At 40.7% G+C, this 72089-nt stretch overlaps 1 protein-coding gene across 6 annotated transcripts; it reads right to left on the bottom strand.

Moving 5' to 3' along the window:
- Positions 1-26500: 26500 nt before the first annotated feature.
- Positions 26501-53757, bottom strand: cdc42 (cell division cycle 42). 6 transcript variants are annotated; one of them, XM_069919128.1, is made up of 8 exons: positions 53651-53701; positions 50532-50710; positions 46877-46985; positions 34742-34902; positions 33416-33488; positions 32364-32473; positions 31346-31543; positions 26501-27446 (listed from the first exon to the last, which is right to left on the bottom strand). In XM_069919128.1, exons 4-8 carry the CDS (start codon positions 34844-34846, stop codon positions 27354-27356), a joined length of 579 nt encoding a protein of 192 aa, XP_069775229.1. In that variant the 5' UTR covers positions 34847-34902; positions 46877-46985; positions 50532-50710; positions 53651-53701; the 3' UTR covers positions 26501-27353. The 6 variants fall into 6 exon arrangements, with proteins under 6 accessions (XP_069775229.1, XP_069775226.1, XP_069775228.1 ...); XM_069919125.1 differs by lacking the exon at positions 46877-46985; XM_069919127.1 differs by lacking the exon at positions 46877-46985 and having other exon boundaries at positions 50532-50661; positions 53651-53670.
- Positions 53758-72089: the final 18332 nt, after the last annotated feature.

Genomic DNA, 72089 nt, shown 5'->3' with positions numbered 1-72089 from the left:
TTACAAAGGAGGACGGGGGGAATAACAATTTTTTAAGAGGGGGTGAATGTGGTGATATGTAATTACACCATTGGGTCACTAAGAGGTCTTGTCTCTCTGCAAGATGAACCTGGAAGGCTAGACTGTAGCTCTGGACTGTTTTATAGACAAGGTCACTGGGATGCCCCCTGGTGACCTGGTGGTGGAATTACACCTCACCACAAACCGTGCGTGATTCATCTCCCAATCTCAGTCTTATTTACGATTTAATCAACTTGATTAACTGATCAGGTTGTGTCAGATGAATTTTGTTGATTTAACCTTCCAAGTTGATTCTCAAAGAAAATGCTAAATATCAGGAATTTCTGTGGTGAGGAAATGGAAAGGAGGCAAAAAAAAATTCAGAAAATAATTATTAGGACCATGGTGAAAAATGGAAAGGCATGATTTGTTTTCCAGGAACAAGTAACTGTATTGACTTGTTGATCTGACATGCATTACAATTTTATAATTTTACTTTCAAAGGAGAAGCAATTGAAGGGCACCAAATCAATCTGTTTGATATGGGCAAAGTCACTGAAATTCAAGCAAGGGCTCCACCAGACCCATGAAGACAGAGCATCATGAGAACTGCAGCCAAACAAGCATCATTGTGGGGAAAGGTTCAAACAACAGGGGGGCACAAAAATGAGGAGATTGGTTGGGGATTCAGAGCAACAATTCACCGAAGAGGCAACAGATTTTTTTAAAATACAGAGCCGGAGTTATACGAGTTCAAGAGGCCATTGGAAACTACAATCACCGAGCCCAAGTTCTCTGTTGGAGGTGCGAATTAAGGCTGCACTGGGTCAGAATTCCAGATAGGTGTGTACAGGCTGATTCACCAACCGTGCTGTAGGTTCGATAGGTAGCAAATCCACAGCAAGTTCCATATCATCTCACTGTTAACAAAAATACTTTGATATTACAACTGTAATTCTCTGACAGATAAATGGAACACAAGGTCCTGCTCATGCTTAATGTGAAAGGAACAGATAATCCGTCTCAATGGTCTTGAATGAGAGATGTGTGTTGGCTAGACATTCTATTTTTCCAAGAAAAAAATGCCAGGGAAATATTATTAGATTTAGAAATAGGCTGGATCTAGGCCAAACCAGATTCAGATTACAGATTTATTGTCAGAGTACATACATGACATCACATACAACCCTGAGATTTCTGTGGGCAGGGAAAAATTACCACTTATTGGTAATGCTAAAAAACTACTCCAGCTACATATGTAAACAAATTAAAGAAATGTAAACAAATTGTGCAACACAAAGAAAAAAAATAAAGTGCACAAGTCAGAGTCCTTAAATGAGTCCCTGGTGGGTTTGTCGTTGAGGAGTCTGATGGTGGAGGAGTAGCAGCTGTTCCTGAACCTGGTGGTGTGAGTCTACACCTCTTTCCTGATGGCAGCAGTGAGAATAGAACGGGTGTGCTGGGTGGGTGTGGGTCTTTGATGTTTGCCGCTGCTCTCCGAAGGCAGCGTTGCCTGTAGACGTTCTCGATGGTGGGGAGGGTTTGGCCTGTAATATCTTGGGCTATATCTACTATCTCAGGGGTATTAGTGTTGCCATACCGGACAGTAGGTTCAGCCAGTCAGCACACTTTCCACCACACATCTGCAGAAACTTACCAGGGTTTCCAAATACATACTGAACCTCCACAAACTCCAGAGGAAGTAGAGATGCTGGCGTGCTTTCTTCACGATGACATCAGTGCTTCGATCCAAGACATCAAATCTATTCATAATTTTAATATCTTACATGGCACTTTTTCCAAAGATCAGGAAGGTCTCCAGGTAGTATTTCCAACTCTAAGAATATGTTTGGTTTTTGGCAATTAATATTATTTGACCAAAGCACAGGGTGCCAAGTTAGTATTCCACACTCAGTAACAGACAGCCTGAATACTCATCGATCTCCACAACACTTGCAACTATTTCTCAGTCTATTGAGGTGAAGACTTTACCATTGCCTGATACCTCATCCTCAGCTGCATAATGAACATTCCCGGTTCGCCGATGTTCCATGGGAAGAACTACAGATGCTAGAACCCCAAAATAAAACCAGAAGACGTCGGGGACATTCAGAAGTGCAGACAGCATCTGTGCAGAGAGAAAGGAACATTGTTTCATACTTCATCAAAACTGGAAGTGAGAACATTTTTTCAATCCCGTACTCATTTAGAAAGTGGAACATTCAGAGCTGGTCTATCTGGGAGGAATGCAAATGGATACAGATGAATGGCAGCAGTTGAAAGAGAAAAGAGCACACTGGATCGGTGAGGTGCTGAGCTCAGTAGTTACTGGAACGATTATCAGGGACAAGTCTAACACTTGTAGTATGGCCCTAGGGCTAAGACGGGAAGATATAGTGATTGGGGATTCAATAGTTAGCCAAATAGATAGGAGGGTCTGTGGACAAGATCGAGATGTTGCCTGCCGGGTGCCAGGGACATCTTCGATCAAGTCAACAATATTCTCAAGTGGGAGGGAGAGCGGCTAGTTGTCGTGGTCCACATTGGTACCATTGGCAGAGATAGGAGTAGGAATGAGGACCTGAAGAGGGAATATAGGGAGTTAGGAAAGAGGCTAAGAAGCAGGACCTTAAGAGAGGTAATCTCGGGATTGCTGCCTGAGCCAAGTGCCAGTGAGGGCAAGAATGGGAATTTGTGGCAGATGACGAGTTGGTGCAGGGGGCAACAGTTCACATTTGTGGATCATTGGGATTTCTTTTGGGGAAGCTATGAACTGTACAAAAAGGGCAGGGTGCTCCTGAATTGGAGAGGGACCAAAATCCTGGTGGGCAGGGTTGCTGGAACTGTTGAGGAGAATTTAAATTAGTTGGGGGGGGGGGGAGAACCACAATGTGTGTAGAGAATAGGGCAGGAGGTGGAAAGGGCGATGCAGTGTGTTGTGGGCTTGTGAGGAAGGACAAGCATAAATAGTCAGTTGGAGGGTTTGAAATGGGTTTATTTCAATGCAAGGAGTAGAAGGAATAAAGATGAACTTGGAATATGGATCAGCTTGTGGAGTCACAATGCTGTGGCCATTACAAAGATATGGCTGACACAAGGACAGGATTGGTTGATGCAGGGTTTAAATGTTTTAAAAGGAATCAGATTTGGGGTAAAAGACAAGGGGGATTCTGGGAGTAGCATTACTGATCAGGGATAGTAAAATCACGGCTGTAGAAAGGGAGGATGCTGAAGAGGGAGAGTCTTTTGAGACGGTGTGGGTGGAAATCAGAAATAGGAAAGGGCTATCACTATGTTAGGAGTGGTCTATAGTCCTCCAATTAGCCCTTGAGACATTGAAGAGCAGATTTTGGAAGGGTGCAGAAATAACAGGATTGGGAGTCTTCAACTTCCTAAATATTGACTGGCCCTCCTCACTACAAGAGGGCTATATGGGGCAAAATTTGTCAGGTGTATCCTAGAAGGATTGCTGACACAGTATGTGGAGAGAAGAGGACATACTGGATCTAGTACAGGATAATGAACCTGGTCAGGTGGTAGACCTTGGTGTGGGAGCATTTCGGTGACAGTGACAACAGCTAGGGACTAGGATAAAAGCAGAGAAAATGGTAAAGTGTTTAATTGGGGATGGGCTAATTTCAATGGGATGAGGCAGAAACTAGGGAGAATAAATTGGGAACAGGTGGTCTCAGGAGAAATCATAGAAGTGATGTGGAGGGACCCCCTTGCATGGGGTTCTGGTAAGATTTGTCCCACTGAGACATTGAAAAGATGGTAAGTAAAGGGAACTGTGGTTGACAAAACAGGTGAGCAAGAAGGAAGCATACATTAGATTGAGGAAGGAAAAATCAGGAAGGGTTCATGAGAATTATATGGCAGCCAGGAGGAAACTTAAGGACAGGAGAGCTGGAAGGGGGCATGAGAAGGCCTTGGCAAGTTGGATTAAGGAAAACCCTAAGGCAAATATCCCTTGGTGATCTGGGAACCCTGGTTTTCGAAGGACACTGGTGATCTGGTTAAGAAGGAGATGTAGAGCAGGTTTAGGCAACAAGGAGCTTATGAGGTACTTGAAGAATACAGAAAATGCAAAATACTCAAGAAGGAAATCAGGAAGGCAAAAAGAAGACATGAGGTTGCTCTGGCAGATAATGTGAAGGTAAATCTGAAGGGTATGTTAAGAGTAAAAGGATAGTAAGGGACAAATTTAGTCCCCTAGAGGATGAGTGGTCAACTATGTGTGGAGCCTCACGTAATGGGGGAGATCTTCCACGAAGTTTTTGTGCATCTGTATTTACTCAGGAAACTGTCATAATGCTTACGGGAGGGAGGGAAATAAACAGAAGATTCATGGAATAGATGTTGATTAAGGAGGAGGAGGTGCTGCTGCCTTACAGTGAATAAAGGGAGATAAATCAACCAGGCCGGATATGATATTCCCTCGGACCTTGAGGTGGCTAGCTCATGTTGTCACATTGTTTGAAAAAGGCTCCAAAAATAAATCAAATATTACAGGCCAGTGAGTCTGATGTCAGTAGTAGGTAAATTATTGGAAGGAGTTCTGAGAGACAGGATATATAGGTACTTGGACAGGCAGAGGCTGATTAAGGCCAATCAGTATGGCTTTGTGCCTGGTAGGTCGTGATTAACAAATCTTTTAAAGTTTTTCCAAGGAGGTTACTAAGAAGGTAGATGAAGGAAAGGCTGTGGATGTTGACTACATGGACTTCAGTAAAGTCTTTGACAAGGTCCCACGTGGAAGGTTAGTTCAGCAGGTTATTAGTTCATTCTAGGTATCCATGGAGAGGTTTTAAACTAGATTTGAAATTGGCTGTGTGGGAGAAAACAAAGTGGTAGTGGATGGTGCCTTCTCAGACTGGAGGCCTGTGACTAGTGGTGTGACAAGTCCATTGTTGTATATATCAATGATCTGGATGATAATGTGGTGAATTGGACCAGCAAGTTTGCTGATGTCACAAAGATAGGAGGCGTTGAGGACAGTGAGGAAGATTTTCAAAGCTTGCAGCGGGATCTGGACCAACTTGGAGAATGGGCCAAAAAATGACAGATAGAATTTAATGCAGACAAGTGTGAGGTGATGCATTTTGGAAGGGCAAACCAAGGTAGGTAATATACAGTAAATGGTAGGGCTGAGGAGTGCAGATAAACAAAGGGATTTGGGAATACAGATACATTGCTCCCTGAAGGTGGTGTCATAGGTAGACAGGGTTATAAAGAAAGCTTTTGGCATCTTAACCTTTATATAAAAAAGTACTGAGTATAGGAGTTGGGATGTATGTTGAAGTTGTTTAAGACATTGGTGAGGCCAAATTTGGAGTATTGTGTGCTGTTCTGGTCGCCCAGCTACAGGAAGGATATCAATAAGATTAAACGAGTGCAGAGAAGATTTACTAGGATGTTGCCGGGTTTTCAGGAATTGAGTTACAGGGAAAGATTAAACAGATTAGGACTTTATTCCTTGGAGTGCAGAAGAATGAAGGGACATATGATCGAAGTTTACAAGATTAAGAGAGGTATAGATAGAGTGGATTTTTCCACTTAGAATGGGGGAGATAAATGCGAGAGTTCGTAGTTTTAAGCTGAAAGGGGAAAAGTTTAGGGGGAAGTTCTTCACTCAGAGTGGTGGGAGCGTTCACCATCTGATGTGGTGAATGTGGACCCAGAGGTTTGGAGGGTTATAGAATGAGAGCAGGTGAATGGGACTAGTAGAATAATGGTCAGCACAGACTATAAGGATTGAATGGCCTGTTTTCTGTGCTGTAGCATTCTATAGTTCATTCTGTGCTTATGTGAAGGACAGAAGAATGATGAGAGTGAAGGTAGGGCTGCTTAAAGGATAAAGGAGCCAACATGTGCTTAGAGGCAGAGGAGGTTGGGGACATCCAAATTAAAATTTTGCTTCAGGATTCACCAAAGAACCTTGATCAAGGTGATGGCTGGGCCATGTTAAGATTAAGAAAGAGGAAATGCTGGATCTTCTTAAAAAAAATTTTGGATTGATAAGTCCCTGGTAGCAGGTGAGATATACTATGGGAAGGGAGGTCGCTGGGGGTTTGGTGACTGATGATCTTTACATCCTCCTTGGACAAGCCACAGGAGAGGTGCCAGAGGACTGGGTTTTTGTTTAAAAAAAGGTCATTGGAAAAATCAGGAGATTATGTCGATCAAGTAAAAAGGTCTGTAGACACCACAGTTGAAGTAAAAAACACAATGCTGGAGAAACTCAGCAGGTCAGTATACTTTATGTAGCAAAGAGAAAAACACATAACCAATGTTTCGGGCTTCAACCCTTCATCAAGGCATTACATCAGTGGTGGGCAAACTGCTGGAGAGGATTCTTTTTTTAAAAAAATATTTATTTTTCACACCATAAACCACATTAGCCATGATACATACTTTTTCCTTTTCAAATATATACAGTGCCATTTCCCCACCCCCTCCCTCCTCCCATCCCACCCTCCCTACCTCCCCCCCACCCCCCGTCCATTTAAAGTACAAAATCTAGGATACATTAAACCAGTCAAACAATGTTGTCATTCAATAAAAATAAACAAGAAATTCCACTGAGTCAATTCTTTTCATTTCCTTCTCCTTTCGTTAATTTAGGTAGTGAATGTCCCCGGTAGTTTTTCTCTATTATGTTTCAGGTAAGGCTCCCATATTTGTTCAAATATTTCAGTATTATTTCTTAAACTATATGTTATTTTTTCTAATGGAATACATTTATTCATTTCTATATACCATTGTTGTATTTTCAAATTATCTTCCAATTTCCAGGTTGACATAATACATTTTTTTGCTACGGCTAGAGCTATCTTAACAAATCTTTTTTGTGCACCATCCAAATCAATTCCAAATTCTTTGTTTTTTATGTTACTTAGGAGGAAGATCTCTGGATTCTTTGGTATATTGTTTTCTGTAATTTTATTTAATATTTATTTAGATCTTCCCAAAATTTTTCTACTTTCTCACATGTCCAGATTGCATGAATTGTTGTTCCCATTTCTTTTTTACATCGAAAACATCTATCAGATACTGTTGGGTCCCATTTATTTAACTTTTGAGGTGTAATGTATAGCCTGTGTATCCAGTTATATTGTATCATACGTAACCTCGTATTTATTGTATTTCTCATTGTTCCAGAACATAACTTCTCCCATGTTTCCTTTTTTTATCTTTATATTTAAATCTTGTTCCCATTTTTGTTTAGTTTTACCATTTGTTTCCTCATTCTCCTTTTCCTGGAGTTTAATATACATATTTGTTATAAATCTTTTGATTATCATTGTATCTGTAATCACATATTCAAAGTTACTTCCCTCTGGTAACCTCAGACTGCTTCCTAATTTGTCCTTCAAGTAGGATCTCAATTGGTAATATGCCAGCACTGTATCTTGAGTTATATTGTATTTATCTTTCATTTGTTCAAAGGATAATAATCTATTTCCTGAAAAACAATTTTCTATTCTTTTGATCCCTTTTTTCTCCCATTCTCTAAAGGAAAGGTTATCTATTGTAAAAGGGAGTAACTTATTTTGCGTCAATATTAGTTTTGGTAATTGATAAGTTGTTTTATTCCTTTCTACATGAATCTTTTTCCAAATATTGAGTAGATGATGTAATACTGGAGAACTTTATGTTGTACCAATTTTTCATCCCATTTATATAATATGTGTTCAGGTATCTTTTCCCCTATTTTATCTAATTCTAATCTAGTCCAATCTGGCTTTTCCCTTGTTTGATAAAAATCTGATAGGTATCTTAATTGTGCAGCTCTATAATAATTTTTAAAGTTTGGCAGTTGTAAGCCTCCTTGTTTATACCATTCTGTTAATTTATCTAGTGCTATCCTCGGTTTCCCCCTTTCCATAAAAATTTCCTTATTATTTTCTTTAACTCCTTGAAGAATTTCTCTGTCAAGTATATTGGCAATGCCTGAAATAGGTATAATATCCTTGGGAAAATGTTCATTTTAATACAGTTTATCCTTCCTATTAGTGTTAATGGTAAATCTTTCCAATGCTCTAAATCGTCCTGTAATTTTTTCATTAGTGGATAATAATTGAGTTTATATAGTTGGCCGAGATTTTTATTTATTTGTATACCTAGGTATCTTATTGCTTGCATTTGCCATCTGAATGGTGATTCCTTCTTAAATTTTGAGAAATCCGCATTATTCATTGGTATTGCTTCACTTTTTTTTACGTTAATCTTGTAACCCGACACTTCTCCATATTCCTTCAATTTCTTATATAATTCTTTTATTGATAGTTCTGGTTCTGTTAAGTATACTATAACATCATCCGCAAATAAACTGATTTTATATTCCTTGTCTTTTATTTTTATCCCTTTTACATTATTTTCTGTTCTTATCAATTCTGCTAGTGGTTCTATAGCTAACGCGAACAATAAGGGTGATAGTGGGCATCCCTGCCGTGTTGACATGCTTAAGTTAAATTGCTTTGATATATATCCATTTACTGTCACTTTCGCCAATGGCCCCTTATATAATGCTTTAATCCAATTAATATACTTCTCTAGTAAACTGAATTTTTGCAATACTTTGAATAAATAATTCCATTCGACTCTGTCAAAGGCCTTCTCTGCGTCTAAAGCAACTGCTACTGTTGGCAGTTTACCCCCTTCTACTGCATGAATTAAGTTAATAAATTTACAAATATTGTCTGTTGTCCGTCTTTTTTTAATAAATCCAGTTTGGTCTAGATTTACCATTTTCGGTACATATTCTGCTAATATGCTTGCTAATAGTTTAGCTATTATCTTATAATCTGTGTTAAGTAATGATATTGGTCTATATGACGCTGGTGCAAGTGGATCTTTCCCTTGCTTTAGTATTACTGTAATTATTGCTGTTTTACATGAATCTGATAAGCTTTGTGTTTTATCAATCTGGTTGATTACTTCCAGGAAGGGAGGAATTAATAAATCTTTAAATGTTTTATAGAATTCTATTGGGAATCCATCCTCTCCTGGTGTTTTATTATTTGGTAATTTTTTTTATTATCTCTTGTATTTCTACTATTTCAAATGGTTCTGTTAATTTATTTTGTTCCTCTATTTGTAATTTTGGTAGTTCAATTTTAGTTAAAAATTCATCTATTTTCCCTTCTTTCCCTTTGTTTTCAGTTTGGTATAATTGTTCATAGAATTCTCTAAAGTTTTCCTTGATCTCCTTTGGATTATATGTGATTTGTTTGTCTTTTTTCCTTGATGCCAATACCATTTTCTTAGCTTGTTCTGTCTTAAGCTGCCATGCTAGAATTTTGTGCGTTTTTTTTCCCCTAGTTCATAATATTTCTGTTTTGTCTTCATTATATTCTTCTCCACCTTATATGTTTGTAGTGTTTCATATTTTATTTTTTTATCTGCCAATTCTCTTCTTTTAGTTGTATCTTCCTTCATTGCTAATTCTTTTTCTATATTTACTATTTCCCTTTCCAACTGCTCTGTTCCCTGATTATAGTCCTTCTTCATCTTGGTTACATAACTTATTATTTGCCCTCTAATGAACGCTTTCATTGCATCCCATAGTATAAACTTATCTTTCACTGATTCCGTATTTATTTCAAAATACATTTTAATTAGTCTTTCAATGAATTCTCTAAAATCCTGCCTTTTGAGTAGCATGGAGTTTAATCTCCATCTATACATTCTTGGAGGGATGTCCTCTAACTTTATTGTCAATATTAAGGGTGAATAGTCCGATAATATTCTAGCTTTATATTCTGTTTTTCTTACTCTATCTTGCATACGAGCTGATAACAAAAATAGGTCTATTCTTGAGTATGTTTTATGTCTAGCCAAGTAATATGAATATTCCTTTTCATTTGGGTGTTGTTTCCTCCATATATCCAAAAGTTGCATTTCTTCCATCGATTTAATTATAAATTTGGTTACTTTGTTCTTTGTTAATTTTTTTCCCCAGTTTTGTCCATATTTGAATCCAAATTCAGGATGAAATCCCTTCCTATTAATATGTTCCCTTGCGTATCTGCTATCTTCAAAAAAATATCTTGCATAAACTTTTGATCTTCTTCGTTAGGTGAATATACATTGAGTAGATTCCAAAACTCCGAATATATCTGACATTTTATCATTACATATCTCCCTGCTGGAGCTATTATTTCCTCTTCTATTTTAATTGGCACATTTTTACTAATTAATATAGCTACTCCTCTTGCTTTTGAATTATACGACGCTGCTGTTACGTGTCCTACCCAATCTCTCTTTAATTTCTTGTGCTCCAATTCAGTTAAATGTGATTCTTGCACAAGTGCTATATCAATATTTTCTTTTTTCAGTAAATTTAGCAGTTTCTTCCTTTTAATTTGGTTATGTATTCCGTTAATATTTAAAGTCATATAGATCAGCGTAGCCATTTTATACTTTGTTTATCTTCCCTTTCCGTTTCTACATCATCACCTACATTCTTATCCATTTCTGCTTTCTTGTTTTGAACACTTTATAAGACAACATTTCTAAAACATCAAACATTTTCCTTATTCTCCTATTTAAAACTTCTTTAACCCAATTCTCCCCTCCCCCTCCTGAGTTGCTGTTTATCCCTTGTCGGGCAACCACATCTCCCCTCTCCATTTGGATTTGCGAATTCACTCGCAAACTTCAGCTGATTTTGCAGTGACCGTAACTCCTCCCCACCCAGCCCCCCCAGAAAAGATTTCAATTTTCATATGTAACAAAGGTCACTCTTAAAATTCCCTCCTTATTCCCTCTATTCCATTTCCCTCCCTTATTAATTCTTGTCTATACTCTATATATTTTCCTCTAAATACAGATACATTCATGGACATTGGCGACTTCAGGGGTTTCTACGAGGCTCTAAAGGCTGTGTACGGCCCCTCACCCCAAGTCCAAAGCCCGCTGCGCAGCTCAGACGGCAAAGTCCTCCTCAGCGACAAGATCTCCATCCTCAACCGATGGTCAGAACACTTCCAATCTCTTTTCAGTACCAACCGCTCAGTCCAAGATTCCGCCCTGCTCCAGCTCCCTCAACAGCCCCTAAGGCTAGAGCTGGATGAGGTTCCCACCCTGGATGAGACATATAAGGCAATCGAACAACTGAAAAGTGGCAAAGCAGCAGGTATGGATGGAATCCCCCCAGAAGTCTGGAAGGCTGGCGGCAAAACTCTGCATGCCAAACTGCATGAGTTTTTCAAGCTTTGTTGGGACCAAGGTAAACTGCCTCAGGATCTTCGTGATGCCACCATCATCACCCTGTACAAAAACAAAGGCGAGAAATCAGACTGCTCAAACTACAGGGGAATCACGTTGCTCTCCATTGCAGGCAAAATCTTCGCTAGGATTCTACTAAATAGAATAATACCTAGTGTCGCTGAGAATATTCTCCCAGAATCACAGTGCGGCTTTCGCGCAAACAGAGGAACCACTGACATGGTCTTTGCCCTCAGACAGCTCCAAGAAAAGTGCAGAGAACAAAACAAAGGACTCTACATCACCTTTGTTGACCTCACCAAAGCCTTCGACACCGTGAGCAGGAAAGGGCTTTGGCAAACACTAGAGCGCATCGGATGTCCCCCAAAGTTCCTCAACATGATTATCCAACTGCACGAAAACCAACAAGGTCGGGTCAGATACAGCAATGAGCTCTCTGAACCCTTCTCCATTAACAATGGCGTGAAGCAAGGCTGTGTTCTCGCACCAACCCTCTTTTCAATCTTCTTCAGCATGATGCTGAACCAAGCCATGAAAGACCCCAACAATGAAGACGCTGTTTACATCCGGTACCGCACTATATATATACACACATATACCCCTTTACACACATACATATAGATCGTGGTCATTTTTACTCTTATTACATGTCTTCATCTCTCTGCTTGTTTTGTAGTTGTTCTGCAAATTTCCTTGCTTCCTCTGGATCTGAGAATAGTCTGTTTTGTTGCCCTGGAATAACTACTTTAAGTACCGCTGGGTACCTTAACATAAACTTGTATCCTTTTTTCCATAAGATCGTTTTCGCTGTATTGAACTCCTTCCTCTTCTTCAGGAGTTCAAAACTTATGTCTGGATAGAAAAAAAATTTTTGACCTTTATATTCCAGTGGCTTTTTGTCCTATCTTACTTTCTTCATTGCTTTCTCCAATATATTTTCTCTTGTATATCTTAAGAATTTTACTAAAATGGATCTTGGTTTTTGCTGCGGTTGTGGTTTCGGGGCTAAAGTTCTATGTGCCCTCTCTATTTCCATTTCTTCCTGTAATTCTGGTCTTCCCAGGACCGTGGGGATCCAATCTTTTATAAATTCTCTCATATTCTTGCCTTCTTCATCTTCCTTAAGGCCCACTATCTTTATATTATTTCTTCTATTATAGTTTTCTATTATATCTATCTTCTGAGCTAACAGCTCCTGTGTCTCTAACTTTTTTATTAGATTCTTCTAATTTCTCTTTTAAGTCTTCTACTTCCATATCTACAATTGTTTCTCGTTTTTCCATATTTTCCACTCTTTTTCCTAACTCTGATATGGCCATTTCCATTTTATTCATTCTTTCTTCTGCATTCTTAATTCTTTTTATCTCATTAAATTCTTGTAATTGCCATTCTTTCACTGATTCCATATATTCTTTAAAAAGATACATCCATTGTCTTGCCTTTCTCTTCTTCTTCCACTTCTTTCTGTTCTTCTTCTTCTTCTTCCTCTGGATTGACCATCTGTTGTTTCCTTGTTTTCTTTTTACCCTCTTCTTTCTTGTTGTCGTTATTGTCTGTGTTCTGCACCTGCTGCTGTGCTGCAGGTGTCTCTCTCAGCTGTGGAGATCGACTCCGCAGCTGTTCCCCCCTCATGTCAGTGTTTTTTTTTTCATGCGCGGTTGCGCACTTTTACTCGGCTTGCGAGCCATTTTTGTTGTCCCGAGCCCGGGACTTCCACTGACCTGCGGGAGCGGGCTTCTCTCTCCACGGCGGGCCTCTTCGTACAGGTAAGGCCTTCACCTTCTTCTTCCGACGTCTTTCCTTCTTCTTTTCTTCCCGTTGTTTTTGGTTTTTCTTTCTTCGCTGCCATTTTATTCACACTTTTACTTTCACTTTGTTTTGGTTTTTAAGTTTGTGCCTTTGCTTTTTCTCTATCTTCTTTTTAACTTTTCTGGAGAGGGCTGGAGTTCCCCAACCGGCCACTACTCCATCACGTGACTCCCCCGGAGAGGATTCTTAAGGATCCTCATGAGGCCAAATTTTTTGAGGAAATAACAAAAGCAATTGATGAATTTAGGGCAGTAGATGGATTTTAGTAAGGCATTTGACAATGGTCCCAATGGGAGACTCGTTCACGAAGTCATAAGGCATGGGATCCATGGAACCTCGGCTGTGTTGATACAGAATTGGCTTGCCTGCAAAAAACGGAGTTGTAGCGGACTGAAAATATTCTGCCTGGAGTTCCGCAGGGATCTGTCCTTGGTCCCCTGCTCTCTGTGATTTTTAAAAATGACCTGGGTGAAGGAGGAGCATTGGTCAGTAAGTTTGCTGATTTTTAAAAACATTTTGGTCATACAGCACTGTAACTGGCCATTTCAGCCCTATGAGTACACCCCATTAACCTACACCCTTTGAAGGGCGGGAGGAAACCAGAGCCCCTGGAAAAAACTAACGCACTCATGGGGAAAATGTACAAACATACAGACAGCACGGGATTTGAACGCCAGTCCCGTCCCAATCGCTGGGTGTTGCGCTAACCGCTACGCCAACTGTGGAGAAGTTGTAGTGTTGAAGACTGTCATACAGTAGACCGGTGTATAAGTGCATTACCCATTACAGCACATTGGCCTTCTGGATGCAAAGGAAGTATGGACTAAAATTCTGGCTCTATTTCCTCATAACAGTGAGCTGAGCCAACTACTTTCCTGCACTCTAAGTCCATACATAACATTATAAATCCCCACGCGTGATCAACTTCTTACAACCTGCTGGACAGTGTGTCTTTACCACAGACACAGCAGGGTGTTGGCAGTGAAAGATCCCATGTGAGAGAAGGGGAAGAAAGTTAGATCTGAACACAGCAAATTAAACACATGGGCAATGAAAGCTTTGAATGCCTCGGATGTTTAAAAGAAAAATTGAAAACAGCACGGTTGGCATCGAGGTTAGTGCAACGCTGTTACAGCACCATTAATCAGGATTGGGGTTCGATCCCATGTTCTTCCCGTGTCTGAGAGTTTCCTCCAGGTACTCTGGTTTCCTCCTCTTGTTCAAGGAATACTGGTGGTTGTAGGTTAATTGTGTGTAATTATACAGCACGAGCTCATAGGCCTGTTACTGGGCTGTGTGTCTAAATTAAAATATTGAGGAAAGTTAAACTAAATGCAAAAGAAATGCATGTTACCCAATTCTCCACTCCCTACTGAAGACTCTTCCTCCTTCCTTAAGCCTACCTTGTCTTGGACCCCTCGTCCTCGCCCCTGCCACCTCTGGATCTTTACATTTCCAACTGCTGCCGAGACATCAATCATCTCAACTCCCCTAACATTATGATCTCACCCCCTCCACTGCACCAATTCTTGCCTCAATAAAATGCAAATTCAAACAAATAAATGGTGGCGCAGTGGTGGCTGGTCTGGTGCACTCTACCTCACCAAAGTCAGACAGCTCTCAGACACCTCCTTTTTAACCCTTGTGCAGGGCCCCTCCAAAAAAATATCAAGCCACTGTCTCACCGTTATGTGCATACCTAGTGGAGTGGTGAGCCCAGACTAGAAGTGCCAAATGGCCTGTTTCCTGTGCTGTAGTATTCTATGGTTCTATATCTGACCTCCTCACATCCGGTAAAATTATTTAAAAAATTTAGGCATACAGGCCCTTCCAGCCCACAAACCTGTGCCACCCAAATATCCCAATTAACTTACAACCCCTATACATTTAAGGCTGGGTGGAAAACAGAGCAGCTAGAGGAAACCCACACACAGGAAAACAAACTCCTTACAGACAGCGCTAGATTCAAAGCTGGAGTAATAGCGTTGCACTAACTTCTGCGCTAATTGTGCTGCCCAATGGCTTCCAACCCGTTTCCTAACCCCCCCCCCACTGCATGGTTCTGCCTCCCACCCAAGATCCACACACCCAGTGGTCCTCCAACCCAACTCCTGTCTTTTTGCTGAACTTCTCCATTCAGATGACCAGAGATGCAGTTCCTGCAGGTCCATCATTCCCAAATGGGATAGTATTATGCACGTTGCTGGTCACATCACACTTTAAATTATGCAGTACTCTTGGTGAATGGTGTCAAATTCTTTGAGTGATACACGTGGGTGCAAGATGAGATCTTTGAACTCTGCCAGTAAAAGTCTGAAGTTCCAGCAGGATGAAGAAGCCCCAGTGCACTAGTCACTAATAAGTCATCTGAAGCAGCCACCCCAAGGATTTCCTTCTACTCCTGTCTGCAGTGGCTGGTGAGACTCATGTGTAAACCAGGAGATTCCAGAAGGGGTTGTTTACAAGGTGATACACTCCTTTTAACCATTTATCTAGAGCCTCTCCCTGATCTTGATGCATGGACCCTAGATTCTTAACACAGTAAAATCCCTGGTATCTGGTGCCTAAGGGTATCAGTGGATTTGCTGGCTGCTGTAGATTGTGTGGCACGGAGGGTCAAACAAGGGGGCACCAATTTTAAACTTGTATTTTTTTTACCTATTTGGTTTTTTTTGCCAGTGGCTTGAATTCCAGTAAACAGGAAGTTGGCTGTATCACCCTAAACAGTCCACCTCCACCATCAACAGTCATGCTCTAGAGGTTCCAAGGTGCCGTTGGAGATGTAGCCTTTCACCACCACCCCGAGGACTTGAATACATCCTTGTGCGGGGTGGGGGGGGGGGGCGTGTGGCAAGATGGCGTAGATGGAAGATGTGCAGTTCAACCTTTCCCCAGTTAGACTTATAAATGCCCGATTTAAAAACCTGTAAAGATTGTTAAAAATAGGCTTTACAGACTTTGGAATAATGGAGGATTGCAATGGCTACAAATGTGAAGAAATCAAAGACTCAGTTACAAAAGAAATACCTTATAGAAGTGTTGAAGAATTGAGGCCTACCTACCAAGTTGAAGACACGGAATCATCATCTGGAGTTCCCAAGCCTCAAAGGACCCCTGCTCGGCTGAGTATTACGCTGGTGCCGGTTCTGTGACGAGCTCGGCTGGCCCTGATTTGCACCCCGATGAGCCTGGGCACGTGGGCGGATCGGCCGAGCAAGGACAGACTCGCGAGCCCGCAGTCGTGCCTGGTGGTGGTCTAGGGGAATGCAGTGTAGCATCGGAAGACGCAACTGCGTGGTCAGTGATTCTTCCAGGCATGCGCGGTGCGTCGCGAGTCCGAGAACTATTAGAAAAGGTGTGGGCTGTGGGGGAGCCTGAAAGATGGGGGGCTGACGAGATCAGCACGCTGTCAACGGGTATCCAGACCCGCAGCCGCACAGGAAGAGGAACCACTGTATCAGAAGAGGAAGAAAGTACAGCATTACTGGAATCAACACAGGTAGAATATATGGGGACTGGGACCAGAGAAGGTAGGCCTCAAGGGGAAGTGATGGAACCTGGACTGGATTCTGTGTTTACAATATTGGAAGGGATTGCTCATCAAATGGAAAACATGTCAATGCAAATGTCTACACAGATAAATCAAGGGTTTAAGGAAGTGAAAACTAAAATGAATAATATGTGTGAAGAGATGAAGAAAGATATGACTGTAGTTAAAAGTGATGTTAGTAGATGTATAAAATCAGTGGATAGTGTACAGGATAATTTTTAAAAATTGAAGAAGCTGTTTTTGAATGCAAGAATCAAGTGGATCGTAATAGAGAAAAAATGGAAGATTCTTTTGTGAATTGGGGGATTCTGAAGAAGGATTTACTGAAGATTGATTCATTAGAGAATCAAGGTCGAAGAAATAATGTAAAAATTGTAGGTCTTCCAGAAGATATGGAAGGTTCCGATCCAGTAAAGCTTTTTAAGAAATGGATTCCTGAGGTACTGGGCAATGAATTTTTTCCGGATGGTCTGGAGCTAGACCGGGCACATAGAGCGTTGAGGAAAAAACTGTTTCCAAGTCAACCACCATGAACAGTTTTCATTCATTGTTTGAAATATCAGGATAGAGAAATGATACTAGAGTTGTGGTGCAGAAGGCACGGCAAAATCAAACTCCAATGATGGTTCAAAATAACTTTTTTTTTATGTTGAACTGAGTCAAGAAGTTATTAGAAGGCACTGAGAATTTAATTCTGCTTAAGAAGTGTTGCGGCGAATGGGTTATAAATTGCCTTTCATTACCTGGCTGTATTGAAAGTTTTTTGTGGGAATTTTCAATCTCAATTTTTTGAAAATGACCATGATGCATTAATTTTTGCTAATTCGTTGCCAGATCTGCGAGGAAGTGGACAGTGTGTCATGTGTCATTGTTACCATGTTGGCCATGACAGGTCTGCGAAGAGCAGTGAGTAGACGTGCTTCATCACAGAGATCATTGGTCTCTGCCCATCTGAATGGCATTCCTATGGTACCTCAAATTCTTCTCTTGAAGTTCCATTAGTTTAAAAGGCAAGCAGAACAGCAATTGGTAGAAGCCTGTGCTTATGGATAGGGTGGCAGCAGAGAGATGGAGCTATGGCCCAAGCAGCTTCAGTGAGTAGAACCGGAGGACGTGATATAGGTAGGGTCGGAAAGATCTATTCATATTAATCCAGAGTGGAAGCTAGGACAGTGGGAGGCTCCAAGTGAAGGATGTGGGAGCTGGGTGAATGCCAGATCATTCGGACGCAGAGGACACGATGGGAACTACAAGGAGAGATGCACATCTAATGAGCGAGGTAACTGTTAGGAGAGGGAAGGGGAATAAGCGGTCAAAACAGACACCCTGCAGCCACCCCCCCCCCCCCCCCCCCCAGCCACACAGGAAAATTGCTGCTGGGAGTGGTGGGGGGGGGGGGGGTTGCAGTCTGCAGCAAATTTGCACAAAACTCACTGGGAGAAAAGACGATAATACCATGCAGCATTTCATCAATGGTCCAGAACAATCCTTAGACCACAAGATGTAATGAAAAGGGGCTAATCAGCAATCTTGTGGTACGAGGCCCTTTGGATAGGAGCGATCACAATATGATCGAATTGTCACTCGACATGGAGAGTGAAGAAATTAAAAACGATACCAAGGTCCTGAATTTAAATAAAGGGAATTATGATGGTATGAGACGGGAGTTGAGTAAGATTGATTGGGTGATGTTTATGGGGGGGTTGACGGTGGATAGACAACAGAAAGCATTCAAAGATCTCATGGAAGAATTGCAGAAATCGTTTATACCAGTTTGGCATAAAAATAAATCAAAAAAGGTGATTCAACCGTGGATAAAAAGGGAAATTAGAGACACATTAGGTTCAAAGAGAGAGCATATCAATTGGCCAAAAAAAGTACCAAATCTGAAGACTGGGAACAGTTCAAAATGCAGCAAAGGAGGACAAAGGGATTAATCAAGAGGGCAAAAATAAATTACGAAAGTAAGCTTGCGGCAAATATAAAAACCAACTGCAAAAGCTTTTATAGATATGTCAAGAGGAAAAGATTGGTGAAATCCAGAGTAGGTCCCTTGCAGACAGAATCAGGGGAATATATAATGGGGAATAAGGAAATGGCAGACCAATTAAATTCTTACTTTAGTTCTGTTTTTACAAGAGAGGATACAAATAACCTCCCAAGGATGTTGGGAAACATGGAGATTAATGCAAGGGAGGAACTGAAAGAAATCAGTATCTCTAAGGACATGGTCTTATGGAAATTGAAGGCCGATAAATCCCAGGGGCCTAATAATCTACATCCTAGGGTACTTAAAGAAGTGGACATTCAGATAGCAGATGCTTTAAGAATCATTTTCCAGAACTCAACAGACTCAGGATCAGTACCCATGGATTGGAGGGTAGCTAATGTTACCCCACTATTTAAAAAGAGGGGGGGGGGTTAGAGAAAAAGCGGGGAATTATAGGCCTGTGAGCCTTACATCAGTAGTAGGCAAAATGATGGAATCCATTATTAAGGATGTAATAGCGGAGCATATGACTAGCAGAGAAGGGATCGGACAGAGTCAACATGGATTTACAAAAGGTAAATCATGCTTGACAAATCTATTGGAATTCTTTGAGATGGTGACAGGTAAAATAGATGGGGGAAGAGCCAGTGGATTTGGATTTCTAAAAGGCCTTCAATAAGGTCCCACATAAACGACTAGCATGCAAAATCAAGGCTCATGGGATTGGGGGCAAGATATTGTGGATTGAGAACTGGTTGGCAGATAGAAGACTGAGAGTTGGGATAAACGACTCATTTTCTGAGTGGCAGGCGGTGACCAGTGGGGTGCCACACGGATCTGCACTGGGACCCCAGCTGTTCACAATTTACATTAATGATCTAGATGAGGGGATTGGATCCAATATCTCCAAATTTGCAGACGACACTAAGCTAGGAGGGGCTGTGTGCACTGAAGAGGGGGTCAGGAAGCTCCAGTGTGATTTGGATAAATTGGGGGACTGGGCAGATACATGGCAAATCCACTACAATGTGGATAAATGTGAGGTTATCCACTTTGGTAATACAAACCAGAGGGCAGATTACTATTTGAATGGCAATAGATTGGGAGATGGGGAAGTGCAGAGAGACCTAGGGGTTCTTGTGCACCAGTCACTGAAGGAGAGCATGCAGGTACAGAGGCGGTTAAAAAGGCAAATGGTATGTTGGCCTTCATATCAAGAGGGTTTGAATATAGGAATAAGGATACCTTACTGCAGCTGTACAGAGCCTTGGTGAGACACCTGGAGTATTGTGTGCAGTTTTGGTCGCCTTATCTGAGGATGTTCTTGCAATGGAGTGCAAAGGCGATTCACCAGGCTGATACCTGGAATGGCAGGAGTAACTTATGAGGAAAGATTGCGCAATTTGGGATTGTACTCGCTGGAGTTTAGAAGATTGAGAGGGGATCTCATGGAGACCTATAAAATTCTGGCAGGACTGGACAGAATGGATGCAGAAGGGATGTTTCCAATGGTGGGGGAGTCCAGAACCCGGGGCCATGGTTCGAGGATAATAGACAAACCATTTAGAACCAAGATGAGGAGGAATTTCTTTACCCAGTGGGTGGTGAATCTGTGGAATTCATTGCCACAGAGAGCAGTAAAGCAGGTTCATTGAATATATTTAAGAGGAAATTAGATCTATTTCTTCAGTATAACGGAATTAGGGGATACGGAGAGAAGGCGGGGACGGGGTACTGAACTTTAAGATCAGCTATGATCTCATTGAATGGCGGAGCAGGCTCGAAGGCTGAATGACCTACTCCTGCTCCTATCTTCTATGTTTCTATGTAACACTGGCATCTACCAGACAATGTGGGGGGCAAAAAAATCCCCAGCTATCTACACACAAACAGGGCAAATCTAATTAACATTATATTCAATAGAGAGGAGTCATCAGTGATTTGAAGTGGTCCTTAATAGTAACACTAACCAGCATTGTTAGTGCAAAGCTGTTACAGGTGCTGTCTGTAAGTTTATGTTCTCTCTGTCTGCAGTTTCCTCCCATTGTTCAAAACTTGCTTGCTTGGGGTGTAGGTTAATAGGGTGATTGGGCGGCATGGGCTCGTGGGCCAAAAGGGTCTGTTATGAATGTCTTTTTTTAAAATACCACATCTAGTTTTGGTATTTTTATTCCACAATCTTATTGTCAACTCTAGGAACTTCAGAAACAACCAGGAAGACAGTACACCACTACCTCTACTTTTCAAAAGATTTGACAATTCTCAGGTTGCTGAGTACCCAAGATTTTTTTTTCTCTCTCTCCTGTCGCCTCTCCCCCCCCCCCCCCCCCCAACAGCCTACAATCTTTTGTATGTTCATGAATGGGGTAGTATGGGGAGGGTCAATTGTTTTTAGAAATCATTTTACCCACTAGTTTCTCAGTGACTGTCAGCAATATTCAGTGAAATTCTTACTGTCTGGTTTCACTACATCTCCACAGAACCTTTCTCTGCCCATGCGGTTGATTTGCTTGAATACATTTTCAAAAGTACGAGGCCAAGCAAGTTGAAACAAGATTTAGAGATCATGCATAAAGATTAAACCCTTGGATTTCTTCAGAACCCTTCTACATCATTAAGAGAAGGCCAATTCTCCAACAGACGATTTCTGAAACATCACAGAAATTAGAAAAGGGTCTTCATACATCAAACAAGTGAATTGATTGCTAAAAGTGGAAATGCTCTTTAAATCACTGGGTCACTTGTTTTGCCTTCAGTGTCATTAATATGGTAAGACCCATTATCTGGAATTCATGCAACTGGCATAAAAAAGTGAAATAAATAATATTGTAAATGTTCTGTTACATAAACGTCTGGTGAAGATGGGAGCCAATATTCAGCCAGCGGACGACCTTGGTCAGCCTTTCGTCGTAGCTGCTGTTTGAATAAAGTGGCGTTGTGAAAAGCTTGTTGATGCCACTCACTGCTGGGGGGCATGATTCTCTTAAGGTGCATCCTTATCCCTGCTTCCGATGAGTATTTATTAGTATATTATAAATGCTTTATCTGTAAATTTGGGGAGAGGGGGTTAATTATGTTTGCACAGTATAGCAGTTAGCACAATGCTGTTACAGCACCATCAAATTTAAATTTTATAAGTTATGGGAATTGCCTGATCAAAGTGAACTTTACATAACTAAAGACTAGAATTTCTTTTTCAAATTGCTCTACAGTTTGCACTATTTTGTCTTTTAGACCATTTTTTCCTTAATGCAGTGTATTAGTTAAGCATTGTAAGAGTGAGTCTCGAGCAACCAGAAAACTCGCTCATCTGGCATCTACCAAACCCTGTAGGTGCTAGATACCAGGACTTTTACAGTTCATGTTGTCATGAACTTAAATGCCAAAGAAACTATTCAGGCAATTAGTGTTTAGAAGAATTGATGAGATACCAAGGGACATGAAAAAACAATTCATTACAATCCAAGAAATTCTCTTTACAATTAAGAGAAATCCATTCTGCAAGAGAACACTCATCTCATGGCTTATGCCAGACTCTGAAATGGGAACTTCCTGATGGAAAAGACACTGTTTGACAGAATATTAAGGTACTGTTTGACAGAATATTAAGGTACTAAGGGACTGACTATTCAACATAAATGAGGACATCGTTGCCTGTGAAACTGACGGTGCCAACTTCAAATGGTTTGGATGAAACAGAAAGTTCATCACACATCTGAAAAAAGTTATTGCTTCAGGCTTCACTGTTCATTACATCATTTGCAGCGTGCACTTAGTGGTTAAATAAATAGGAGGATGTTTAAATACTTCCCTTTCGATTGTAATGGACTAAATGACAAAATTGCATCCCCTTTGTCTATTCTGACAGCTTGTGTGAAGAAATTTTCCAAACACTGTAGCTACATACCGTGGTGAGGTGGTTGTCCAATGGAAAGGTCTTTGACGCTTTTGTCCTATTCTAGGGCACTTGCTTCCTTTCTTTTTCCATAAGAAGCATGGATTAAAAACTCATTGATGCAGAGGTGGACATATTTTTATCTTTGAACAAGACCTTGCAGGGTTTTGCACAATAACCTCAGCGATAGTAAGGAAGCCACTATTTCTTTCTTTAAATCCTCAGTCTTTTGGGTGCAATATTATCGTTGAGATTTTGAACAGTTTCCAAACCTGAACATGAACACTGAGGCACTGACAAACAGTGACATTATCGTGTGCGTGAAACGCCCAAAGCAAATGCACACAGATGTGCGGGAAAGATCGTGACCTGTTAAATCTCAATATCCTGTGATAGATGTTAGATCAATTTGAGGAAGAACCCACTGATGGGGACACAGAAATTCAAGAGTTTGGTTGATCTTCAGTGATACAACTGCATGCTGTGACTTTGTTCAATTTATAATATTTTTGGGTTAAGAGTGACTAATTTCCAAAACTGAAAAAAGGCCAATATTTTTCAAGGCATTTCCCTCAAAGTACTTAGTTGAATGTGGATTCAGCCAGGTAGTTTCCTTGAGAAAATCTTTGAACAGACTATCACAAGAGGTGAACTTCAACTTGCACAGGAACATCAAGTTCAAGGATCTTCACTAAAATTTTCGTAAGAACTAGAACATTTTTAAAAAAAGTTGTTTTCCAATCCAAGTTTATGCTCAAGGTTCCTTAATGAAAATTCACTGTGTACAATCTTTAACTTTTTTTTGTAATTTATTATTTTTCCTATGTGGCTGGAATTACAAGCCATGGTTATTACACTCAGATTAAAAGCCTCAGTTTCATGTTTTTTTACGAAGTTGGTTCAAGAGGAAATGCGGGAGAAACCAACTAAACTTGGCCACAGGAAAGGGGGCCATAGCCAAAAAAAGGTCAAGAATGGCTGATCTAGATCATGCACAAGAATAAAACTTCCCAGTTCTGGAGTTGCTCACAATTTTGGCCAAAATAGTACCAGTCCCAGGACCATTATTTTTAAGATTTGTGGTTCAAGGTGGACTTGCAAGTAACACAGTGTTGAGCTTATTTGAACGGAGAGAGCAACATTCACAGGTTGGGCCAAATAAAATTATGCCACAATTCAACAGAAAATAAGATTCCTTGTATACTTTAAAAATGTCTACAGTACCTTCAAGTTTTATATTCCAAATATGGTCTATGAAGCCAAATTATTTTTGCACCAAAGCTACCTTCTCCCCTCCTCCTTCCCCACACCATTCAACATGGAAACAAGTTCCAAATTCTCAAACTGTGATTGGCAAGTTACTGACATATTCTTGGATGGACAAGGGCTGATTTGGTATCGTCAGCCTAGTTTTGTAGCTGGGAGGGTCATGTCACAAGGAGGCACAGTTGGTGTAGCAGTTAGCACGGTGTCAGAGATCGGGATCAGGGTTCGAATTCAGCACTGTAAGGAGTTTGTACTTTCTCCCCATGTCTGCTTGGGTTTCCCAAGGGGCTCCAGTTTCCTCTCACCATTCAAAACTGTACCAGGGTGTAGCTTAATTGGAGGTAGACTCATCGGCTGAAATGGCCTGTTACTCACCCATGTCTAAATTTTGAAGCCATGACCAAGTTTAATGAGGGCAGAGCTGTAGGCATTGGATTTCAGCAAGGTATTCAATAAGGTTCTCATAGTTGGCTGCTCTCAATTGCAAGGGACCCAAGGTGAGACAGCAGCATTGATAGAAAATCGGCTTCACGATAGAAAGCAAACAGTTATAGGTGGTCATTTGTCGGACTGGAGGCACGCAACTAGTGGTATGCCAGAGCTTTGTGCTGGACCCATTTCTGCTCGTCATCTATATCAATGATTTAGATGAAAATGTACAACGCATGATTAGCAAGTTAGCAAATAACACTAGTCTCCAGTATTATGGAGAAGACAGTTTCCAAAGATTGCAGCAAGATCTTGACCAGTTCACCAGTGGGATTGATAATGGAACTTAATAGAGAAGTGTGAGATACTGCATTTTTGGAAGTCTAACACGAGTTGCCCCTATACAGGAATCTGGGAAGTGTTGTAGAGCAGAGGGATCAAGGAGTACAGGTACACAATATCCTGAGAGTGGAGTCACAAGTAGATAGTGTGGTCAAAAAGGCCTCTGGCAAATTGGCCTTCAGAGTATGGTGCACAGAAGTTGGGAGGTCACATTGCAGCTATTGTTGAGGACCCATTTGGAGTATTATGTTCCGTTTTGATCACTGTATTACAAGATTGTTGGAGTGGATGCATAGAAGATTTACGAGGAAGTTGCTCAGAGTTCAGGAGACATTTGGACAGGCGAGGGATTTATTCCTTGTAGTGGAGGAAGATGGGTGGTGATCTCAGAGGTGTACAAAATCATGTACAGATTGAGTGAACAGTCTTTTACCCAGAGTAAAGGGTTGGGGGGTGGGGGGGGGAAAGGAGATTCAGAAGCCAGAGAACACCAGGTGTAAGGTAAGGGAGATTCATCAAGAACCTGAGGGGTGACATTTTATTACAGTAGGATGTGGATGTTTTGAATGGGCTGCTGGACAAGGTGGTTGAGCCAGGTACTATTGCAATGTTTAAAACAGATACATGGGTTGGGTGGAATGTGTTTAACAGGACATTGGCCAAACTCAGATAGTTGGGACATTTTGGCAAGCATGGACAAGTTGGGCCAAAGGGCCTCTCTTCCTACTACAACTATGATTATGGTTTTGAAGTGTCTTTAACAGCACTGAATCTTCAAAGATCATACTATAAATCAAGTTGCCCATGTACATGGTCAAATGCAAAAATTGAAGGCAATATCCTCCCTGAGCCTAACGATTACCCAAAATCCCAAATAGTGGATACAAAATATCAAAAACATTAAGAAATGAAGACAGGAGAAAATTAAAATGTACCATTTTAATGCCGAGTAGGAAAATACATGCTACATTTTAAGACTAGAATTACTATGCTTCAAGACAATTTTGAAGATACCTTAAAGCTTGAACCTCAAACTACTTAACTGGAGCTATACAAGTTCCACAAAATGTCGGGTTAGGCCTGAGTAAAATATTGTATTATTCAATATTTTGCAATGTTGTAAGTGTAGCAGATTCAGAGGACATATTCTGTGGCCCTGACAAGTGCTGCAGTCAATGTTCCAAGTATGCAAGCACAAAAACCACAGTGGAATTCCAATACAAATGAATGTACCACAATCTATCCTTTCTAGCAAGGATAGATGCAATGTCAGGATTTTGTTAACAAAATCGACATGGGACAAAACTGGAGCCCATCTCCCATGTTTAAAGACAGTTGCCACTTGCACCTGATTGCTTATTAGCACAATATTGCATGGAATCAGAGTTTAAAAATTACAAGGCAACATGGAAATGTTAAAGGCCTTTTCAATGTTCCATATTCAATTTGCTGCAACCTTATGGTTTGTTGCCCATTATCCACAAGGTTCCACACTTGGATTAAAGGAGTCCCAAGTTGCCATTCTAAATGCAGCTTTATCCCCTCCATGGTAATCCATTCTTGAAATACAAATTACTTTGCATGATTGCTACAATGGAAATGTCCAAATTTCCTAAATAAACAGCTCCTCATTTTCTAAAAGTAACATTATTTGTGTGCAAACGTGACTTGTGTGGATCTTACCAAGTGGTCTAATGGGGTAGTTATCGATTAGATTTGCATAATGCTTCACCGGGTCACTTTCTGTCACTAATCAAAGCATTGAGTTGTGATCTACCCAGGTCAAACTGAATCAACAAAATTTAGACAATTTCACCTTCAGATTCAAGGATTGGCTCAATTAAGATAGTTTCCTTAATTTGTCTTGGAATTTTAAGACATTAACCAAGAATGTTTGCTTTTTAGAATCTATAACAAATCTGACATATTGGTCTTAGGGAAGAGGAAGGAACAAAACTGGTAATCAATCTCAATACATCAATAAGGATAAGGCCATTAACAAAGTTTAATATTTTGAAAAAAGCATATACAAAGAACTCAACATGAAATAAGATCATTTTAAACCAAAGTTACAAGGATAATGGAACACTTCAAAATGGAAATCAAAAAATTTGGTCAAATCTTAACACTGAACTCTACAAGATATCCTTTTGTATTCCCACAGGAATCTAGTCTGCACGTGTACATCAGTCCCAAGCACAACAATCCATCACCAGCATCTCAACAGTTCATTCATTGATCAGATTGCAGGTCAACGCTCGGCTTGGGCCAAAACCATTTTGGTGCCATCACTGCAACCCATCCTTGAACTTAATGGCATAATTTTGGCCTTCCAAATTTGGATTAATAGAAACAAAAACTCATATTGCATGTAACAATCCAGTCAGAATTTAGCCAAAAATTAAAACTCCCCATTAATGTACACCAAGGTGCAAGGGACTCAGTTGCAACTGCGAATCTTTTCGCCTTGTGACATCAGACTAATGTAGCTTGGTGACACAATGTGGAACAGTGATGCTCGGTTGCTGGATGTAGCATTTAGGAGTGTGGCAATCTTAAAAAAAGCCATTCGTTCATTAAACAGAAGCAATACTGTGCAAGTTTCATGCCTGTGACAAGGAATTTTATAAACAGCAGATTAAAACCTAGTTGTGGACAAGTATCCAGTGGAAAATAATTGAACAGAAAATTCATTATGTCTACTTAAATGTTACATTAGAAGGGGACAAATTTTACCATTGGCTATTCTATTCCTCCCATCAGCGCCCTCGTGGTTGTGTGCAGGACGATTTAATTTTTTTTTTAAACAATGCTTCAATAGGTCAGCCTGCAGACACTGCTCATAACAGTGAACAAGGACGCCTTTTCTTCTTAGGTTCTGGTGGCTCCAGGGCTGCCAATATTGCTTCGTCAAATACATTCTTTAGTCCTTTCTGAAAAGTGGGAGAGAAAGGTGGGGTCTCATGGTTACAGATTCAAAAGAAAAAACACAAAGAACCAAACAAACAGCTGGGTAACTCTTGCTGACAAATAGGAGGATGCACAGTTTAAACAATGGGTGAGATTTGTTAGTAAGTTATACCATCTCTAAAGGACTTTTTCCCCTCCTAGGACTCCACCATGTGCAATCAAAAGGCAGATTAGACTGAAGAAAACACTCCTTCTCTCTTCTAATAGCATAGTATTTCTGATAAGAGCCATTTCAGTCCCAAAGTACCAATGAAAGCTCATCCACAATAGATAAATAATAAAGTCCTGAAAGTTTACAGGTTCACTTTTGGCAAGAAGCTGAGCCAGGAGGGTCTTTGCCATCACTTAAATAGTTCATTAACTTCTCAGAGCAACACTAGAATTAACTAGACATGCATTTCCCTTGCACACATCAAATAGCAATACAATTTTAAAACCTGCATTTGGGACATTGGCCCTCTAACATGCTGATATTTACTATACACTACTCTACAAAAACTTACTGCACAATACAACGACCACGAACACCCTTGGTCCCAGCCAAAAAAGGATCTATAGCTAAACTGCCTTGCATCAAATTAAAACTGCTTTCATGAATATAGATTTAAAAACTGATAATGCCAAAGTGGTTCAGATTCTTGATAATATCGAGAACATACAATATTAATAACTTTGATAAGTAGATATGAAGCACCTGACATTTAAGACAATTCCATTTATTCAGCAACTAAATGGAACTCTTTAACCCCAATTTAGTTGCAGCTCAGTTTTTACTATTTAAGCACTGCAGTCCCTGTTGCAAATAGTACCCAAGGTCTCCAGTTACTTTGCTACTTACATCAATGCTAAGGATTTTACTTGATTGAAGTTCAATCAACATTTTGCAATTAATTACAGACATTATGCAAAACAAAAATTGAAGGTACGTGGAGGGAAGCCATCCAATATAAAGGGGAAAAGTTACTGGTGGGTAGAGTTCTACATCTATTACTAGGGTACTGAAGACCCAAAGATTTGATGTTACATCTCTGGCACAGAAGTCACAGTAGAGGCAGGGGCAATACTGCAATGTTACCATTCAGTTGAATTAAATTTAGCCAATGACCAACAATTACACAGACAGTGCCCCTTTGTTATTTTGCCACACTTGCAAAGGATAAAGCAAGAAAGACATGGACCCATCCATTCACACATCTCTCCATTATGTGAACCAGAACACATCAAATCAATTTTATTTCAACCAAATCAACACCTATGAGAAGGTGCAACTGTACAATACCTAGATGCACATCACAATTACAGGAGTAGAAACTTTGGAAAGGTCCAAAATGGCATCCAGCAACTTTTACATATCCATATGGAGATAAGAAAACAATTTAAAAGGATTCATTTAAACAGCATCTCTATTGGACTGGATACAGAAAAACAGGGACACTTAAAATATACAGCATTTCCGCTTCCTTTGAGTTTCCGGTGGCTCGAGAGCAGCTAGGATAGCCTCATCAAAAACATTCTTCAGACCTCTCTACGAGACAAGGTGTGGGGAGGAAAGAGAAGGGTGGGAGTGGAAAAACAGCACGAAGTTAGAGGAGAGATTTGGGTTAGAAAGACAGTTTTAACAACATCCATTTAAGATGAGATTAAATTATCCAACATGCACAACAAAACAGTTCAGGACCAATGCATCTGGGTGGGGGACACACCTGCTTAAAATCCTCAAAAACAATTACCCACATGGACACCAACATCAAAATGTTAGTTTAAATATTGAAAAGCAGGCAAATAATCTGAAAACTGTCACACCTATTTGCATTAACACACCAAATTCAAGAGGATCTGGGTTATTTTGAAAGGAGAGGATTGGGGAAAAAATGGATTTTAGAAGGTTTTTTTTAAATTTATTGACAAGGACTTTAAATGCATCATCTGGAAGTGCAGGAAGTTTCCATCTTCTGTCTGATTGTTACCATGTTTGACCAGTTACTCAAATGGCAAAAGCTGATAATGAGGGCAAACAACTGAATATTATATTTGAATTGTTTCTTAGATTATGATGTGGGGATGCCATTTCAAAAAAAAAAAAACAGTCTAGTTGCTGAAAGTTAGGACCTGCTTTCTTTTTCGTTGGGAAATGTTCAACTATGGCAAAGTTTTTTTCTGTGGTTTTAAAATTTAGCTTTGCTAATCTAGCCAATATATAATAAAACTCAGCAGCACAAGGAAAACAACTTCTCCATTGCCATCAGATTCCAGATTGATCAATGAACCAAAGACACTGGTTTACTTTGATTTTTTTTCGTGCAATTTTTATTTATTGTTGTAAGATGGTTTATACAAATGTTTGCATCATGAGGTTGCTGCAGAACAATGAATTTCGTGACTTGGTCATTACAAATTCTGAACAAGATTTCAATCATGGGGTTCTGCAGACTGCAACTTTTCTTTCAAATTATTTCTTCTAAAAGGTATATCAAAATTCACTAAAACTAAATAATTTGTTACTGTCAAGGAATGAAACTTGCTAACTAGCTTAAGTTCTCTTTCAGAAAAGAACAATGCTTTTTACATAAAGCACAAACACAAATTGGGTCCAGATTCTCTCACTAGAATAGAGAAAGAGAGAAGGGGAAGTCAAGGAAACAGTGGAAATGAGTGCCACGGTAACACTTGCCAACAAACATTAGACAAAATTCCTGGGGTTAAACCCTAAATGCTACATTGGGTCACTCATGTGGGACAGTCAAACTTGTCAGAGCAGAAGTTGATATAGTATACACATCTGTAAGATAAAGCAACACCCAGATCATTAGTAACAGGTATCAAGGACAAAAATTCTGCGTCAACCCCACACACTCCAAAGTAGAGCTTTAGTGTTAGTAAAAGTGGGGGATAGAAACAGAACCAGCAAAATGAACATTTTAATCTATTGAATTTCAAACTGTCATTTGTCAGCAAGAAACATCAAGCTTTCTTTGCTCATCATCCCATACAAGTGGTGTAAAGGACACAAGTGAATGAACTTTCATTTCCTCCGCCACCAAACAGTCAGGCCAATGTTAACAACTCATTATTGCTTATAAAAACATGGAAAACAGAGCATCCAAATACATCAGGTAGAGTGGAATTATTCAAGGATAAGAAAGAATACATTGGATCCAAAACAAAGCCCTCGTCTGAACCTCAGTGGGAGAGATGTAGCAAGGGGAAAAAAATAGACTGCCCCCTACTCCAATCAACAAACAAGTTTTGCATTCATTAAGATTAGTTATTCTGGGACAAAAACATGGAGAATTCAAACTGCTACTCTGGCCAAAGCGTCAAGGCATTTCACTGAAGCTCACGTCAGGTGGCTTATTTTGGACACATCGCAATATTTTAGGCAACATCTGCCGTGGAATTGTTCAAACTTCGTTCCAAGAAAAAAAAATTTTAGATCACTGTGCAATGACTAGAAGGTCAAACCCACATGGCCTGTTCCTGAGGGAATTCTCAGCTTTAATGATCTTTAACAATGGTCGTGCAAAAGACAAGTCATTCAAGGAGAGAAAAAAAATGGCAGAATTGCACAAAGCAGTTATTTCATTAGCCATGCTAGTGTAGTAAAGCAAGGGTGGCTGCTAATCCCTCCGGAAAATTGGACATTTGTGCTTGATAGCAAAGGATTCAAAATTTAAAAAATAGCAATACTTTACACTTTAGCTTTTATCTAAAGTAATGCATACATTGGGTATCAAGCTTTGAAATACATGCAATAAGGTTGTCTTATAAGGTTGCCGGCAGTTTACTTGAACATAACCATGCATCTTTGGAAAGATATTTTGAACAATTAAGCACCAATAGAAGGATAATATGGAAAACGTACTTGTGTCAGGGCAGAACACTCCACGTATTTGACAGCTTTCAGGTCCTTGGCCAGTTTTTCAGCATTATCCAGGATAATGGGCTTCTGTTTGTTCTTTGCAAGTTTCTCAATGGTTGAAGAGTCATCCCTTAGATCGATTTGAGTCCCAACCAGCAGGAACGGAGTCTTTGGACAATGATGAGTGATCTCAGGCACCCACTGTATTGAGAATCAGGAAAAATCATTTCTTATTTTCAACTTGCTTCAGAAGAGACACTCATTAATGGAGTTTAATTTGATAAAATTTTTCATAATAGTTTAGTTAGTCTACAGGACCATGGAATTATCCAACACTTATGAAAAATAAACCTTTCTATATTGGAGATCCTCATTCCAAACCACACTACCCCACCCCCACACCCCCCATGTTTGGCAAGGCCAGTCAATTCTAAATACAAAACGCAAAGGCATTAGGTATCATGTGTGTCCAGAGTCCTGTGGCTGCAAGAGTAGTAATTCTATTTCAAAGGTTAATGTGCCATAGTTCGAATTCAACTGGTCCCAGTGGCACACAACATCAGTTTACACTGTTCTGGAGCTTTGAACTCGACTAAAATCTGGGGCACTCTGGACTTCAACTTCAGTACTTTGAATTCATTTTTAAATACAAGAATACAATATTAGTAATAGATTCTAAAAGGACTCGCTTTTGCCCATCAGAGCAAGTCTGTCAATCTTGCCCTGTATTGCGACGCCAGTGAACTGGTAAAACACCAACACAAAGTTGCTATAGAAAACTGCAACACTTAGAGTCTACACATTTATCTCTGTACATTTTTCTGTACATCACATTGCCACAAGTCTCTCCCTGAAAGTAGGAGTAGAAAATCATTGCCAAAAAAAATGAAGCAGTTGTCTTACTATTATCACATCGAATTTAAAAATTAAAGAGCAGCAAGGCACATCTACTGAAAGCAATGGAATAAATTTTGGAATATCTGGTTTTAGTGAGCAACTATTAACACTGAAGGATACAAACCTTTTCTTTGACATTTTCAAATGATGATGGTGACACCACAGAAAAGCACACAAGAAAAACATCAGTCTGTGGATAACTCAGTGGTCGTAATCGATCATAATCTTCTTGACCTGGAGACAAATTAAATTCCAAGACAAAATTGTCAAATGCTAAAATAAACCAATGCAAAACCCAATGATTGGGCAATCAGTAAATTGTTCACCCTTCCACCATCTGGTCGGAGGTACTGCAGCACTAGGGCCCACATGTCCAGGTTGGGCAACAGTTTTTCCCCCTAGGCTGTCAGACTCCTGAATTCCCCGAACCTATGCACATAGCATACCTTGGTACCAGGGACTCGTATGCATACATCTTAATATTGCAATTAACTTCTACTTTAACTTTGATGTAAACATGCTGTGGACCCGGAGAAACGCTATCTCATCTTTGACATACGATCATGGTATGAACGATAAGTAAAGGTGACGACTTCAAAATCTGATCAATACCGTCTAATGGCTCGCTCAACAAAAATGAAGACATTCTAGAATTGAGAGTCAGCTCTGGTATGAAGATTAGTGAATGTTGTAAATGCTAAAATCAGTTGGCCCTTATCAAATTTGGGGCTTGCTGTATAATCAGTGGATATTTTAACACAAGTTCCTTTCTTTACAAGCATTGCTGGTGTTTTAATAACTTTTTAAGCAACAGTACAGAAAATTAGTATCTGTCATTCACTTTAAACACTTTAAACATGTCAACCGTCTCCTTAAAAAGGCTTTATGAATAATAGCGCATTTATATCTGCTTCATTTAGAACATTCCTTACAAGGTTTAAGAATATAGGTTCGAACACAAATACAATATCAAGATTTCCAGCTCTTGTACACATCACTTAAAATGCAACTCAACCCATACATGCTGGTGATATTTTTAAGTGCCAAATATAAATGATTTCCAACTCAATTCTTATGCACACAACTTTCCACTCATGATATCAATGCAATCATGAAACACTGATTAAAGCAACTTTGGCCCAATTCCTAAATGAAACCAGAGGAAACCCAACGTACCTGCAGTGTCAAACAGTCCTAAGGTATATGGTTCCCCTCCAATCATAACTGTCACAGCATAGTTATCAAATACCTGCAAAACAATTTAGAGGATAAATTACCTGCATTTCAACTCTTCCACAAGTGGACAAAGCCAGGGAGGGAAGCAACCTCTCCCAATATGGCCAATTTGACTTGACTCTACTTTCAAAAGCACTGTTCCACAGTTGTAATGAGCTCATATGCAAATACAAAACATAAAGCAAATAGCAGAGTTCTTCAAACATTTTGTGCCAAAACTTCTGCTCGTATATTTGCATACGAGAATGGGTCATTAAGTCACCTATTCAATTAATCAGGTAACCAATCACAACCACAAGCCAAAGAGGACTCAGCTGAGAGTGAAAGACTCTTATTGTTCAATAGAATTAGCAGGGAGAGTCCAGCTATTCAAATACCCCTCAGGTACATACTCTGACAATTCTTAAAGATAGACAAACATTAATTCCAACTTCACGACCAGTTTTAATAATTCCACAAATCAAACTTTTTATGGGGGTGTTTAAAATGTCGTTTCTCCTGTTAAAGAGCACAAAGGACCATTCACGTTAACCTGGTTTACAGTTCATTTATGTCTTCATTTTACTAAGTCACCCAAATAAGCAGATTTAATAGGACTTAAATGTTAGAAAAGTAATTATTTGATCAGGACATTGAATCTAACTAATTGCCTTTAGCTACGAAGAATGTCTCTTCCCAATAACTGGGAGTAAAGTTATGCTTTCCGATCCAAAAATCAAATTTTCTGAGACAAATTATGCTGCAGACTTCTGAATACTGCAGTGAACTTGGGAGCAACAATGGGCTTGAACTATCCAATAAAGGTAGGGAATTATACAACTGCTCTATTATACATAATTTAATCAATAGGTCTACTCCAATGGCAAAACTTGCTCCATTATACAATTCATGTTTTTATATTCAATAAAGTTTCATCCTTTAATAAACCAATAGGCCATTGTCTGAAAATACTAACATGATTTGATATGTACCAATGTACTATTTCGTACTTTATCAAGAAAAACCATTTTATACACCTTACCAAAAATATCCAAAACATTTTCAAGTCATCACGTGTGTTTGTATTCATATTGTAATGAGAAATACTCGTCTCAGCAGTTAGAACACAACATTCAGAAATGCCTCTCAAAAGCAGACAACTTTCTCTCAAGATTTTACAATTCCTGGCCGAGCACATCACAAACGGCCAAAAAGGACAAGTATGACATGGGAGATTTTAATCAAATTACACATCTGCCATATTTACTTTTTAATGATCATACTTACCGTGGGAACATACTCTGATGGAAATTTGTTTGTTGTATAGGATATTAAGAGACAAGTTTTACCGACAGCACCATCACCAACTACAACACATTTAATAGTCTGCATAGTTGTAGGTTGCCTTCAGGTCTCCACCTTTACTGTATGGAATCCTACTGCCGTATCTGTGTGTGTGTGTGTGGGGGGGGAAAGGAGAAGAGGAAAATATTAAAACAGGAAGAATGCCAGCTTGGTACATGTCATTACTAACCCATCTGCTTTCCAAAACAAGTTTCTAATCAAACAGCATCTCTGAAAAGATGACATTATTTGAATCAAACACTTGAAATAGTTCAGAGCCATCTAACCCTTCAAACCTGCTTTACACCTTTCATTCCCTGTCATTTCCACCATCAGCCCTGCATTCCAAATAACCTGCATTTTGAATGACCACAAGAACCATCTCTAAAGCTTTCTGGGGAAGGAAATGAAAGATTCCCCACCCTCTGAAGAAATTCCTTTTCATAGTTTCAGAATTAAAGGTCAAGAACTTTGCCTCTTCAGCCAACAGAAATGGCCTCTGCAGTTATCATGTGAAGCTCCCTCTCCCCCCAATATTCACCTCATTATCTACATGCAAAACAATAGTCTGTATTGGGTCTAGGAAACCTCGCTGCACTCCTTAATGGCAAGGACATTAAAAGGCAAGAGACCAAAACTGTACATTGTACCAAGGCCTGATAGTATTTTGGCCCTGTACTCAAATCCTCCGGAAAAGACCATCAACATTTGACTGTAATCAAATGTTTGCTGTGCAAACAGCGTCCTTTTAGTGACTTCTGAACAAGAATATTTTGGCATTTTTGAACAGCAATGTCATGCGATTTCTTATCATTTACCAAACAATTTTTTTCTGCACAAATTGGATAACTTCATTTCACCTTGCAGATAGGTAATAGGAGAGTTCATTCCTCATTAAGAATTAGAGGATAAATGCACTAATCTGTCTCATTCAGGTGGAATTCCTTCTACTTTAATACAATCTCCAATGGCAATTATGCCTTTGGAATTTCCAAGTCAGGGACCTCCACATATGGAAAGTGCAGATTTCAACTAGAAAATATTGTACTGTGGCGGTACACATCCTCGTGGCAAAGCGCGCACCTCGGGTGAGCGTGGTGACATCACCGCCCTTAAAGAGAAGCGCGAAGTTTGAATAAAACATTTGAAACCCCCCCCCCAACATGGTCGTAGTGAGTTTCAATCTGTGTAGCAGCTGCAACAGTACCGTCTGCTAACTGACATTTTCAACTTCCAAGAGCAAAAACAATTTAATTACATTTCCACATTGTGGATTCTCCCCAAAGGCAAGGACAAGTTTCATTTAGAGTTTTTACAAAAGAGTGAGGATTTTTTTTTAAATTAAGTATTTGAGTTTAAAGACATAGCACATTAACAGGCCCTTCCGGACATGAACTCATGCCTCTCAATTACACCTAATTGACCTACAACCTCCCTACTTTTTGAAGGGCAGAAGGAAACCAGAGCACCAGGAGGAAACCCACAGACAAGGAGAATGTACAAACTTCTTACAGATTGCAAGCACCATCATGTCCAACATCTCCAACTTCAGGCAAGGAAGAACAAAGTCAAATATTAGCCATTTAGAAAGTACACTAGCATATGGAAATGATCACAAGACAAAGCCTCTTGTGCTACAATTGGCTGAAAGCATCACACCAAAAAAGTTTTTAATCTTCACATTGTGCGAGATCAATATCCTGTGCAGAAAAAGTTATGACCATCACTTCTTTTTCATTATTTTTATAGGTTTCACCAAGTAAATGTTAGATAGGTACATGAAGTATTAACAAATCACACATAATAAAAATGGTGTTAAGACCTATGTAACTGAAAAGAAAAAACCTAAAACACTATACTAATTGTCAACCCCCTCCCATCAGAGGCTACTGGCTAAACATAATAAAAAGGGAAAATAATCAAGGAGGTCAAAAAAAATTCAAGTAAAGGAACCTTACAAATTTTGAAATTAAAAGAACCCCATAAGGAAGCAAAATTAAGATTCATTTTAGTTGTGGAACATTAATTTTTTTTCTGAAGTCAGACATGCCATCATATCAGACAACCATGAGCAAAAGGGAGGTGAGGGCAACTACATGGGATTGTGAAGCAGTCAGGGGCAGACCTGATAGCCCACTGATTCCAAAAAAAAGCAAGAAAAGGATTGAGCCAAGGTACAAAACAGTGCTTTTCAAAAATTGGAAAGACATGAACAGAATGTATGATAGAGTGTGCCTTCTTCAGTTATATATTTAATCACATTTAGAAGAAAGATTAGACTAGATTTTACCTAAATGGACTTAAATTGTAATAATGTCTGGCACAAACAGGATGAATGCCCTTGCTTCAGAATAGAATTCCATGTAGTTTCAGAAATTAACTGTTGAAAATTTTGTTCTTTTTAAATTCTGTCCCTCGGTCTTAAAAGTAAATAATGAAAAAAGTGTTCAGGTATTATAAATTTGGTGGATCAATGTTCAAAAGCAAGATTTTGTCAATAAAAAAGATTGGATACCCAAATTTGACCAATATTTTGAACTGGAGGTAATACGAAGGAATCACCTAAAATAGAACTAATAAAAATTTATGGTACTCAAAATGTTTCCTGAATTGAAATCAAATCCTTTGAATGTATTATTCTTTAGATGCTGAAAAAGCTTTTGATAGAGTAGAATGGGAACACTTTAGTGTGTTACAGAAATTTAAGCTTGGTCCCAAATTTATCACCGACAGCTTCAATTTTTACTAACTCAATTAAATCTAAACCTTTTCGGTTGTATCACAGAACCAGACAGGATTTCCCTTTAAGCCAATTACTATTTAATTTGCCTTTAGAACCACCTAAAGTGGCCTTTTGGCAATCAGCTGATATCTCAGGAATCCCTAGGGCTGGAACTATCCATAAGGTTGTCTCTTTATGCAGACCATCTTTTGCTGAATTTAATCGAATCCTGTCTGATCGATTCCATCTATTTTATCAATTCAGTCAATTTTCTGGTTATAAATTAAATTTGCAGAAAAGTGAAATACTAGTTTTGAACTCTTCCTGCTCTTTATATTCCACTATTCCTTTTAAAATAGTTAAAAACCAATTTAACTATATAGGTATTACCATTACTACAAAATTCAATAATTTGTTTCAAGAAAACTCAATAAATTATGTCAAGTTTTTAAACACCCTTTTCAAGGACATTAGTTGGACACATCAATATTATCAAGATAAATATCCTACCTAAATTTTTTTTAAATATTTAAATCCTTTTTAAATTCAATGGACACTCTTATATGGAAAAATAAGCGCCCCCCCTCCCATCTTAAAAAAAGTTTCTTCAAAATATTAAAAAAGGAGGCTTGGCATTACTCAACTATAGGTTTTATGAATGGGCAGCCAATATTAGATTTTGTTTGGATTCATCATCAGGAATATCTCGGTGGTTTAAGATGGATTAATTTACAAATTAAATCTACTAAAACATATTCTCTTCTTTCGATGCTTGGAGTACCTTTACTTTTTTGGCTTCCAAATTAACTGATAATTTTGTTGTCAAACATACAATGAGAATTTGGTTTCAATTCAGGAATAACCATTACTTCTAAATCATGGAAATTGGCCATTTTTCAGAATCAAAGTCCAGAACTCACTAGCAGTGAACTCACTAGGCATCTCATTTGCAAGTCAAAAGTTGTCCCTGTCCAGAGGGGAAAAACAATTTTGTACAAAGCCAAGCTAATGTAGTTTCAAAGGATGTCAATTTGTGTTGGTTGACAAAAACCAATGGCTACTGGAAATAACAAATAGCTGGATTTCTCCAAAATTACTGGGATAAAACAAGAAGTTTGTCCTGTACACAAGATACAACTCAAAAAGCTAAAAATACTTGCTAGACAGCATCTATGGATCAGAACCTTAAATTCACCCTCACCAGAATTTGCCCACACCCTCTATCCCCTAAGGATTTAAAGACTCCAGAGGATGCTGAGCCCATCCCAAAGTGGGTTTTTCCTAGTACCCTGCAATTGAAAGCCATCTTGAAAGCTGTTTATATTCCCTCAGCAAAGCTTCCTGTTAGATTCCCACATGAACCAGGACAATTGGTTAATTCTTCCCCAATTGAATGTTCCTCCTCTCCAGACTTTAAGAGAGCGAATCAGCAGGTCAAGCAGCATTCATGGGTGATAACAGACAGTCAAGTTTGTCCACATCCAGGATTTTCAGCCTGAAACATTGCCTGTCCCTTCAGCATTTTAAGATGTTCTGGTTTTGCAACATCTGCAGTATGTCACAAGGCAGGCAATAGCACTTGAGAGCAGAGCTATGAGAACAAGATCTTTAACCCAACACCTGCCCCAGACATTCTCCCTATTCAAAAGATACTAGGGGCATAGGTCAATTGGGTGGCACAGACTCCTGGGTCAAAAGGGCCTGTTACTGTGTTGTATGTCAAATGAATGCAAGCTTGTATGAAGACTGCCTTTGCCCTCAACCACAGGCTGCAAAAAAGTTGACTTCTCCAATCCTACTTAGTGGTTCCCCAGACTGCTGCACTTGTAGTCAGTAAATCTTGACCAGTTCTGCACAGCAACATTTCATTTTGAGATGTAATAGTCTTCTACATCCAGTCAAGTCTTACAGCACTTCTCCCCCCCCCTCCAAAAAACAATGTCAACTTCAGACTAGCTCAAAGCCAACTTTTCTCAAGCTGCAGATGCTTCCTCCTACACAATTAAGAGTTTAAGCATGCACTTCTGTGTGCAGAGTGAATTTAATATAATGCATCTTGGCACAGGAAAGTGTTAGACCAATTACATGACAACTGCATGCTAGACTCTGCTGTATAAACTTTCCACATGTTCAGGATCATATTCATTTTCCTCATCCATCCAGTTCATGTTTCTCCTACACCTCAGTTCTTACTCTTCTTTCTCACCCCAACTTTCTACCCAAATTCTCCAGAGGATGCCCTTGATTGCATCTTCCCCTCTGTGGGCTTACTCCCCAATTGTCCATCACCACCAAAGCCTACAAGCTAGCCCAGAATCCCTTCGACTGTGGTTGCCCTGGACAGTATTTTTAAATCAATTTCTACAACACTCCATAGCAAAATTAAATCTAGCAGGGAGTAAAAGTTGTTTAATGCCACATTTATGTTTGCATTGAGTACACAGTCCCATTTTTTCCAATGAATGAATAATTTCTATGCAAATGCAAAATTGTACTTCGGTATTTACGCATCCAAAATTGCAAATATTGGAATCCAGAGCTCAGAACTACTGGAGGACCCAAGTCAGACAGCATTGTGGAGGGTAACGGTCAATGCTTCAGATCAAGATTGAAGGATGTCTGCTTAGGACAGAGGAATTTCTTTCACCAGAAGGTGGTAGATCTTGGAATTTGTTGCCACAGGCAGTCGTGGAGGCCGTCATTGTGTGTATTTAAGGCAGAGATTGTTAGGTTCTTGATTAGCCAGAGCATCAAAAGGTTATGGAAAGATGGCAGAGTGGGAAAATGCTCCATGATTAAATGGTAGGGTAGTCTCAATAGCCTACTTCTGATCCTATATCTTGTAGTTCATGGACTGAGGGAGACAGTTGGTACAAAAGTGAGGAGATAGGAGTGGGGCTAAAGCTGGTGGATCCAGGCATAGTCAGGTGGGAGGAGAGGGGAATTCTCAAGATACCCAGGGATGATGTCAAGAAGAATGGCAGATTATCTGACAAAGGAAGAGCAGATCCAAAGGAGGAAAGGTGAGCAGTTAGAACCAGTGAAGGAATAGAGGAGTGGGTTGATTGGAGAGGGGGCTGAAAAGACAAGGTAACAAGCGACTTAGGAGATTAGAAGGACAGAGTAAGGAAGTGAAGTTACTTGAAATAGGAGAATTCAGTGTTCAATCTGTTGGGTTATAACTACCCACAGGCAGAACAAGAGGGGGGCTGTTATTCTCATTTGCATTTGGCTTCACTCTATCATTAGTGGTCAAGGATAAATCAGTGTGGGACTGGGAAGAGGAATCGAAGTGGCTTACAACCAAGAGCTTCAGATGATCAAGGCAGACAGCAAGGAGGTGCCTAAACTACACTTGGTCACAAATGTAGAGGCTGCATAGAGAACTGAATGCAACAGACTAGGTTAGGGGTGCTAAGAGTGTGTCCCAGCTAACACCCCACCCATGATTAAGCTGTCATACTACAATCTCATTTATTAACACTGAAATTTGCAGAGCCAAATAGGCTGTAAATTGGGAACTAGGGCCCCACCAATAATCTGTGTAGAATAATTTTCCAATCCGGTCAGCTTGGAAGTAAAATATTTACTTTTCTACTTGTATCGAGATCACCAAAGTGTAATGAAAGCTGAAGGCACTTTTTGGAACCACTCCAACCTGCCGCTGTCTGGAGGGTTACAATCTCATTTTAAATGTGTCATACATGGATTCTCATTTAGAAATCAAAGTCGTTGTTTTACATTTTCAATCAAATATGGCAGGGACCAAAATAAAAATTATTATGAAGCCAATTACACAATTTGCAACAACCAGGGCAAGTGACGGGAATGAGTGATTGGCCACTGCATCCCTAAGGCAAGTATGCAAAGCAAAACTTTTTCTGCCCTTTACTAAAAATCAGTTCAAATACACACCAGTTCACAAGATTTGACTGACCAAATAAGGACCAAAGAATTGGACATTGAAGTGAATGACCAGAAAGGATTAACTGAAGAGAGCACATGAGACAATGAATTGTCTCTCTTTGTTCATTTACAAGTTTTAGGCTACATAGTTTTTTTTTGCATTACCAATTAGTGGTGGTTCTGCCTTGCCTGCAGGCAGAAGAAATCTTAAGGCTTGCATGTGATGTATGCACTCTTGACAATAAATCTGAAACCTTCCAAACATCAAATCCTGCCAAAAAAAAAGTCAAGTACAAACTGCTGATTAATTGCATGAACAAAAGGATGCAAATTTCAACCTGTACTGCAACATAGGGGCATCTGGCACCCTTCAGCAATACAAGTGCATACAAGTTCAAACCTAGACTCCGTTAACACATGACTAGACACAAGAACTATTTTAACGACCGCTTGTATTCATGACAGATTAGAAAACAAAAGTTATTCTCTGCCTTCAAAGACAATGAAACATGGGTATCACTAACTTCAGGCTTCAGCTCTATTCACAAGGTAACTGTAGCAAATGTGATGCTGCAAATTTTCCACTAATTTGTGGCAAACTAAAAATGCATCAAGGCCATCAAAAAGTATCAACTATTGATACAAAGTCTTGACATTGTTGCTGTTAAGAAAGTGAGAGGTGAAAGTACATTGCACTTCATGTAATTTATTTCGGAAGGAATGTATTCTGCAATCCAGAATTCAGCTGTTTTCTTCTCTGTAGCAAGGACTGATTTTGCAGGCTGATTAAATTCTGCACAACTGTTCTGTACATTCAAAGCAGCATATCCCGGTGATGAACCAACGTAAAACTGCAACAAGTTGGCACCCAGATGGTGTCTGATCTATCGAGTTCCTTCATCTCATTCCTGCATCTGCAGTTCGTAAATTTCATCAAATCTTTCTGGTTTAAAGATTCAACAATAGCATTCCTTTCAGTTGTGTGGATCATATTGGCAGTTATATTGAACAGCAACTTTTTTTTTTTTACAACCACTCAGTGGCATTTATAATCCAGTTAAACTGGGTGCATACAGCTATTTAGTCTTAAATTTCCGACCTTTACTGTTGGTTGGCAAGGGCTCACATGAGTACCATCTGATCAATGAGATTATGCAGAGCAACAACTAATGCAAATCGTGCCTTCTCATTCAAAAATAATCCACTGCAGTGTTGAAATTTCACTCAATCATCAAGGATAGTCCACATATTTGGTCAAAATCCAAATGGGATACACTTACAGGAAAACAGAGCTCAAACAGTTGGAGGCTGTGGCTTGTCTCTATGTCTAGGGCTCCAAAAGGGCAACATATCTGCATTAAAAGTATTAAACCAATCCAGTTACACCCATTTTATTTTGGAGCAAGGAGAATTGATCCAAATACAATTGTGTAGTTTGATTTTAGTAGATACTCAAAGGCTCCAATTATTGAGATTTCCTTTTTGCTTGCTTGATGACATGTAGGTAGGCGCTTTCAACAACAGCATTTGATTCTACATTCACTGGATGTTACAGTATTTACTTTCAAGCCACAATAATTAGCAGTTTCAGATTGCATTTGCGAAGCACCTTGCTGAACCTCAGTACTTGATCAAGTACTGTGAGTAACTAGGCGGGTGGGGGCAGGCGCCTCAGAGGAGCTTTTGGAACATTCAGGTGAGTAGGTCTTTAGCCGCATGGGGGCGGGGGGGAGGGGAGAAGGGAGAGAATATGCAGCTTTACAATGGGGTGTTCAGGCCACCTGAAAGGGCCTACTGTTAAGAGCTCAAGTTCTTTGTCATGCGGCAAGATGCAAAGTTCATTTTACATGCCATCCATTAAATTTATCCAATGGAGTTGCACAAGGCATGCAGTGAGCAAAAGAACCAGAGTCGAAAGTGAGTTGAACCAACTGACTTTAATAGAACTCTCGCACGCATTTAAATTCCTTGGAACCAGATGATGCTTTCCCAGGACCTTCATCTGCATGGGGGTGGCAGTCACAGGGTGTTCCAGCTCTGGGTGTGGAGCCAGTAACTTAGCTTTGCCGAGCAAGAAGGTCTTGGCATTCACTAGGCGCCATCCCTTGACGTCCATTAGGAAACAGTGCACCAAGAGGAAATCTGTACCCAATAAAGGCAGCGACATTGCTGCCAGTGCAATTGATCAGGTGAAACGGCTGGAACTGAACTATGGTGGGATGGTTCGCATGCTGTATGTGCAGATACAGCTGCTGTTGGCAGCAGTGATCACCAGTTCTGACTTCATGGCACAGGTGTCGTGGTTCGACACCCAAGTTTACTTGGAACTTTCACCTGGAGTGTCAGTCCCATAACGAAGCTAACACAGTGGCCAGTCGCCTTAGCCATTAAAATTTCCTGGAAAAGAACAGGGTGGGTGGCAACATGGGTTCCTCAACCCCCCTTTTGGTGGTAAAACACCAACAGTCCAAACTCGGGGTCACTCCCTGCTGCAGGCGTCACTGGCTTCGTTGGTGGCATGGGGAAGGCCCAAGCCTTGGGGTGTGACACAGCAACTTGGTTGATGGAGGCCCCGCCATGCTGCTTAGACAGGATATCTGCCCAGGCTGCTATTTTGCGTGGGTCACGGAAATTATTATCAGCGATGAGGAGGCAGGTATCTTCTCACATCTGCTCAAGATTTTTTTCGAACAGTAAACGTGGCATTTAGCCATCTGCTAGTGCCAGCATCTCATTCATTAACACCAATGGCATGCAGTCACCTAGGCCATCCAAGTGGAGTAACCGTGCTGCGCACTCATGGTGGGAGAGGCTGAAAGTACAGATCAGGAGCACCTTGATTGTCCACAACCAGTGGCTGGTGTAGGAAGTTGAAGAGCCTGTTTCCTGGTCGAATGAACCAACCACAGTAGAACTTTGTGGCATCCAAGATTTACCGAACTGGAATTGGGCTTCAGCCTGTTCAAGTGAGACCTGCAGCTGCAAGGTCCAGAAAGTTAGCAGTTTCAGTAAAATTGCATTCTGTATGCTTGGGTCAGTCATCATTGGGATCAAATTGGATTTGGACTGTCAGGGTCACCAATGTAGTTGCACAAGGCATGCAGTGAGCGAAAGAACAACAGAGTCTAAAGTGAGTCGAACCAACTGAATTTAATAGAACTCTCACATGCATTTAAATCCCTCAGAACCTTGCCACTCCGAGGATCTCTCAGTCAGATCTGCCGCAGACTTGCCTGTGACTCTTTGAACCAGTTCGCCTGTTGCATGGGCAACATACATTGCAGAACACTAGGGAATATAGGATTACAGTCATTATCTCTTCAGACAATGTCAACAAGATTTTGCAGCAAGTCATTCTTCTAGATTCCCTCAAAGTGTATTGCATTGCAGTACATTTCCCTATATTCGAAATTCCATTAACTGAAAAGTTCTATTAACCAAACTTTTTTTTGGCATCAACATGACATCACAAGTTGAAAAGATTCATCATCCAACTTGCCCAAGTGGAGCTCTGATGCTCTGTCGCCACAGAGCTCAGAATCAGCTAGGAAGACAGACACTGTGTCAGAAGCAGGCTGAATCTTCTGACTTCTGAAGCAGCCTTCAGTGATCAAATGGAGGAAGTTGGCAGGTCAGGCAGCACAAGAGAAGAAATTAGAACGCCATTGTCCTCATTTCAGATAACGCCCTCTCCTCTCTTCCCATTTCTTCTTTTCCCAACCATTGTACTTAGTTCTCAGCTGTCCCAGCATCATCAAGGAGAGCAAACCTCTCATGGACCAGCACTGGGGACAGGGGAATGCTACTGTGCAGTCCCCCCCCCCCCCCCCCGATTTTGTTCCATTAACCAAAAATATCTAATAACCAAAAACCATCCAGACCCAAGGTTCTGGATATGGGGAAACGTACTGTAGTACATTTTGTATTAACAAGTTTCATGCCAAACTATGTCAGTCTTTTTAATTCATGGATTAATGCAAGAAGGAGGCTGCCATTCAATATTGTAGATAATTGACATTGCTATTATTTCCCTAATCTTTCAAGTAATCAACTTCCTCTTTAAATACTTCCAGTGATATGGCTTCCTCAACTTTAGGGCGATAAAGAATTCCAGAGATTCACCACCTTACATGTTCCTGCAGGCCTCACATTTAAATGATTACCCCTCAATCTTGCAACCAAGTCTTCAGATTTGTTTCAATATTTCCCTATTCTCAACTTAATAGATCTTTTTAAGCATACTAAGATAGGACAACCCTCATTCCAGGAAATAGCCAAGTGAATCTTTTGCTTTACTTTAAAGACCAGGATATTCACCAAGAGCCAAAACTGGGCACATGTGGCTTCACCAGTATCCTGCATGCAAGGTTCCTGCTTTCAAACACCAAACCTTGTGCATCAAGCCCAATAGTTCATTTACTGATTCCCACAACACAAACTTTCATATACAAATATGGAAGAACTCATCTAAAGCGAGTTCAGCGAAACATGGCACACCACACATTTCAATTTAAAAATTGGTCAAATATATAGGTTATTCAAGTTGGCTGTGCAACTATATTTTTAAAAACTGGATTTTTTAATTAAATATTGATAGTTTGTAACTTGGAGGTTTGCCAGGTAATATAGTCAGACAAAAGCATTGTTTTTTGCCTAAATTCAATCATTTGACAATATCCATTAGCCTCAGTGCAAAACAGTCGTCAGTTCCAACTGACCTACCAATTCAAATTTTGAAAAACCTTCTCATACCCTATTTGTTGACCACTAGTAGAGTGATTCAATCAGAAACTGGTTATCAAGGACTTAATTGGCTCAATTCAACACAAAGCAGTTGGGGCTCAAGTAGAAGGAATTATTCCTGATGAAATTACATCATCGCAATCTTCTGCGTAATGTCTTTACATAGTATTTCAAGAATTAAATTCAGTTTTAGAAGAGCTAAACAAAATTAGGATTTTAGCAATTCTCAAGATCAAATCATAGAACAGGCTGATAAAATTGGTAAAAATCACAATTGGAATAAACATGTTCTTCAATCAGAATTATACATCACTTGTGTGTGAACTGCAGTGGTTTTCAGTTAACTCATCTTAAGTGGCTCACCCCATCAATTCAATAGAATACTGCAGGACAATTTATTCAAACATGACTGTAACATCTTTTAAAAATCCTTCAACTTACCAAAAGGTCATAGCTACACTTACAAGCCAATGGCATAAAGAACTACTGGGAAGCTTCAGGGACATCAGAACAATTTGCTGAGAGGCCAAGTATGCTTTGTATTTACTCCTAGATTTATCTCAGTTGTGGATGGAAGTAATCCCATCCAAGGTAAAAAGACCATTTTACTCAGATTTACATTTGTAAACAAAATTTTAAAGCAGTTTAATGCCTTGCAGCCTTATCAGGCAAAACCAATTTAGTTTCAAATTTTTAAAATTCATTACCTAGTTATTTTGTTTACACACATCCCATCTTCAAGATCAGCATTAGCCACCTCTTGAAGACTACCTCAAGGTTTCTCCAGTTTGCCTCCAGTCCTTGACGTCTTTTGTCCTGCAATTCATTTTTTTAAAATAAAATTCAACTGCCTTTTTAATTTCACTGCTATTTTCCCTTATAATTCCAGTGTTCTCCAAATCATACATGACCCTCCTCTCTTAGGTGCAACACAAGGGGAAGCTTCTTTACTCAAGAGTGGTGTCTGTATGGAATGAGCTTCCAGTGGAGGCAGGTACAATATTATCTTTTAAGAAAAATTTGTATATGTATATGGATTAAAAAGGTATGGTGGGTTATGGGAAAAAAAATGCAGGTCAGTGGGACTAGTGTTTCAGCACGGACAAGAAGGGCTATGATGGCCCGTTTTCATGCTACAAGTGTTATATGGTTATTACATATCTACCACACGGCAGTCCTCTCTATAGACCCTATCACACTTGCAAGTGGCCCTAGGAATTGATGGCTAAACTGGGCTAAAAAGAGTCTTGTGTGAAAGAAAAGAAAAATCTCCACTTGCATGAGATTAGCAGACAATTTTTAAACAGTGTGGGGAAAGATCATGGGAAAAGCGATGGTGGAGCTGACTTCCCAGAATGCCATGTGGCAGAAGGCCCTTTTCCATTGGCATCCAAGCTAATTGGTTGGGCAGTGTCTGGAATAGGAAGCCCTTTGTGCCGTTTCAACTGTGCCACAATAACTGGGATCGGAGTGTTCTACCTTCAATTGGAAACAGGTGACTTTTGTTGTCCTTTCCATTGGTTTTTTTTATCAGCAGCATTGGGGATACGGATGGGGGTAGAGGTGGTTAATCTCCATCGTGAAATGACGTCATTTGACACTGGCGTGCTGACAGTTTTCTTTTTCCACTTGACCCTGTCCCAGTTAATTCCTGGGACAGGGTGCCAGTGGAAAAAGGGCTAGAGAAACCCCGCCATGCATGTAGTCGTGCATACAGCCCTTTGTGCGCGTTAGTGCTACCAACTTTCCCACGCTGTTTAAATAGTTTACAATAGCACTACCAACTTTCCAATGCTGGTTAAATTGTGCATAATAACACCACCAGTTTTCCCACGCTGTTTAACAATTGCTATTTATTGCTAGCACTTTATAAAGCTTTATATAGGTTGGCACAACAACAGGGCTGAAGGTCTCATATTGTGCTGTACATAAAGCTAAATTATATTGTATTTGATTCATTTTGTTCAAAGATAACAATACATTGATCAGGATTTAGGGCAGGTCCACCATCACTCTATGGTCATGATGTTATCGGTAGAAGGTAGAACAGTCCTTGCAAGTGTGAATGAGTGCAGTGTCCCAGTCAAGAGTGGTCAAGGGTGAACAGCACAAATACCATTCCTTTCCCAGGATACTGAATGGCCGATTTAGTGGAATCCAAGTGTAAAAGGGGCTTGTGTGAGAAAGTGAATGCTCTGAATCCCCTGAATCTTTGCAAATCCCTCCTGTTTTAATATTTTTAAACCACCCAGCACCTGGCCCAGTTTCAGTTATGCTGAAAAAAATTTCAATCTTGAGAAAGCTAAAACAGAACCTTTTTAAATTCTTATCCTTCCAATTAGCAATAATAAACCAATTTGATTAAATTTTCTTCCATTTCAGCTAGAACATGGAGACAGCAACTATTTGAAAGAAGGATGGTAGAGGCAAACTTCTCCTTACAGCTCAAGATGCAGAAGTAGGCCATTGGGCCCATCAAAATCACTGCACCATTCCATCATAAAACAATCTGTTCTCCCACTCCCCTGACTTCGGCTGATAACCTTTGATGCTACTCTGACTATTCAAATAGTTATCAATCTCTGCTTAAATCCACCCAACAATCTGGCCTCCACAGCTGCCCATGCCAGCAAATTCCAGAGGTTCCAGTAGAGCTGATGCCTCAGATTTGGCAAAAGCTTTCCTAGAACATTACAGCACAGCAAACAGGCCCTTCTAGTCTGTACCAAACTACTATTTTGCCTTGTCCTACTGACCTGCACCTAGTCCATTGACCTCCATACCCTTCCCATCCATATACCTGTCCAAATTTTTCTTCAATGTCAAAATTAAGTCCACATTTACCACTTCAACTGGTAGTTAGTTCCACACTCCCACTACTGTGGGAAGAAGTTCCCCCAAAACCTTTCTTTCACCCTGAAACCATATGCTCTAGTTTCCATCTCACCCAACCTCAATGCGAGTATCAAATCATTCCCCTCATTCTTTTTACGCACCAAGGAATAAAGTACAAACCAGTTTAACTCAATTCCTGAAGTCACGGCAACATCCAAATAAATCATTTGGCACTCTTTCAACCTTATTGACATCTTTCTTGTAGTAAGGTGGCCAAATGGCACACAACTTCAAATTTGGCCTCAGCAATGTCTTACACAACTTTACCATAACACAAGTAAAACATGAAAGTCTGCAGACATCGTAGTTGAAGTATAAACAATGCTGGAGAAACTCATCAGAGTTCAATCCCAATCTTGGCTGGTGTCTGTGTGGAGTTTCTGCATTCTCTCAAGTTTCCTCTAGATGCAGTGGCTTCCTCTGACATCGCAAAGTTGTGGATTGGTCGATTAATTGGCCACTATACCTCTTAGGATCTTGGGAGAGTTAAAAAGAATGTAGGAACAAATTTTTTTTTTTTTTTTTTAAATGGGATGAGTGCAAAATGTCAGTGCAGATTCAATGTGCTTGAAGGGTCTGTTTCAATGACTAACTTTGTGGGGGGGGGGGGAGGAAGGAAAGACAAAAAAACTGTTGAAAAAGCAAATGCTGTGCTGGAACATTCAATCTAGCCCTTGCTTTAGCAGATACACTAGACAATAATCAGGCATCATCCTCCTCCATCACCAGGTTGGTGAGTAGACAGAATTGCCAAGACGAGCAAAATTCAACCATGCCAGGAATACACAAAACTGCAGAAAGTAGCAAACACAGATATCACAGGCTGACCCCCCACTCATCCACTGATGTCCTCCACGCGAGCCATCAATGACTACCACAATGCAGCCATCATGGTAGACCCCCATCACCCTAGATATAATCTCTTCTCGCTACTATCTTGGGGGAAAGTACAGGCTGAAGTTTAGTACCTTCAAGTTCAAGAACAGGTGCACCTCTCCTCCCTCCCTTTCTCCTCCCTTGCCCCCCCCTCCCACAAACACCTATTAGGCTCAAGAACCTCTCCTTACTACCCTACCAGAGTCCTGTCTGCACTACCGGAAGACCACTTTTCTTTTTCTTGCATTAATTATAACAATATTACTTTTTCTATTTATTAAAAGATTTCTGAACTGGGTTAATGTATATTATCGAAGATTTTAAAAAAAATAAAAGTAGCTGTTTGCCTACAGCAAGAATTTTGGTGCATATGTACATTGCACATGGTACAAGAATAAACTCATTAGCACTCATTAGTTATTATTGAAGGATCCAGATTTATTGTCAGAGTACATTCATGACATCACATACAACTCAGATTCTTTTCCTGCAGTCAGGCAGAATTATCACTTATTGGTAGAGGAAATATACAGCATACACATGTAAAGAAATAAAGAACTGTGAACAGATAATGAATGTAAGCAAACTTACTGTGAAATTCAGAGAGAATTTTTAATAAAATCAAGTGTAGAATCCTTAAACAAGTCCTTGCTTGTTGAGGAGTCTGAGAGTGGAGGGGTAGCAGCAGTTTCTGAATCTGGTGGTGAGAGTCCTGTGGCACCTATTCCTCTTTCCAGAGAGCAGCAGCAGGAACAAAGTATATATAGCAACTTAAAGAGGAGATCGTGAATTGAAGTCCCTGAATTCATGGTTAATTCTCACCCCCCCCCCCCCCCTCCACCTTATACAAGGTATAAAGTCAGTCAAAGTTTTATGTCATTGTTTCCACTGAAATTTCAGCACAGGCCAAATCCTGGCAAGGCCAGGAGATGATAGGTGGAGAGGGGAGGGAGGGGACACCAGCAATCAGGGGCATGAGAGATGACTGGGTGGGTAAGGGGAGAACTAGAAAGGGGGCAAGTTTAGAAAAAAGCAGGTCAATGTTAAGGCCATATGGCTAGAGTGCCCAGATGGAAAATTCCTTGGATTGCATCCTCTGTGATGCACTCATCCCTCTCCACCTATTGCGCGTCTCCCCACCCCCGTACCTTCCACTGTGGCTGCAGGAGGTACAACATACGCCCACACCTCCTCCCTCAGCACGGTCCAGAGTCCCAAACAGGCCTTTAGAGTGAAGCAACATTTTCACTTGTACATCCACATCACGCAATACTACATTTTAGAATGTAACATACATTAAATTCTTTAACTTTGTCTACTGTAAGGAAGACAGAGTCACTACTTTGTCCAGCATCCCTCACAGAAATGAAGCCACAGTGTGGAACAAACTCATGACCCCAGTTTACGATGTCAGTGCTCTAACCACTGAGCTAACAGAGCCTTAGTGGAAATAAGGTGTTGTTCCTCCAATCTGCAAGTGGTCAGGGCGAGATAGTACACAAGGCTATGGAGAGGTATGCATGCTTGGGAGTGCAACTCAATTGAAGTGATTGGCTAGTAGGAGGTTACTGTTGTTGCAGACAGAGGAGATGCTGGGCGAAGTGATCTCCCAATCGGCGACCAGTTTCTCTGATGAAGAGAAGGCTACAAAGGGAGCACCAAATGTAGTAACTAAGTCCTATGGATGGACAAGTGAAATGTTGCTTCACTTGAAAGGCCTGTTTGTTGCACCTCCTGCAGCCACAGTGGAAGGAGCCAGGGTGGGGGTGCGCAATAGTTGGGGAGGAAGAACTGCATCACAGAGGATGCAATCCAAGAAATGCTGATGTAACTTTATGACAGTGAAGGCTACTAACCACAACATTCAAGTGCAAAGTTTCCTCACAGGAAGTGAGACTTGAAAGAACAAGTCTAATGTTACATCTTTCACATTTTAGAAATCCATCAGATGAGAGGCACACACTGCCATGCTCACCAAAATACAAAAGTAATGACTTTCAAATTGTGAATGTTATTCTAGTCAGTTATACAGTACAGAATTCAGTCCTTTGGCCCAAATCTATGCTATCTGAGCTACAGCCATTTGTCTGCATTTGCCCCAAAACCTTACACATCAAGTACAATGTAATTATCTTTAAAACTAAAGCAAACAGGTCCTAAAGATTGAGAAAGGTATCCAAAATGAACACGCTGAACAAATACACTATGGTTCGACTTTACACCAAAGTATTTTACAGACTTGCTGTTAATGCAAGATTAGCAACACCAACATCCCCAAACCACTACCCACGTCGGAGTCATTTAATATCATCCCAATAACTCGTCTCCAAAGCAGCCAAAAGCTTGGATTCAAATTAGTCAAATGAGTACAAGAATGACCCAAAATACTTCATTAGCACATTCCGTCATGTACATGACAAGTCATAACAGATCTGTGCTGATTGACAATTTCACAACCCTGGAAATCGTCACTTCTGAATCATTAAGGTGGGAAATGGGCAAATCCCATGAATTACAGGGAATTTCAGCTATTCAAAGAGGAAAGATTACAACCCAACAAGTAGATAGATGCTGTTCCCCAATGAACAGCATGGAGCCCAAACTGAAATGCTACCAACTTAAATCATTCATCTTTGACAACAAACCAGGATCACACCAAAACATCCCATTAAATGCCAACCTTTTTAAAAAACCCTTACTGGGATCTTTAAAAACAAAAGCACACCGAAAGTGAAGGGAAAATAGGATCCCATGCTACAAAGTTGACGAGCTTGAAAGGAAGAGAAGCAAATTGAGGATTTTTGCTCAAGGCTCGGAGTGCCACTCTGCACAAAATCTTACACCAAAAGGACAAAAGTGGCACCTTACTCTTCGACTCCCTGCAAGACAGGAGCGATTTTGAAACAGAAAACCAAGTTCTTTAAAAAGAGGGAGAGAGAGAGAGGGGGGGAGAGAGAGGGGGGGGAGAGAGAGGGGGGGGGGAGAGAGAGGGGGGGGAGAGAGAGGGGGGGGGAGAGAGAGGGGGGGGAGAGAGAGGGGGGGGAGAGAGAGGGGGGGGAGAGAGAGGGGGGGGAGAGAGAGGGGGGGAAAGAGAGGGGGGGAAGAGAGGGGGAGGGAGAGAGAGGGGGAGGGAGAGAGAGGGGGAGGGAGGGGAGGGGGAGGGAGGGGAGGGGGAGGGAGAGGGAGGGGGAGAGAGAGAGGGAGAGATGCTCTCGGCCTGAATTTGGTGAGGAAAACGCCTACAAACTGCGGCATTTAACGGGGAGCCTAGTAAATAAATCTCACTTCTTTCTCCCCCCCCCTCTCCCCCCCCCCTTCCCCTCCCCCCGCTCCTCAGCTTCTGCTGCCGCAATGAGGCCAAGGGCCGAACAGCACCGCCCCACCCAGGCAGGATCCAGGGCTCCGGCCGGGTGGCAGGAACCCGACGACAGGCAGGCAGCCTCCCCCCCCCCACCCCACCCCGGTTATGGGGTAGGGAGGGGCGGGAGAGCGGGCTCAGCCACGGCTGGCGGTGCCCCCAGGCCGGTGTGGACCGCCGGCGTGAGGCAGGAAGCGAAGGCCCAAGGCTCACCGCATCGAGCCGCGGCCGCCGCCTCCTCCCCCCTTCGGACTTCAGCGCCTCCCTCGCTCCCGTTTCGGCGGCGACTCGACCCGTGCCAGCCAGTCACCCGCCGCTCGCCATTTGGGTTGTTGGCCCAATGGTCACTCACCCCCACCGAGATTCCGACGACACCGGGCGTTGGCGACTGCACGGGGTTTCCTTCACAGCTTTAAACTGCTGCAGGGGCACGCCGCGACTACGTCATCGCGCTCCCTCCCCGGGGCGCATTGCGTCATCACGCTGCCGCCCGGGTGGCTCCCAGATTGATAGACAGACAGCTCGGGCTGGCGTTGACCGTGCCCTCGGCGGGGGGTCCCGAATCTGGCTCTCGATGTGAAACACCCACCAGGCAAAATGCACCCCTGCCCAAAGTGGGTGCACACCGACGGAGTGCTCTGGGCGGAATGCCTCGGACGCTTCATTGCCCCCCTGCTGATGGTGGTGGGCACAGAAAGAGCAGCACGCGTGGGATGGCCGAGCCTGCTCCACCATGCAGGAACCTCCTCCTTAATCTTCCCCCCTGTCCCTGATTCCTCTCATCTCCAGAACGGTCTTCCTATCTGCAGGGCAGGGGATTTCAGAAACCCAGCATCCGCTGAACGCCCTCGTCCGACTATTGAGCCTGTAACCCGCTAACTCCAGGGTTCTCAGTCCGTCTATCGACTACCCTGATGAGTCCTCTAAGCATTTTCATGCTTCAGTGAGGTCGCCTCTCATTTTACTAAACTCCAAAGAATACAAGCTCAGCTTACCTCTTCATTCAGTAGACTTGACCTCCCAGGAACTCCTTGAATGAACCTTTGCTGAAATAGCAACTAAATATTTTCTTGCTTGAGTTATGCTCAAGACTCCAGAGTGGGTGGAGCAGAGCTGCTCAACAAAGTGATCCTATAGCAACCGTGTGGCAGTGTGAAATGAAGAATGAGAAAATGATGACATGCAGTTGAGTCAAAGATCAGTAAAAGTTGTTTACTCAATCACACACAGCCTGTTCCAAATGTCATCATCGCATTGTCACTCAGAACTGAGCCGGTCTGATTAAGTGAGCTGCTACTTGGCCTTCCCCAACCCCCCACCCCCCCCCCCCCCCACCACCCCCGGAACAGGCAATAGGAGGCTAAACCTCTTGTGCCATTACTGTCCACCACTCTTGGGCAGTCATTCGTGCCTTCACATGGGGGGGGGGGAAGGGGTCGTGGCAAGTTTGAGATGAGTGGGCTTTAGTCGGTCAATCGTAAATGTCTCTGGAAGCCCCCAATGTCCAGTACACAAGTTGTAGGATTGTTTCATAGCACTCTGAAGGGGCCTTCATACGGCCTCTGTAAAGGTGGCCCGTGTGCACTATGCCCAAATATCAACCACAGAGATCCCTTAGGATGAAGGGTGTCAATGTTCCATGCCTTGACATGGGAGCTTGGGCCAATTTTCCAAGCCGCTCCTGCAGTCTGCCCAAGACCAGTCGATGGCACCTCCTCTGCGCATGTTGTGGGCACAAACTCTGCAGGTACAATGAACAGGGATCCATAAACCAACTCGGCTGATGCGGAGTTGAGAACCTCCTTGGGTACCGTTCGGAGGATCCAGGGCAGCTCATCTGCCTAATCAGGACCCTGGAGGTGGGCCACCAGAGCAACCTTCATGTGCCTATGGAATCACTCCACCAGGTCATTTGACTTCAGGAGATAGGTGGTTGCATGGTGAAGCTGCATTCCTAGCAGTCGCGACAAAACGTCCCAGAGTGCAGAGGAAAACTGTGGGCCTCTGTCAGAGGTGACGTGTGTGGGTAGGCCGAACTGAGGTACTCAGGTAAAAATAAAAGCTCTGGGCACATGAGTCCATCATAAGAACCGCCTCCAGCCACCTAGTGAATTTGTCAAGTGTCTAGACTCTTGTGACACTGGAAGCAGGCTGACAATGTCGACATGCACGTGGTTGAATCTGCAATGTGGTAGCTGGAAAGGCTGAAGTGGCACCTTCACGTGCCTTTGCACTTTTACAGATGGCAGTCCGTGCACATCTTTGCTCAGTACGTAACCTGCTTTTTGAGTCCATGCCATACAAACTTATTGGCTATCCGGCAGACTGTCACTCGAATGGAGGGGTGGGACAGTACATGAATGACATTGAAAATGCCACGTTTCCACGCAGCAGGGCCGATAGGATGAGGCTGACCTGTGGAAACGTCACACAGGAGAGTGGTATCTTGAGGCCCAAAGGATACATCCTTGAGTTGCAGCCTCATGACGACAGTTCTATAAGCCGGGAGTTTGTCATCTGGCGCTGAGCTTTGGCAAACACCATGTAGTCAACACTCAGGGAGAGGGCACAAACTGCTTGAACGAAGAAGCGGGACAGGGCATCAGCCACCACATTGTTTGTACCGGAGATATGTTTAATCCTGGTTGAAAACTTGGTGTTGCTGGCAGGTTGACCAGGGATCTGATACTTTTGCAAAGGCGAGCATTAGTGGTTTGTGGTCAGTAAAAACCGTGAAGTCCCTGCCTTTCAAGAAATAGCTGAAATGTATAACCACTAGGTACAGCGCCAGCAGTTCCCTATCAAATGTGCTGTATTTTGTTTTTGAGGGTGGAGGTGCCTATTTAAACATGTTAGAGGCTTCCATTGTTCCAAGACACTGCCTACTGCCATGTCAGACGCGCCTATCATCAAGGCAGTTGGTGCATCCAATGGACCGGCAATGTGGCCTTCGCTAGGACATCTTTGGTCTGCTGGAATGCTACCATTGTTACCTTTGTCCACTCGGTTCTTTGGCACCACTGGACATGAGATCAAAGAGGGGTTTCATAATATGAGCTGCAGAGGATAGAAAGTAGGAATAGAAATTGAACATCCCCACAAATTCCTGGACTCCTTTGATGGTATCTGGAATTTGAGGATGGCTTCCACCTTCAAGGCAATGTAATGACACCCCAGCTGCTGATTTGATGTCCCAAGAACTTGTAAGAGGTCAGCCCAAATTTGCATTTGGCAGGGTTCACAGTTAGCCCAAACTCCTGTAGGCAGTGGCAGAGTAAATGCAGAAACTGCAGATGCTCTTTGTGGGAGTGGTTGGTGACGAGTATATGAAAAGGAAGTCCATACCATACAACACTGTGTCGATCAGTCGCTGGAATATTTGTGTAGCATTGTTGAGCCCAAAAGGCATTCTCAAAAATTCGAAGAGGCTGAATGGTGTTATGGTGGCAGCCTTGAGCACCTCATCCAGGTTTACAGGTATTTGGTGATACCACGCACCGTTAATTTTAGAAAATATCCTGGCCCTAAGAAGATTAGCTGTAAAGTCCTGTAAATGGGGGAAATGCACTACTCGACCAGCTGTGTCCTGGTCGAGGGTGCTTACCTCATGATGGTGCTTAGTGGCGTCCACTTCCACCTTGCGAATGTGGAACTGCGCCTAAGCCTGCCTGAACCAAACTTCAGGTTAAGTAGTCCAAAAGACAGGCAGCTTGAACAAAACCACTGCGTTGTCCATGTTGGGTCCAAAATCCGTTAGGGCCCGTTGGGGTCACCAATGTAGCAACTGTGTCCACAGTGCGAAATGAAGAACAAGAAAATGATCAGACGTAGTCGAGTCGAAGTTCAGTAAAAGTTGTTTCCTCAGTCTCCTAGATCTTTGGAAAACCCCACGTGTTCCAAATGATGTCATTGCATTGTGACGTCACCGGAACCTCCCCAGCCAGTTCGATCAATCCCCTAATATACACCTCTTCCCACCCAGTCTCCTGTAAGTATATTATTTCTTTCTCCCTGTTCCTTCATCTCTGCCACATCTCTTCCCAGGATAAACATTTCCATTCCAAGACATCTCAAATGTCGTTTTTCAGTAAACATGGATTCCCCTCTACAGCTATCAATGCAACCTTCACTTTCCACACATCTGCCCTCAGCCAATCTCCCCCAAAATAACAGGGATAGGGTTTCCCTCAACCTTAGTTATAATCTCACTAGTCCCTACTTTCAACATATTCTCTGTAATTTCCATCACCCATAATGGCATCCCACCACCAGACAAATCTTCCCTTTGCCTCCCCATTCAAGCTTTCCATTGGGATTGCTCTCTCTGTGACTCTCTTTCATTCCTTCTTATTAATCACCTCCACTCCCACCCCTCCAGCATTATCTCAGTGACCACCTGCATCTACACCTCCCCTCCTCACCACCATTTGGAGCCCCAAACAGTCTTTACAGTGAGGCAACACCACACATGAATCTAACAGGATCAATTACTGCACTAGTGCTCCTGGAACGGCCATTTCTACATTGAGGAGACCAGATGCAGGTTTTAGAATTGCTTCATTGAGCACCTCCCCATTACAACAGCAAGGATCTCCCAATTGCCAACTATTTTAATTCCACAACCCATTGCTACACTGACATATCTGTCATGGCCTTATAAACAGCCAGGTTGAGGGCACATGTAAATTGGAGGAACACCATTTTCTGAGCAGTCTCCAACCAAACGGCATCTATATTGACCTCCAAGCTTTGGATCCTGTGATAATAAAGAAAGGCAGAATGGCATATGACTTGGAGGAGAACCTGGTGTCTTGATTCTTCTTGGAAATGGAGGTCATGGGTTTGGGAAGTGCTATATGAATGGCCTTGGTGACTGACAGCATGGCACTTATGGATGGTACACATTGTATCCATGTTTTTTTTAATTTTTTTTTTCACACCATAAACCACATTAACCATGATACATACTTTTTCCTTTTCAAATATATACAGTGCCATTTTCTCACCCCCCCCCCTCCTCCCATCCCACCCTCCCTACCTACCACCCCCCCCCCCCCCGTCCATTTAAAGTACAAAATCTAGGATACATTAAAACAGTCAAACAATGTTGTCATTCAATAAAAATAAACAAGAAATTCCACTGAGTCAATTCTTTTCATTTCCTTCTCCTTTCGTTAAAATAGGTAGTGAATGTCCCCGGTAGTTTTTCGCTATTATGTTTCATGTAAGGCTCCCATATTTGTTCAAATATTTCAGTATTATTTCTTAAACTATATGTTATTTTTTCTAATGGAATACATTTATTCATTTCTATATACCATTGTTGTATTTTCAAATTATCTTCCAATTTCCAGGTTGACATAATACATTTTTTTGCTACGGCTAGAGCTATCTTAACAAATCTTTTTTGTGCACCATCCAAATCAATTCCAAATTCTTTGTTTTTTATGTTACTTAGGAGGAAGATCTCTGGTTTCTTTGGTATATTGTTTTCTGTAATTTTATTTAATATTTGGTTTAGATCTTCCCAAAATTTTTCTACTTTCTCACATGTCCAGATTGCATGAATTGTTGTTCCCATTTCTTTTTTACATCGAAAACATCTATCAGATACTGTTGGGTCCCATTTATTTAACTTTTGAGATGTAATGTATAGCCTGTGTATCCAGTTATATTGTATCATACGTAACCTCGTATTTATTGTATTTCTCATCGTTCCAGAACATAACTTCTCCCATGTTTCCTTTTTTATCTTTATATTTAAATCTTGTTCCCATTTTTGTTTAGTTTTACCATTTGTTTCTTCATTCTCCTTTTCTTGCAGTTTAATATACATATTTGTTATAAATCTTTTGATTATCATTGTATCTGTAATCACATATTCAAAGTTACTTCCCTCTGGTAACCTCAGACTGCTTCCTAATTTGTCCTTCAAAAAGGATCTCAATTGGTAATATGCCAGCACTGTATCTTGAGTTATATTGTATTTATCTTTCATTTGTTCAAAGGATAATAATCTATTTCCTGAAAAACAATTTTCTATTCTTTTGATCCCTTTTTTCTCCCATTCTCTAAAGGAAAGGTTATCTATTGTAAAAGGGAGTAACTTATTTTGCGTCAATATTAGTTTTGGTAATTGATCATTTGTTTTATTCCTTTCTACATGAATCTTTTTCCAAATATTGAGTAGATGATGTAATACTGGAGAACTTCTATGTTGTACCAATTTTTCATCCCATTTATATAATGTGTTCAGGTATCTTTTCCCCTATTTTATCTAATTCTAATCTAGTCCAATCTGGCTTTTCCCTTGTTTGATAAAAATCTGATAGGTATCTTAATTGTGCGGCTCTATAATAATTTTTAAAGTTTGGCAGTTGTAAACCTCCTTGTTTATACCATTCTGTTAATTTATCTAGTGCTATCCTCGGTTTCCCCCCTTTCCATAAAAATTTCCTTACTATTTTCTTTAACTCCTTGAAGAATTTCTCTGTCAAGTGTATTGGCAATGCTTGAAATAGGTATAATATCCTTGGGAAAATGTTCATTTTAATACAGTTTATCCTTCCTATTAGTGTTATTGGTAAATCTTTCCAATGCTCTAAATCGTCCTGTAATTTTTTCATTAGTGGATAATAATTGAGTTTATATAGTTGGCCGAGATTTTTATTTATTTGTATACCTAGGTATCTTATTGCTTGCATTTGCCATCTGAATGGTGATTCCTTCTTAAATTTTGAGAAATCCGCATTATTCATTGGCATTGCTTCACTTTTATTTACGTTAATCTTGTAATCCGACACTTCTCCATATTCCTTCAATTTCTTATATAATTCTTTTATTGATAGTTCTGGTTCTGTTAAGTATACTATAACATCATCCGCAAATAAACTGATTTTATATTCCTTGTCTTTTATTTTTATCCCTTTTATATTATTTTCTGTTCTTATCAATTCTGCTAGTGGTTCTATAGCTAACGCGAACAATAAGGGTGATAGTGGGCATCCCTGCCGTGTTGAACTGCTTAAGTTAAATTGCTTTGATATATATCCATTTACTGTCACTTTCGCCAATGGCCCCTTATATAATGCTTTAATCAAATTAATATACTTCTCTGGTAAACTGAATTTTTGGAATATTTTGAATAAATAATTCCATTCTACTCTGTCAAAGGCCTTCTCTGCGTCTAAAGCAACTGCAACTGTTGGTGCTTTACTCCCTTCTACTGTATGAATTAAGTTAATAAATTTACAAATATTGTCTGTTGTGCGTCTTTTTTTAATAAATCCAGTTTGGTCTGGATTTACCATTTTCGGTACATACTCTGCTAATCTGTTTGCTAATAGTTTAGCTATTATCTTATAATCTGTGTTAAGTAATGATATTGGTCTATATGATGCTGGTGCAAGTGGATCTTTCCCTTGCTTTAGTATTACTGTAATTATTGCTGTTTTACATGAATCTGGTAAGCTTTGTGTTTTATCAATCTGGTTGATTACTTCCAGGAGGGGAGGAATTAATAAATCTTTAAATGTTTTATAGAATTCTATTGGGAATCCATCCTCTCCTGGTGTTTTATTATTTGGTAGTTTTTTTATTATCTTTTGTATTTCTACTATTTCAAATGGTTGTGATAATTTATTTTGTTCCTCTATTTGTAATTCTGGTAGTTCAATTTTAGTTAGAAATTCATCTATTTTCCCTTCTTTCCCTTTGTTTTCAGTTTGGTATAATTGTTCATAGAATTCTCTAAAGTTTTCCTTGATCTCCTTTGGATTATATGTGATTTGGTTGTCTTTTTTCCTTGATGCCAATACCATTTTCTTAGCTTGTTCTGTCTTAAGCTGCCATGCTAGAATTTTGTGCGTTTTTTCCCCTAGTTCATAATATAGCGCCTTTGGAAGACTACACAAAAGAGTCTGGAAAAACAACCAACTGAAAATCCTCACAAAGATAAGCGTATACAGAGCCGTTGTCATACCCACACTCCTGTTCGGCTCCGAATCATAGGTCCTCTACCGGCACCACCTACGGCTCCTAGAACGCTTCCACCAGCGTTGTCTCCGCTCCATCCTCAACATCCATTGGAGCGCTCACACCCCTAACGTCGAGGTACTTGAGATGGCAGAGGTCGACAGCATCGAGTCCACGCTGCTGAAGATCCAGCTGCGCTGGATGGGTCACGTCTCCAGAATGGAGGACCATCGCCTTCCCAAGATCGTATTATATGGCGAGCTCTCCACTGGCCACCGTGACAGAGGTGCACCAAAGAAAAGGTACAAGGACTGCCTAAAGAAATCTCTTGGTGCCTGCCACATTGACCACCGCCAGTGGGCTGATAACGCCTCAAACCGTGCATCTTGGCGCCTCACAGTTTGGCGGGCAGCAGCCTCCTTTGAAGAAGACCGCAGAGCCCACCTCACTGACAAAAGGCAAAGGAGGAAAAACCCAACACCCAACCCCAACCAACCAATTTTCCCTTGCAACCGCTGCAATCGTGTCTGCCTGTCCCGCATCGGACTGGTCAGCCACAAACGAGCCTGCAGCTGACGTGGACTTTTTTACCCCCTCCATAAATCTTCGTCCGCGAAGCCAAGCCAAAGAGAAAAGAAGATAATATTTCTGTTTTGTCTTCATTATATTCTTCTCCACCTTATATGTTTATAGTGTTTCATATTTTATTTTTTTATCTGCCAATTCTCTTCTTTTAGTTGTATCTTCCTTCATTGCTAATTCTTTTTCTATATTTACTATTTCCCTTTCCAACTGCTCTGTTTCCTGATTATAGTCCTTCTTCATCTTGGTTACATAACTTATTATTTGCCCTCTAATGAACGCTTTCATTGCATCCCATAGTATAAACTTATCTTTCACTGATTCCGTATTTATTTCAAACTACATTTTAATTTGTCTTTCATTGAATTCTCTAAAATCCTGCCTTTTAAGTAGCATGGAGTTTAATCTCCATCTATACATTCTTGGAGGGATGTCCTCTAACTTTATTGTCAATATTAAGGGTGAATGGTCCGATAATATTCTAGCTTTATATTCTGTTTTTCTTACTCTATCTTGCATATGAGCTGATAACAAAAATAGGTCTATTCTTGAGTATGTTTTATGTCTAGCCGAGTAATATGAATATTCCTTTTCATTTGGGTGTTGTTTCCTCCATATATCCAAAAGTTGCATTTCTTCCATCGATTTAATTATAAATTTGGTTACTTTGTTCTTTCTGTTAATTTTTTTCCCAGTTTTGTCCATATTTGAATCCAAATTCAGGTTGAAATCCCCTCCTATTAATATGTTCCCTTGCATATCTGCTATCTTCAAAAAAATATCTTGCATAAACTTTTGATCTTCTTCGTTAGGTGAATATACATTGAGTAGATTCCAAAACTCCGAATATATCTGACATTTTATCATTACATATCTCCCTGCTGGATCTATTATTTCCTCTTCTATTTTAATTGGCACATTTTTACTAATTAATATAGCTACTCCTCTTGCTTTTGAATCATACGACGCTGCTGTTACGTGTCCAACCCAATCTCTCGTTAATTTCTTGTGCTCCATTTCAGTTAAATGTGTTTCTTGCACAAATGCTATATCAATTCTTTCTTTTTTCAGTAAATTTAGCAGTTTCTTCCTTTTAATTTGGTTATGTATTTCGTTAATATTTAAAGTCATATAGTTCAGCGTAGCCATTTTATACTTTGTTTATCTTCCCTTTCCGTTTCTCCATCATCACCTTTCCTTCTTATCCATTTCTGCTTTCTTGTTTTGAACACTTTATAAGACAACATTTCTAAAACATCAAACATTTTCCTTATTCTCCTATTTAAAACTTCTTTAACCCCATTCTCCCCTCCCCCTCCTGAGTTGCCCTTTATCCCTTGTCGGTCAACCACATCTCCCCTCGCCATTGGATTTGTGAATTCACTCGCAAACGTCAGCTGATTTTGCATGTGACCGTAACTCCTCCCCACCCAGCCCCCTCCAGAAATGATTTCAATTTTCATATGTAACAAAGGTCACTCTTTTAATTCCCTCCTTATTCCCTCTATTCCCTTTCCCTCCCTTATTAATTCTTGTCTATACTCTATATATTTTCCTCTAAATACAGATACATTCATGTATTTTTTTTTCTTTGGCTTGGCTTCGCGGACGAAGGTTTATGGAGGGGGTAAAAAGTCCACGTCAGCTGCAGGCTCGTTTGTGGCTGACAAGTCCGATGCGGGACAGGCAGACATGATTGCAGCGGTTGCAGGGGAAAATTGGTTGGTTGGGGTTGGGTGTTGGGTTTTTCCTCCTTTGCCTTTTGTCAGTGAGGTGGGCTCTGCGGTCTTCTTCAAAGGAGGTTGCTGCCCGCCAAACTGTGAGGCGCCAAAATGCACGGTTTGAGGCGTTATCAGCCCACTGGCGGTGGTCAATGTGGCAGGCACCAAGAGATTTCTTTAGGCAGTCCTTGTAACTTTTCTTTTTTGCACCTCTGTCACGGTGGCCAGTGGAGAGCTCGCCATATAACACGATCTTGGGAAGGCGATGGTCCTCCATTCTGGAGACGTGACCCATCCAGCGCAGCTGGATCTTCAGCAGCGTGGACTCGATGCTGTCGACCTCTGCCATCTCGAGTACTTCGACGTTAGGGATGTAAGCGCTCCAATGGATGTTGAGGATGGAGCGGAGACAACGCTGGTGGAAGCGTTCTAGGAGCCGTAGGTGGTGCCGGTAGAGGACCCATGATTCGGAGCTGAACAGGAGTGTGGGTATGACAACGGCTCACATTCATGTATGCACACTATATATATACACACATATACCCCTTTACACACATACATATAGATCGTGGTCATTTTTACTTTTATTACATGTCTTCATCTCTCTGCTTGTTTTGTAGTTGTTCTGCAAATTTCCTTGCTTCCTCTGGATCTGAGAATAGTCTGTTTTGTTGCCCTGGAATAACTATTTTAAGTACCGCTGGGTACCTTAACATAAAATTATATCCTTTTTTCCATAAGATCGTTTTCGCTGTATTGAACTCCTTCATCTTCCTCAGGAGTTGAAAACTTGTCTGGATAGAAAAAATTTTTTTGACCTTTATATTCCAGTGGCTTTTTGTCCTCTCTTACTTTCTTCATTGCTTTCTCCAATATATTTTCTCTTGTTGTATATCTTAAGAATTTTACTAAAATGGATCTTGGTTTTTGCTGCGGTTGTGGTTTCGGGGCTAAAGTTCTATGTGCCCTCTCTATTTCCATGTCTTCCTGTAATTCTGGTCTTCCCAGGACCGTGGGGATCCAATCTTTTATAAATTCTCTCATATTCTTGCCTTCTTCATCTTCCTTAAGGCCCACTATCTTTATATTATTTCTTCTATTATAGTTTTCTATTATATCTATCTTCTGAGCTAACAGCTCCTGTGTCTCTTTAACTTTTTTATTAGATTCTTCTAATTTCTCTTTTAAGTCTTCTACTTCCATATCTACAATTGTTTCTCATTTTTCCATATTTTCCACTCTTTTTCCTAACTCTGATATGGCCATTTCCATTTTATTCATTTTTTCTTCTGCATTCTTAATTCTTTTTATCTCATTAAATTCTTGTAATTGCCATTCTTTCACTGATTCCATATATTCTTTAAAAAAAGATACATCCATTGTCTTGCCTTTCTCTTCTTCTTCCACTTCTTTCTGTTCTTCTTCTTCTTCTTCCTCTGGATTGACCATCTGTTGTTTCCTTGTTTTCTTTTTACCCTCTTCTTTCTTGTTGTCGTTATTGTCTGTGTTCTGCACCTGCTGCTGTGCTGCAGGTGTCTCTCTCAGCTGTGGAGATCGACTCCGTAGCTGTTCCCCTCTCCTGTCAGTGTGTTTTTTTTCATGCGCGGTTGCGCACTTTTACTCGGCTCTGTGAGCCATTTTTGTAGTCCCGAGCCCGGGACTTCCACTGACCTGCGGGAGCGGGCTTCTCACTCCACGGCGGGCCTCTTCGTACAGGTAAGGCCTTCACTTTCTTCTTCTGACATCTTTCCTTCTTCTTTTCTTCCCGTTGTTTTTGGTTTTTCTTTCTTCGCTGCCTTTTTCTCCACACTTTTACTTTCACTTTGTTTTGGTTTTTAAGTTCGTGCCTTTGCTTTTTCTCTATCTTTTTTTAACTTTTTTGGAGAGGGCTGGAGTTCCCCGACCGGCCACTACTCCATCACGTGACTCCTATTGTATCCATGTTAAAGTGAATATTTAACCAGTGACTGTTCGGAACAAAAAGTTTCATTCTCCTTCAGTAGATATAAATATCTCTATAGAAGGATGATTGTGAAATGTACTGAATATATGGTCTTCCATCGTCACCAGTGGTAAATCCACCGGTGAGTTATCATTCTTTCCCATTCTACCCCTTGTAATTGATCTATTTGAGCCATCTCCTAGTGGAAGAAACTAAGATTTAATTTATAAACTCAACTAAATTTAATATTGACAGGAGGGGAGTTTGCTTTTTCACAGGATGTTCTTAAAATATTATGCAACTAGAAGATACTTTTCAAGCGTAGTCATTGAGGTATATTTAGTTAAGTCATGAGGTCAGAGGACGATTTTGTCAAGTGTGTGTGTATGTGCACCAAACACAGTTGGATCTTATACTGTAATTAGAAATAACATCTTTGTTTAGAAGCCCCTGTGTTAATGTAAATTGAACCTACCAATAGCAGTTTCAAAAGTTCACCTTAGGAAAAAGTACAATTGGTGACAAGGAGGTTTGGAAACAGGCTGGAAAGGTTTTTTAAAACTGGGAAGTAAAAATGACAAAAACAAGTTGTCATGATGCACAACTGTCTGTCAGGATGGAGCTGGTGACGAGCGGTTTGCTTCAGGGATTGGTGTTGGGTCCTTTGTTGTTCATCATTTATATTAATGATTTGGATGATGGGGTGGTAAATTGGGTGAGTAAATAAGTGGATGATGCAAAAATAGGGGGAGTTGTGGATAGTGAGGAGGGTTTTCATGGACTACAGAAGGATTTGGAATGTTTGGAAAGGTGGGCTGAAAGGTGGAAGATGGAGTTTAATGTAGATAAGTGTGAGGTGCTTCATTTTTGGGAAGAATAACCAAAATAGGATGTATGGAGTGAAAGGGAGGTCATTGAGGAATGCTAAGGAACAGAGGGATCTTGTAAAAACGGTTCAATGTTCCTTGAAGGTGGATTCCCATGTAGATAAGATGGTGAAGAAGGCTTTTGGTATGCTGGCCTTTATAAATCATAGCATAGTATAATAGGAGCTGGGAGGTGATGTTGAGACTGTTTAAGGCATTGGTGAGGCCAAGTTTGGAGTATTGTGTGCAGTTCTGGTCTCCAAATTATAGGAAGGATATAAGTAAGGTAGAGAGGGTGGAAAGAAGGTTTACAAAAATGTTGCCTGGATTGCATATCTTGAATACGGAGAAAGATTGAGTAGACTGGGACTTTATTCATTGGAGTGTAGAAGGTTGAGAGGGGATTTGTTAGAGGTATTTAAAATTATGAAGAGAATAGATTGAGTAGACGTGAATAGGCCCTTTCCCTGAGGGTAGGGGAAATTGTAACAAGGGGCCATGTTAAGGGTTAGGGGGCAAAACCTTAGGAGTAACATGAGAGGAAGCTTCTTCACTCAGAGAGTGGTGGCTGAGTGGAATGATCTACCAGTAGAGGTAGTTGCGGCAGGATCAATTCTGTCATTTAAGAGGAGGTTAATGAGGGGATTGGAGGGTTATGGGCATGGGAGTGAGTAGTGAGTTTCACGTAAATCGGTGCGGACTAGAAGGGCTTATATGGCCTGTTTCCGTACTGTAAATTGCTATATAGTTATTTAGCCCAAGGTTGAATCTCCTAAATGCAAGTTGGATAAATGGATTTTCTGCAGGTCTGGTGGTCATACCAAGCCAGGCAAAGAGAATTCTAGTCAACTTTTCCTCACAATGAAACAACAGTCGTTATTCTGAAACCAGAAACCATTAACACTGTTTTTTTAAGTAAAATTAAAGCAAGGTAAACAATGCAAAATCTGCATTTATAGAGGAACAAGTTGAGAATAAGAATGCATGCGCTTTTACTGTGAAATTATTTTCTCAGTTGAAGAAAAAAGATGACGGATCAAGCACACACAGACTCTGTAGGCAGCATGGGGCTGTGAATCATTCACTTCCAATATTGGAGTGAATGAAGATATTATCTATGGCCACTAATACTCTTGAATTGGAGGATACTGCTGGAAGCACATAGGCATCAGTTGAAGTCAGACATGTAATTACTTGTACAATGGAATGGATGAGATGAATCTTTGCCACACATGGAATTATTAGTGTGCAATAATTTAACATTGTATTTACTTGAATTAATTTGTACTGAGATTAAACATTTGGTGACTCCTCTGCTTCCTGCTTCCAATGGGGCAGAGGATATCTGCATATGCATTTTTTAAAAAGCCTTCAAGAAGTAAATGTTCCACGTTGAGCTTGGCGAGAAATGGTCAGTCAATGTTTCAAGTCTGGACCCTTATTGACCATTTTTGACTGACCATTTCTGTCCTTGGATGCTGCCTGGTTCACTGAGGTCCTCCAGCAGCTCACTGTTTAGTCAGTAGAGGTTGACAAACTGGGGCTTCTTGGGGCCCGTGTTTCCTCCCCATGTAGTGAGCCCCTGCAGCCCATTACACACTGGGCTCTAAATTTTGATTGGCCAATTTAAGGGTGATCCCAACCCTTTGGTGAGGCAGCATCACACACCTGCCAGAAGTCATCAGTATCCCCGCTGGAAGTTATTAAAACTGATCTATATTCACTTTATGGACACGTGTTGATTATCACAGCAACCTAATCTGAGCTGCTCACTCTCCACCCTTGAACTTCCCACCAACGTGTCACTGATGACACGCGCACGCACGCACTGATGTCATCTTCCACCTGGGCAGCTATCTATCAATTACAAATTGAGCAGCAGTAGCTACACGGTACGTCAACATAGGTCAACCTGTGCTTTGCCAACCCGTGCAGTTTAAAAAAAATTCTACCCACCATTGGCCTGGACACGGGTAGAAAACCTGCCAAATTGGCAGGTTAAACTCATGTTACAATCCAATTTGTAAACCCTTACTGTTGTAGCATCTGTGTTGTGAAAAATGGATCAGAGGTCAATCCTCCACAGGATCATAACAGTGGCAGGAAGGATCCTGAAGTCTCTCCCCCCCCCCCCCCCCCATCAATGTGAACTACCAGGATCACTGTCTGAAGAGGGGGCATCATTGAGGACCCCTTCCACCCCACACACAGCAACTTTCAGCTGCTCCTGTTGGAGAAGAGATACAGGAAGATAGGAAGAGGCACCACCTTCTTCCCATGGGCAAAGAGAATACTGAACGCCCAAAGGAACTGCTCACATTAACCATACAAGACTCTCATAGGCACAAAGCAAACTTTGTTTATTTATTTGTATCGATGAAATACTTGTCCTGCGTATGTATTATTTGACTGTATATGTGTTATACCTAGTTCTGTGTCTGCATGTTTTGCAATAAACTTGACTTGAGTTGACAATCTTCATCAATTGGTTAACATCTTGCCTAAATAGCATATGACCATATTCTGTAATCTGTTTTATTCTGGCAGAACCCATCATGTGATTGAGCTTGGTACAGACCGAATTATATAAACAAGCAGCAATTAAAGAATAGGGATAAGAAAATGAAAGAATTGGTTATTACTGTTGGTCACTACTCTCCCACGTATGCCTATGACTTGTTAGCCAGACTCTTCTACCTTCCCCTTCCTCTCTTATCTCCTCTCCTTCCCCACCTTTTTATTCAGGTGCCTGCTTTTTGTTCATACCTTGATGAAGGGCTCAGGACTGAAACATGAGTTACCCTTTACTTCCTTCTCCAGCACTTCTGTCTTTTCCTGTCAGTCTGCAGTCACGTGGGTTAGACAGGGTCAATTTGGCAGATATTCTCTTCTTGAAGATTATGAGTGATCCAAATAGGATTTAGCAGTCATCTATACATCATTACAAATTAGTTTTTTTCTAAATAATTGAATTTAATAACCACACCTGTGGAGTGGGCATTGAAATCGGTTCCCTCAATGAGGTTCTGCTGAGAATAGGACAGTGCCAAGACAGAATCAGTTTCCAAGATTGCAGTAACTATAGACAATAAGAAATAGAAGCTTTTGATGACAGGAATACAAGTAGAGGGTGTAATCAATTGAGGTACAAAGGTTACATGGATAGCAACATACATGCACTGATAGCTAGAATAGAAAACCTTGTTATGGTTTTAATATGTCCTCGAATTAAAATAAGTTTCATAATTGAGAATGCTGGAACCCTCACTGTTTGACATAGAAGCCACTTTCAGGTGCATTCTCCGCCAAGAATGCGCCTGCAGAAACGGATAAAGAGCTTTGGAATCGTCATTCAGGTGGCAGCCCTGAAAGCGCTGTGCTGTCCACCTGAAAGGGACACCTGCATGGGAGACACCTCGGAGCGCACTCTGGCTCCTGCTCACTGACGTGACATCATTTGAATCGTGACAAAGGAAAAGCAGAAGGAACACAGGAATATGATGGACCTGGAACAGGCAAGAGAAATATTGATGATGGTTTCAGCCTTTCTCAGTGTTCAGGCAGAATGAGATATGTCAAATCCTTGGTAAGGCCATTAATGCTGTTGAAGCTTGCGCCAAGAGTCTCGGGCTGATGACGTCACTGCGATGTCATCAGCCCGCCCCTTAGCAGCCGCTTTCAGGCAGCTGCGTTCAGGTGCCTAGGGGGATTTCAGTGCTCCGGCAATTATCCCTCCCGGAAGAGGTGCGACTCGGAGGTGCCTCCTGCTCTTTTAGGTGGATGCCCCGAGAGCTGCATAGGGGTAGAATATACGGCTTTATATCGGGGTATTCTGGCCACCTGAAAGAGCCCATAAATTGATGACTTGGTTATCATAGAACACCACACCACAGAAACAGGAAATTCAGCCTTTCGAGAATGAGCCAAACTATTATTTTTCCTAGTCCTATTGGTCTGCACCCAGTCCATATCCCTCCATACCCTCCCATTCGTGTACCTGACCAATTGTCAAAGCTGATCCTGCAATCATCAATTCAGCTGGCAGCTTGTTCCATACTCCCACCAATTCCACCTGAAGAAATTCCCCCTAATGTTCCCTTTAAACTTGTACCCTTTTAACCTTAACCCATATCCTCTAGTTTTTATCTCACCTAACCACAGTTGAAAAAGTCTGCTTGGATTTACTCCATCCTATCTATACCCATCATAATTTTGTGTACCTCTATCAAAAATTCCTTCACCTATGTTTCAGGGAATGAAGTCCTAACCTGTTTAATCTTTCCCTGTAACAAAGTTCTTCAAGTCCCACAACATCCCTTGTAAATCTCCTCTGCAAGTATTGAAAACCTTCCTGTAGTTAGGTGACCAAAACTTCACACAACACTCCAAATTTGGCCTCATCACTGTCTTGTCATATAAGATGTCTTGTCATATCACCATAACATCCTAACTCCTATACTCAATAATTTGATTTATGAAGACCAATACGTCTAAAGAGCTTACAGAATACGTCTAAAGATCACTTTACAACCCTATCTACTAGTGACGCCACTTTCAGGGAATGATGTGTCTGTATTCCCAGATCCATTTTTCCTGCTGGTCCAGATCCTGCTGCAAACTTTGAAAGACTTCCTCGTTGTCCACTACTCCTCCAATCTTTGTGTCATTTGCAAACTTGCTGATCTTTTTTTAAAATTTTTTTATTTTTCACACCATAAACCACATTGACCAAAATACATACATTTTCCTTTTCAAATATATACAGTGTCATTTTCTCCCCCCACTCCTCCCATCCCACCCTTCCTACCTCCCCCCCATTCATTTAAAGTACAGAATCTAAGATACATTAAACCAGTCAAATAATGTTGTCATTCAATAAAAATAAACAAGAAATTCCACTGAGTCAATTCTTTTCATTTCCTTCTCCTTTCGTTATTTTAGGTGATAGATGTCCCCGGTAGGTTTTCTCTATTGTGTTTCATGTATGGCTCCCATATTTGTTCAAATATTTCAATATTATTTCTTAAATGATATGTTAATTTATCTAATGGAATACATTTATTCATTTCTATATACCATTGTTGTATTCTCAAGTTATCTTCTAATTTCCAAGATGACATAATACATTTTTTTTTGCTACGGCTAGAGCTATCATAACAAATCTTTTTTGTGCACCATCCAAATCAAGTCCAAATTCTTTGTTTTTTATGTTACTTAGGAGGAAGATCTCTGGGTTTTTTGGTATATTGTTTTCTGTAATTTTATTTAATATCTGGTTTAGATCTTCCCAAAATTTTTCCACTTTCTCACATGTCCAGATTGCACGAATTGTTGTTCCCACTTCTTTTTTACAACAAAAACATCTGTTAGATACTGTTGGGTCCCATTTATTTAACTTTTGAGGTGTAATGTATAGCCTGTGTATCCAGTTATATTGTATCATACGTAAACTCATGTTTATTGTATTTCTCATAGTTCCAGAGCATAACTTCTCCCACGTTTCCTTCTTTATCTTTATGTTTAAATCTTGTTCCCATTTTTGTTTAGTTTGTTTTTTCTCCCATTCTCTAAAGGAAAGTTTATCTATTGTAAAAGGGATTAACTGATTTTGCGTCAGTATTAGTTTTGGTAATTGGTAATTTGTTTTATTCCTTTCTACATGAATCTTCTTCCAAATATTGAGCAGATGATGTAATACTGGAGAAC

The sequence above is a fragment of the Narcine bancroftii genome, chromosome 2 (assembly GCF_036971445.1).
Source record: "Narcine bancroftii isolate sNarBan1 chromosome 2, sNarBan1.hap1, whole genome shotgun sequence".
Taxonomy (NCBI): Eukaryota; Metazoa; Chordata; class Chondrichthyes; order Torpediniformes; family Narcinidae; genus Narcine; species Narcine bancroftii.
The sequence above is the reverse complement of the archived record's forward strand: the minus strand, read 5'-3'. Positions and strand labels throughout refer to the sequence as shown.

Bases quoted from the DNA above. Each gene is read 5' to 3' on its own strand.
- cdc42 (XM_069919126.1), bottom strand. From the start codon at position 34,846: ATGCAGACTATTAAATGTGTTGTAGTTGGTGATGGTGCTGTCGGTAAA. The intron at 33,489-34,741 runs GTAAGTATGATC...ATTGTTTTGCAG, and splicing joins CATCAGAGTATGTTCCCACG to GTATTTGATAACTATGCTGT. The intron at 32,474-33,415 runs GTACGTTGGGTT...ATTTGTCTCCAG, and splicing joins AGGACTGTTTGACACTGCAG to GTCAAGAAGATTATGATCGA.